The 72,089-nt window shown below is 36.7% G+C and overlaps 2 protein-coding genes across 5 annotated transcripts; one reads left to right on the top strand and one right to left on the bottom strand.

Annotated features, from left to right (window-relative positions):
• On the top strand, positions 17,883 to 20,331 carry LOC109728578 (alpha-L-fucosidase 1-like). The gene is made up of 3 exons (XM_020258999.1): positions 17,883 to 18,676; positions 19,104 to 19,343; positions 19,494 to 20,331. Exons 1-3 carry the CDS (start codon positions 18,120 to 18,122, stop codon positions 20,188 to 20,190), a joined length of 1,494 nt encoding a protein of 497 aa, XP_020114588.1. The 5' UTR covers positions 17,883 to 18,119; the 3' UTR covers positions 20,191 to 20,331.
• On the bottom strand, positions 35,223 to 39,857 carry LOC109728574 (nudix hydrolase 14, chloroplastic-like). Of its 4 annotated transcripts, none has more exons than XM_020258997.1 (3): positions 39,724 to 39,857; positions 39,231 to 39,347; positions 35,223 to 35,348 (listed from the first exon to the last, which is right to left on the bottom strand). In XM_020258997.1, exons 1-3 carry the CDS (start codon positions 39,781 to 39,783, stop codon positions 35,292 to 35,294), a joined length of 234 nt encoding a protein of 77 aa, XP_020114586.1. In that variant the 5' UTR covers positions 39,784 to 39,857; the 3' UTR covers positions 35,223 to 35,291. The 4 variants fall into 4 exon arrangements, 2 of the variants coding, with proteins under 2 accessions (XP_020114586.1, XP_020114585.1); XR_002221020.1 differs by lacking the exon at positions 35,223 to 35,348 and adding an exon at positions 38,061 to 38,328; XR_002221021.1 differs by lacking the exon at positions 35,223 to 35,348 and adding an exon at positions 38,578 to 38,596.

Consider the following 72,089-nt stretch of genomic DNA (forward strand, 5'->3'; position numbering starts at 1 on the left):
GGTCAGCATTCTCGATCTTAAATTCAAATCTCCTATTCTGCTAATTTTAAAGATTGTTCAATTTTTATTGTTCATTTTGGTTTGATTTACTTACTAAGTAAACATTGTAGAAAAAACTTAAAGTTTATTCTAAGAACTTTATATACTATAGATTATATTTAATAGTGTGAATCGTTGATTTGAACGTCCTTAAATTGAAAATCAGATTATAATACCGAAGCTCTAGTACTATGGATTGTATATATGCTAGCCTCGCTCTATATAAGTACATATCGGACAATTTCGGGTGATTTCGTAGAGCCACGTTATCACCTTTATAGAAAACTCCCTTAAAAAAACATAGAAGTTTTAAATTAATCCAATTTTAAGCCTGTAAGAATAATATTTTATTTCAATTAGATATAAAAACTAGAAGACAGAAGTTAGACTTGATAAGACTTACAATTCGACCATATTTTTTGACTCTAAAGGAAAACCAAATAAGATTAAAGAGATATATTAATATAAAATTAAAATATAGCACGTTGACCCAGATACGAACTCATATGACGATCCGGTTTATTCAAACCAAGCACCGTAACGAAGAAAGGAAAAGAAATGGCTTTCGTAACAGTTTATCGATCAATTATCACATTAGTTGCCATTAGTGTCAGACGACCAAAAAAATCTCTTCATATTTGTTATTCCTCCTCGTACGTATCTCCATATGTCAATTTATTTACTGTGAATTTCCAAACAAATGAGAAGGTTTTAAGGTGCGAATTAGTTCGAAGCGTACATTTTGGTAGCCACATCGATTCTGATTGGGAATGTAAAGTTTCACAAATTATATAGGAGGGTATGATCTGATCCATGTCCGCCGAATGCACAATTCACAAACTGAGTCTCCCTCAACATACTTCACGAAAATGCTTCTCGATCGCTTGATCCTTTCTCTGCATGCACTCTAGCTGCAGTTTGCCACTTCTAGTGCCAAGCATATATATACATAAAAAGAGCATGCATGCGACTTGCGAGCAAGAGTTCGAATCATACCCAAACCAAGTCATCAACCAGACTAGGTCTAATTCTGGGAAATTTGAGGCCCCAGAAGAAAACTGATCCAACTCGATTTGCTGATTAAATTTGGCCCTGCGTTTTGTCTTAGAAAAGCTATAAGAGATTCGGACCGGACCAACCAAAGTTAGCCCAGCAACAAACAAGATCAGACCTGGGCCTTTCTCCGGTATACTCTGTCTCTGTTTTTAAGGTCACAAATCCATCAAACATGTATTCGAAGTTAATTATGAATTTTTAAGATTAATTTTTTACTTATAACTATCAAGAATAATTTTCACGTAAAATTAAATTATAAACTGCTCATATTTAATTTTAATTATAAATTAAATGAGACCATACAGTACGTTTTACTGACTATAGAAACTACACTTTCAAAACACAACTAACATGGCTTTACAAGAAAAGAAAAAGTGATATTTATATAAAACAATAATGACACATTAAGAGAATTAAGAAATGCTTATGGGCTTAATTACTAAAGTCTCTCTTTGATGCAAACCTGCACTGCATTAAGGGGGAAGAAGACGAAGCAGAGATACACAAAGAAGCCAATTCTTCGAAAAGAAAGAAAAATATTACTGATTAACTCTAGACTAGTTACATTAATCAAACACGCCGCGCGCGCGCACACACATATATATATATAGAGAGAGAGTATATCTCCTGTAATTTTGAAAATACGGAGGTCTTCGAGCTTTCAAGTTGGTTTCAATAATGGGACATTCAATTCGACGATTGGCTCGTTAAGTATATAATTTTTATAAAAAATTTTGCTTACCATCAAGAGCAAGATCAATACTGATGATTTAAAGTTTGAGCCTTTTATCACTGTATTTTATGAGATTGTTATTTTCGGTCGTTTATTTTAAAGCTACTTGTTCATTAGGTAAACAAAGTTAAAAAATTATGAAATTTGAATTTTAGATAGTCGCAACACTATGATGAGCACTATACCACTAGACTTCGCATTACATTTACTCTACTTCTGCTCGATATTCTATGATGCTTTAGTAGTAGAGTGATGCCTTATAGTACTTTTGCATGACTTCTATCTGTGGGACCTGATTGGTCAGTATCAGTGCTATTTATGAGACATAGGTGATATATTTGACAAGTGGTTACTATTGACTTGATCTCGGTTATTTGCCATTATGTTGGCTATTAAACATATTGTATGGATCGTCATAGTTCATATAGCATGCCACGTACACCAGCAGTTTGGCCACCGCAATGATGTTCTTTTCCAGAAGAGTGGTCGTATATCCGACTCATGAGCCCTATCCAAGGTGATTAGCTGGGATTATATGCTAATAGGTAAGCAATTTGTGGCATCGCCTGAGGTCTTTAGACCGATTTGGCAGGTGATTGGGTATTTGCTCTATATATACAGTTGATGCATTTATTATTATTTACAGTAGCGATAGGTGCTTTACTATTGTTAATTCCTATTGTTTATCTTTTGGCTATATTCTATTTGATAGTGAGTACACATACCTTCGTCGGCTTGCGGTACCCACTAGGAGACCTCTTGTTAGTTTCTCACCCCTTCCCCTAATTTCAGGTGATCTTGGTGGCGAGGATCAGGATGATACTTGACATGCGGACAGCTAGGTAGCTTTAGAGGTCCCGTGCATTCACCATTTGGCACTGGTTACTCTAATCTTTACCCTTTATGTTTACTCGTTAATAAAGTAGACTGTGTCATGGTTCAGTTAGTTGATTGTTTGATTTAATTGAATGTTTATTTTGAGAATAAATAACTGATGTGTTTCTGTTTACTATATGTGATAGTGGTAATGTTATACTTGTGGTTTTATGGCAAAACGATTTTCTACACCTCGTGGTAGTTGAATTTCAGAAGAATGAGTTTTCGTGTTGGAAACGATTTTCAAAATAATGTTATGAATTTTTTTCATCTATTTAAATTAAATAGAATCCTAATCAGATTTTGATGGAAAATCAATCTGGACTCTATATAAAGGGATATTGGTCCTGCCACCTTCTCATGTGTATTCTGGTAAAGAATTACTATTAATTCTAATACTATACGGAAGTGTTCCTAAGAAAGGAAGAGAAACATCCAAAAATGCGTAAATTATTCAGGTCACTATTCCTTCCCTTCAAGATCTGAAGAGGAGATTCATTATTAAGCACTTTACTTGGTAACCTATTAATTAGGTAACAAGCTGTGAGTATAGCATCAGACCAATAAGTTTTAGGAACATGCATTTGAAATATTAAGCATCTTGTAACCTCTAGTAAGTGTCTATATTTCCTTTCAGCAATCCCGTTCTGTTGAGGTGTACCGACGTAAGTCGTTTGATGTATAATCCCAAGATTAGAGAGATGTTCAAAGAAACATTTGTTATCATACTCTTTTCTATTACCAGTTTTCAAAACTTTAACCTTTGCATTATATTGATTTGAGATCAGATTAAGAAAATCTTTAAAGGCAATAAAAACTTCAGTTTTGTGCTTCAACAAATAAATCTAAGTACAACGAGAATAATCATCAATGAAACTGACAAAGTATCGAAAACCATCACGAGAATCAATTGGTGCAGGACCCCATACATCGGAATGTATTAAACTAAAGAGTTCATCAGATTTTTTCATAGATGGTTGAAACGGCAGTCTAGTTTGTTTAGAAAATTGACAAATTTCACAAGCATCAGAATTAGAAGATATAGAAGGTATCAAAATACTTAAAACTTTGTCAGAGGGATGACCCATTCTACTGCGCCATAAGCTGAAATTTTCATGCAGTCCTTTTTTTGCTACCAAAGCTTTACTCTTTTGATCAAACAAATAAAGACCTCGGTGGAATTTTCCTTCACCATTCTTCTTCCCCGTGGATCTATCCTGAAAAATTACCGAATTAGTGAAAGTAACATTGCAATTCAGATCTTGGGTAAGTTTACCAATAGAGAGTAAATTGGATGGGAAAGATGGGATGAAAAGAACATCTGATTTGTGAGATTCAGAAAAGAAACTAGTCTTTCCAACTCCCTGCATAGGAATTAATGATCCATTTGCAATTGAAACAGGATTTCTGTAGATGGAATCTCGGTAATGTGATAAGCAATTCAAATTACCAGTCATATGATCAGTAGCACCGGAATCAATAACCCAAGTTGTGTTATCAGAAATTAATGCAATGGGGTTACCTGATTCGTTTGCTGTTGTAGAAGAGTTCTGAGTGGAGGGCGATGTGGAGGACGTGCGATACAGATTTGCTAAGGTATTGAAGGAGCTGAGTAAGCTTTTCAACAGAGATATGAGTTTTCGAAGCAACCTGAGGTATAGGTCTATTATCATTATCTCTACCTTTGCTCCTGTAAGGTTTCAAGTGAGGATGTAAAACCCAACATCTGTCTTTAATATGACCTATAGCATTACAAAATGATCACATCTGGGTGGAGGTCTTCCACTTTGCCCTCTGTTTCTACTAGTATCCTTTACATCATTATGAAAAGGCTTCTTATACTCATTCTTTTCTTTCAAAGCAGCAAAAGCACTAGTTTCAGATAACTCACTTTGATGCTTTGGTTCTAAATTCATAGCCTTTTTTCTAGTCCCTTCACGTTGTATAATAGCACAAACACTATTAAGAGAAGGAAGTTCTGGGCTCATCAAAATTTGGCTTCTAAGACTCTCATATTCCGGTTTTAAATTAGCAAGAAGTTGAAAAATCTTTTCCTCCTTAGCACGTTTTTGGAGAGTCTTTAAATCAGTAGTTAGAGATTGATAAATATTTAATCATCCCACATAGCTTTATGAGTGCCCAGATGCTTAATAAAAGACTTATCTCCTTAATTGTTGTGCCCTTGTAATATCATGCTTTAACTCAAATATTCGGGATGCATTATTTTGTTGACTATACAGAGTTTTAACAAAATCCCAAAGATCTTTAGCAGTTTCAGAAAAAGTAAAAATTTCAGCAATTTTGGGTTCCATTGAGTTTAGGAGCCATGTCATAACTAAGTGATTATTAGATTGTCATTCTTCAAAGGAAAGGTCATCAATATTTGGGGGCACCTTTTTGCCATCAATATATCCTAGTTTTGACTTTCCACCAAGTGCAATAGAAGCAGCTCGTGACCAAGTTACATAATTAAAACCATTAAGAAGAACAGCGGTGAGTTTCATACCAGTATTGGAATCGGACTCATGAGAAACAGATTTTGAGGAAGCCAGAATATTGTTTACTTTAATTACCATCCTCGGCCATATGTTAATACCAAAGAGATATAAAAAGGAAGAGTAGTACCAAATAAAATAGTGCTTGAAAGTGCCAACACAATGTTGAAGATGACTCTTGAAAGCAGATTTACTGCAATCTTCTACAGCACCAAAGAAACAATTGGATCGAAATACCGCTCTGATACACTACAACAAAAACGATTTATAGCGACACTTTTAAATGTAGGTACATGTCAAAAAAGTGCTGCTAGCTAAAATTACCGACACTTTTAAAAAGTGTCGCTATATGTGGGGTCGCTAGGTATATAGTGACAGTTAAAGAGTGTCGCTATAACCTAAAAGAGTGCCGCTAATTTACCAACACTTATTTAAGCATTTAGCAACCGTCGAAACTCTATCTCGTTGGCTGCGGTGGCGGAGGAGGACGACAGGAAAGGCTCTTCGTCTAGAATTTTAGTGGATTGAGTGAAGAGAGAAGAAAAGATGGTAATTGATTTTTTTTTTTTCTTTTTTGTTTGTAATCGGGCCAAATGGACTGGGTGTGGTGGGTTGAGTAGAGTAATCTTTTATTTTTAGTTGGATTGAGCTTTATATTTAAGCATTAGTAGATATTTTTTTAAGTTTTAGCATAAATGGGACACTTACTCAAAAGTGACCCAAACATGTGTCTCTATAACCTAATTCTGTTGTAGTGATACCATGTAGAAATTTGAAGTATAATAAAAGAAGAGAAACAAAGATATACGTGGTTCTTTCTCTTATTCTCATATCATGCATATACATGGTTCACCCTTTATTTATACAAATTATAAAGATCTCAAACTAATGAAACAATTTTAAATAAAAGGAAGTGTATATTAGAAATCAATCAATGGTGCCAAATAGGAAGTGTATATCAATCTTATTTGGCAACTTATTTCTATCACTCTTATTTCCATCAGGTAGTGACTANAAAGCTTTGAAACAATATATATATATATATATATATATATATATTTGATTTTATTCTAACACGTTAAAAAGTAATAAAAATTATGGTCAATTTGATACAGGTCCCCGCAAATATAGTGAATTGTAGGTATATTTCTGTAAAGTTCAACTTTCATAAATTATTCTACAAAAGTTCTAATTTTTTCAGATATGTCCTTGCCGTTAGAATCTGTTAGAAAAGTTTAGTTAACTATAGGTTAAATACTTACCCGGGTTACTTTTTGACATTTTTACTCCTCTTATATTATACTGTTATAATTTTGGATGGACATATTTGTGATGGTAAAATTAAAAATATAAACAGTTTTCTAACGGTTCTCTAACGGTAATAAACTAGAGGGATAAATCTGAAAACATTAGGACTTTTGCAGGATAACTTATGAAAGTTGAACTTTACAGGGATACATTTGTAATTCATTGTATTTGGGTGATCTGTATGCAATTAACCCAAAATTAAATGTAGTTTCGCTTTACATTTCAATTTTGATGCTTAATTATCATGTTAAGAAGAGAAGAAATACGATATATAGAGTTTATGGTGGTTTGAAGTATTAGAAAATTAACCAGGTATAAAATATGTGATTAAAACGGTTATATAATTAATAAATTTGTCCTAAAAAATAAAATTACTAAATTATTTGATAAAATTTAGAAAAACTAATTACCAAAATTTAAAGGCTCAAGCGTACGTGTTTGCAAATGTATTGAAGTTCACGTATATTTCAACATGTTTTCCTATTATTAATTAGTCATCCATTTTGTTCATATTATAATGTACTTTTGTTACACTTTGCTGCATTGTACTGTAGGGTTAAATTAATTTAGTACACTATACTATTTTCTTTTTAAACTCTATTTAACTATTATCTTTTTGTTAATCTATATACTATTATTAGTAAAAAAAAAATATTATTACTCCTTTATTTTTCTCATATTTAAATTTGACATAATTACACTCTACTCCATTATTACAGATTGGCGAAAAACGATAGTTCAATATTGTCTGTGAGGAAAAAATAGTGGAAAAATAATAATAGAAATACTGTTTTCGACAGAATCTGGCAACTGTCATTAAGAAGCACAAGTTAAAACTGGCGGTGAGCATGTATCCAAAGTCCAAACCACGTTGACGGAAAAAACAAGAGAACGCCCATAAAATGCAAGGAAAGTGTAGAGAATGGCTTGATAGAAATATTTAATAGTTCTGTGCCCTTTTTGTCCTTTTCTGTCATGTATATATTCCTTTTTATTTCTTATCAAAAGAATGTCATCTTTTTCAGAAAATCCTAGCTATGTAGGGTGAAAGTGGTTGTGATAAACTTCGATCAGATTATCCACCGTCCCTAGCGCAATTGGCAAAGAACTTTATAGTTGGTATCCGAGATCCCAAGTTCGAATTCTAGTTGATTCACATTTCCAACTAAGCTTATTTCTAAATTAAATAAATGAAACAGGTAACATGCTATCTATCTCTAATAAAAAAAAAAAAAAAAACAAACAAACAAACAAACACATAAGCTGAGACTAGATAGAAGCATTCAAAAGAATTTTAAGAAAGTTCTACACATTTGCATTGAGATGAAAGTCACAAAATGGCGCATTTTGGTTTGAAAATTGGAAATGTTTATCGAAACCAAAGAATTATAGATTTGGCAAGTTTTTAACCTAGGCGTCACAGACATAGACACGGAAAACTGAATACGACACGACTCCGCAGCTTCTGAAATATTAGGATGCGGACACGGTATGGACAACGCCAATAAAATATAATATTATTAGTATAATAATATACGAGCTAGGCTGGTATACTATCGGTAATACGGAGGCCTCCGTGCTACCAAGTTGTTTTCAATGATGCGGTTTCCAAATCGACGATCGGCTCAGTTAGACTTGATTTACACTATTGAAAGTATTTAGAAACTAAATTTCATAATTTTCGGTATCATTTACCTATCAAATGAGTAGTCTAAAAATGAACGACTGAAAATAAAAATCTCATAAAAAATGATGATAAAAAACTTGAATTTAAGATAAGAGGCACTGATCTAACTCTAAATAGTGAAAAAAAATTTTGAAATCCTTTGATCATTAGGGAAATGATGTCGAAAAGATTTGAAATTTGATTTCTGAACACTTCAAGTGGTATAGATCATATTCAACGGTGCAGATCGTCGATTTGGAGGCTCTATCATCGAAAATAAATGGGTGGCAACGGGCCCATTTGCTATCGATAATATTCTAGCTCAACTCTATATATATATTCATCATATATAATTCATTTATATTGTGCAAAACAATTTGTATGTATTCATCAAAAAATCAAAATATTTATCATCTTTGACGCAGATCCACGGCACATCCACGTCAGATACAAGTCTGACACGAACACGTAATTTCCGACACGGACATGTATCCGACATAAACACGCGAGACTTACAGAAATGTCTTTGATACATATATATATATATATATAGTTCTTTACTAATGTCCTACCTACAAACCAAACCAATAGGAATCAGAAAAGAAGTATAGAAGCATTTAGAAACATGATGGTAGACAGAAAAGGCGGGAAGCAATTTGACCTGTTATAGTTTTACCTGCAGCCAGGGCAAGCAAGTCTTCCTCACTCAGCGTGGCTCGCGGCAGCGNGTTATTACCCTATTTATAGATCGCCCCTTGATCAGTTATTGCTCTTACACGATCGGTCTCCTAATATCCCGGACCACCTCCAGCCGATCGGAACCACATGCAACTGCTTGCGGTTACTGTAACTTCCTTCAATTGGCGCGACGGTTTACTTTAAAACTTTTCTAGTACTCCTGGTGCACAGTTAGATTGATGCCTTTGAAAGGAACACCGGCGTACTACCTGTCCGGGCCTAATTGGCTCAACAATATATATATATATATATATATAAAATGAGGCTACTATACTATCTATAGTACCAGAGCTCCGGTACTATAGTCTAGTTTTCGATCTTAGGGTATTCAAATCAACAAACCACACCGTCAAATATAATCTAGGGTATATGAAGTTCTTAGGAATAAAATTTTAGTTCTTTTTTACATCGTTTACTTAGTAAATAAATTATGTCAAAATGGACGGTGAAAATTGAATAATTTTTAAAATTTAAGCATAGGACTTTTAAATTCAAGATTAAGAATGTTAACCTTAATCTAGATAGTTTAAAGTATTTTCTATCAAAATTTGAAGAAATTTAGATTCTTCTACACCGTAAAACTCCAAACTCGTCATAGTAGCCATTGAAAATTGACAATTTTGAAATGATTTGATCATAAAGTAAAGTATGTCGAAAAAATATAAAATTTTATTTCTAAAAACTTTAAATACCCTAGATCAGTTTTAACGCTGTGGATCGTTGATTTGAATACCCTAAGATCGAAAACGAGACTATAGTACCGGAGGCCCGATATTATAGATAGTATAGGAGACTAGCTATATATATATGAGTTGAGCTAGAATACTATCGGTAGCAAACGGGCTCCGTTGCCATCCATTTGTTTTCGATGATGGAGCCTCCAAATCGATGATCGGAACTGTTGAATATGATCTATACCACTTGAAGTATCTAGAAATTAAATTTCATGCTTTTTCGATATTATTCTCTCATCCACCAAGTAAGCGTAAAAATGAACGGTTGAAAATGAATATCCTCTAAAAAGTAATGATAGAAATTTTGTAATCAAGATCGAGAGTATAGATCTTATTCTAAACAGTTTAAAGAATTTTCTAACCAAAATTCAATTGATTTGGATAGCTTTACACCGTTAAAAGAGAAAACCCCTTATATCTACCATTAAAATTACAAATTTTAAAACCCTTCGATCATTAGGTCAATGATGTCGAAATGATTTGAAATTTGGTTTCTATATACTTCAAGTGGTATAGATCATGTTCAACGGCGCCGATCGTCGATTTAAAGGCTCCATCATCGAAAACAAATGGGTGGCAACGGAGCTAGTTTGCTACCGATAGCATTCCAGCTCAATTCTATATATATATATATATATATAAAATTGAGCTCCTATGTTTTTTAAAAATACCAAGTTATTAGTGCTTACAGATTTTTGACCATTGGATAAAGGAATGTGCGGTTAGGATGATGTGGGACCCATAGGGTAATTAAGTGGGTGGTTGATTGTATAGTGTAATCTGATAGGTAAAAATAATCAAAGGGATGGATCTAACGGTAAAAAATTTAAAAGCACCAAGTGTTTGGTGCTTTTATAAGCACCATGCATTGCCGGACTATTAGTATATATATTATATATATATATAATATATATATAGTTGAGCTAAGGAAACTCTCAAAAGCACCATGAAGGTGGTGCTTTTGAGTTTTTTAGCATTGGATGGAGAGATGTGAAGGTGGAGATAATTGGTAGTAGGTGGTGTAAGTGGGAATAGCGTTTGATCAAAGGGCTATTAGTAATCAATGATAGATCCAAGAGCTAGAAACTTAGAAGCAACAAGGAGTTGGTGCTTCTAAAAGTATTCTATCTCAATTCTATATTATATATATATATAGTATATATATATAATATAGTAGGTATATACTATTATTGTATGGAGGATAAAGTTGTTTTTTCTTGTGTTTTTGTTATTTTTACTATAAATTATATGTTAAAATTACATTTATATTTATTAAAATATTAAATTATTGAATAAAAATATAGGTATACGAAGTTTAAACACGAATGTGAATTTTCAATTGCAGTTGTATGTTTCATTATGTTATTTTAGTTCTATTTATATACATATATTAGTATTTTTTATTATTCGAATAATATCCGAATAACAAATCCGACTCATATGAATCTGTGAATCTGTTTTAAACGGATATGTTAACGAAAATTTAAGCATCCGAATATATATCCGCTTTTGAATTCGTATCTGAGAAAATATGGAATGCGGAATATTGAATTCTTGTCAAAATCCATCATATTCAACTGTTTCACCCCTATGTATATCCTTTTATTTATCCTTTTCAATCAAAACGAATTACGGTTTTTGCCTTCTAAGAGATCTTCATAATAGATTTACGTAATAAGCTACTGATATACTCTAAAGTGGGGAATACATTTTACACTCAGTGATTGATCGGAGAAATCTTTACTACCAAAATCAATGTATATAATAAAAAATATAAAAAAATAAACTAGTCATTAGTATTACATAAATAGAAAATTTTATCGCAATTCTCCTCGACGTGCTTTATACTTTGAAAATGATGCATTACAACCTCATCAGTAACACTATCAAATACATCTTTTTTTTTCCTCTAAGTTATGAAATAATTATTTATCAATTAATCACACATATTTCTTTGTATATAAAACTTCTATCTCTCCAATCAGTCAAATTAAATCAACCATCAAGGACTTTGAGTTTTTTTGTGGGTGAGAGAAAGCCATACTCTATTTGACCCTACTTTGGAATGATTTTGACCCCAATTTGGAGTTCATATGGGAAATAAAGGGGCTTTTTTTACAAATAGCCCCCTGACTAATTTTTTTTTAAAATTGGCCCTATCAAAAATTTATTTGCAAAAATGGCCGTGGTCCCACCACGTCAACGCCACGTCAGCGCCACGCGGGCGGGGCTGGGCCATGTGTTTAAGTTGAACACGGTGAACCATTCATCGTGTTCAATATAAGGTTTTTGTATTGGACACGGTGAATGGTTCACCGTGTCCAATACAAAATGGTTAAGTGCAAGGTGTTTGTATTGGACACGGTGAATCATTCACCGTGTCCAATACAAACACTCACAACTTAGTCATTTTTGGCTAAGTTGGAGGTATTTGTATTGGACACGGTGAATCATTCACCGTGTCCAATACAAAAACCTTGTATTGAACACGGTGAATGGTTCACCGTGTTCAACTTAAACACATAGCCCAGCCCCGCCCGTGTGGCGCTGACGTGGCGCTTGCGTGGCGGGGCCAGGGTCTTTTTTGCAAATAAAATTTTGACAAGGCTAATTTTTAAAAAAAAATTTGTCAGGAGACTATTTGCAAAAAAAGCCCGAAATAAAGGCCAAAGGCCCCTTTCTTATTGGCTTACCCAAGTGGGGTCTATTAGTGGGGTCCACGTACCAAAAAAAGGCATAAGGCCTTTCTTATTAGCTACCTTAGTGGGGGTTGGGGTTGCGTAACAGTGGATCCGCTAGTGCTTACAATATTCACTCCTTCAAGGGATCATTAATTTTAAATTTTACATATCAATTTTTTTTTTATTTTTACAAAAAATTATTTATATTTTTGTTAATTCTAGGATGGGAAGTGTAAAATCGGCATCCCCTTTAGAATTTCTCATAAAAGTAACTCTAAAAAACAACATTTTTTAAAGAATGAGGAAAGATAGTTCAATAATGTTTCTGGTAAGAATTTATGTGCCGTGGCACAGGGTCGTGCCGCAAACTTGCCGGTACGGTACGGCACAATGTGTGTCGAGCCGTATCAATGCGTACCGGTCAAAAAAATTCCTGTGTGCCGACATATAATAATATGAAATATTTATTTTTTTTAGCAACAAAATATTCTAATTATTTATTATGTCATTTTATCATATTTTTTGAATTTTATTGAAATAATTACTTACTAATTTAAAGAATAGAAGATTTTAAGCTGTGCCATCGGCACCGGATTTATATCGTGCCGGTATCTTGTTGGCATAGTACGGCACGGTGGATACGGCCCGTCAGCGGCACTTAAAATCTTGGTTTATAAATTAATTTCATACAAGCCCTGCAAATATAGTAAATGATAAATATATCCTATAAAGTACAACTTTTATATATTATTCCTATAAAAGTCCTTATATTTTTAAATATGTCCCTACCATTAGAATTCGTTAGAAAAAAAATTAGTTAACCATAAATTAAATACTTAACCCTAGTTAATTTTTAACATTTTTACCCCTTTATATTATAATATTATGACTTTTGTAAGAATATATTTGTGAAAAATTGAAAATATAAACAGTTCTCTAACGGTTCTCTAACGGTAACAAATTAGGACTTTTGAAGGGACAACATATGAAAGTTGAACTTTGTATGAATATATTTGCTATTGACTATATTTGTAGGAACTTGTATGAAATTAACCCCAAAAAGTAATAGTACAATGTGTAATTAAAGAAACTGTATGGTGCAGTATAGTAAATTGTAACTAAGGGGCAGTTTGGTTTGACGTAAAACTGCGAAAAAAAATTTTCGGTGGAAAAAAATTTTCGGTGGAAAATTTTTTTTACGTAGTTTAGTGTTTGGTTTGTAAGAAAAGAAAAATAATTTTCGATGAAGGTTGTTTGGTTAAAAGGAAAAGAAAAATAAATAAAAACCTATTTAATATATTTTTTATTATATATATTATTATTATATAATAATTAATATACTATATATATTATTATTATAATTTTTATATATAGATTAAATATATTTAAAATTATAATAAATATATAATACTAANCATTAGTATTACATAAATAGAAAATTTTATCGCAATTATCCTCGACGTGCTTTATACTTTGAAAATGATGCATTACAACCTCATCAGTAACACTATCAAATACATCTTTTTTTTTCCTCTAAGTTATGAAATAATTATTTATCAATTAATCACACATATTTCTTTGTATATAAAACTTCTATCTCTCCAATCAGTCAAATTAAATCAACCATCAAGGACTTTGAGTTTTTTTTGTGGGTGAGAGAAAGCCATACTCTATTTGTTGACCCTACTTTGGAATGATTTTGACCCCAATTTGGAGTTCATATGGGAAATAAAGGCCAAAGGCCTTTCTTATTGGCTTACCCAAGTGGGGTCTATTAGTGGGGTCCACGTACCAAATAAAGGCATAAGGCCTTTCTTATTAGCTACCTTAGTGGGGTTGGGGTAGCGTAACAGTGGATCCGCTAGTGCTTACAATATTCACTCCTCCTAGGGATCATTAATTTTAAATTTTACATATCAATTTTTTTTTATTTTTACAAAAAATTATTTATATTTTTGTTAATTCTAGGATGAGAAGTGTAAAATCGGAATCCCCTTTAGAATTTCTCCTGAAAGTAACTCTAAAATACAACATTTTTTAAAGAATGAGGAAAGATAGTTCAATAATGTTTCTGGCAAGGATTTAAGTGTTGTGAACGAGGTTGTGCCGCAAATTTGCTGGTACGGCACGGCACGGTGTGTGCCGAGCCGTGTCAATGTGTGCCGGTTAAAAAAATTTCTATGTGCCGACACATAATAGTATAAAATATTTATTTTTTTTAGCAACAAAATATTCTAACTATTTATTATATCATTTTATCATATCTTTTGAATTTTATTGAAGAAATTACTTACTAATTTAAAGAATATAGGGTTTTAAGCTGTGCTATCGGCACGGGGTCTGTATCGTGCCGGTATCTTGTTGGCATGGTACGGCACGGTGGATACGGCTCGTGCTGACAGGCACTTAAAATCTTGGTTTATGAATTAATTTCATACAAGTCCTTGCAAATATAGTAAATGATAAATATATCCTATAAAGTACAACTTTTATATATTATTCCTATAAAAGTCTTTATATTTTTAAATATGTCCCTACCATTAGAATTCGTTAGAAAAAAAATTAGTTAACCATAAATTAAATACTTAACCCTAGTTAATTTTTGACATTTTTACCCCTTTATATTATAATATTATGACTTTTGTAAGAATATATTTGCGAAAAATTGAAAATATAAACAGTTCTCTAACGGTTCTCTAACGGTAACAAATTAGGATTTTTAGAGGAACAACATATGAAAGTTGAACTTTGTATGAATATATTTGCTATTCACTATATTTGTAGGAACTTGTATGAAATTAACCCCAAAAAGTAATAGTACAATGCGTAATTAAAGAAACTGTATGGTGCAGTATAGTAAATTGTAACTAAGGGGCTGTTTGGTTTGACGTAAAACTGCGAAAAATAATTTTCGGTGGAAAAAAATTTTCGGTGGAAAATTTTTTTTACGTAGCTTAATGTTTGATTTGTAGGAAAAGAAAAATAGTTTTCGATGAAGGTTGTTTGATTGAAAGGAAAAGAAAAATAAATGAAAATCTATTTAATATATTTTTATTATATATATTATTATTATATAATAATTAATATACTATATATATTATTATTATATTTTTTATATATGTAGATTAAATATATTAAAATTCATAATAAATATATATAGTATAAAATAAATTATTTAGATATTTATAATAATATTTATAATAAAGATATTATATAATAATATTATTATAATTAAATAATAAACATACCATGTTTAATATATATCTGATTTATATATAGTTATATATATATATATAATATTATTATATATGGACGAGAGGAAGGTCCACAGTCACTGTTGGATAGTGGACCTCTCTCTCCGGCGGTCCACGAGGGGGCTGTCCTCGTGGACCGTGGCCTGCTAACCCCGCCTCAATCTCCAACTCATCTCCAACGCGCGCGATTTTTTCCGCGCGCGTTTTCGTTTTCAGCTCGTTCTGAAGCGGCGGAAACGAAAATGCCATTTTTTTCGTAAATCCGTAAAAAGATTTCCCAGAAAAAAATTTCTTTACGGGCAAACAACCACTCGATCTTATTTTTCCACCGAGTCGGTTTTCGACGACCAAACAAAACAGGCCCTTAAGATCTGTAGTTTTTTCGATTCTCAAAAAAAAAAGATCTTTAAGTTTTATGTCGAATGTTAGATATTTTCTTGATATAACAAACATATTAGTTCAATTAAGTATAAATATAATAAAAAAGGCTAATCACTTGACACTAACTCACTACCTACCGTGGAAATGTAGCAACAACAAAATATCAAATAATTTGCTCCATGGTTTGCGGCCCAAAACGTGAAGGAAAAAAAAAAAAAAAAAAAAAACAAAAAGTTCGAAGGAACGTACTACGCTGATATTGAGACCTAGCACCCCTCAATGTGTTACTTTTAAATGTTTGTAATCTTAACCCATTTGTTGGTATATTATAATTTCAGTTTCTTATAAAAAAAAAACAATCTGATTTATTTTTTTTATAAAATTTCCATCTTATCCTTGTTGAGTTATTGTAGAAAGAAGCGGCAAATAATTTCTTCAAATTCCAGTTTTTTTTCCTTCGCGCGTTCACCCAACGCCGTTAACATAATAATATGTTGAGCAAAGTTTAATGACTAAGATATATAGTTTTAAGTGACTAATTTCAGGAAAGACACGAGTTTGTTATAATATTGCATTCTCACCAAGTGTAGAGTGCACCTGTATATAGCGGTGTAAATCTTTACACAACAAAATCCAAAAAATGATAAATTCATTGGGTTTAGAGAAAAAGAAAATAAAGAAAAAAAACTGATATGATAAGAGTGAAAAAAAAAATGGGCAATTCTCACTATATATAATTTTATCACACTTTTCAAATTATCTTATTCTTATAAACTTCTATGCATATATCAATATCAAAGAAGAAAACTACTAAAAAAAAGATAAAAATAAAACTGCTAGCACCAAATTATGCGATCCTTTTGGGAAAAGAAAAACTTAAAAGTCAATATTCTATGATAAGGTTGAATAGTTTTAAAACTCGCCTAAAAGTTGGAGATTTTATGGAAATTACCAGTCGATTTCACAAGTATTAATTGAATTTTTAGAACTTTAAAATTCATTAAATTTTGATATAAAATTTTGTATGAATTATAACAGTCATCATAATTTTTAAATAAATTTCTGTTTTAATTCCAAAAAAAATGGTAAATTAAGATGATTTCTATCGAAAAGTTTGAAAGTTATAGGGGGGCATTTCAAAGTGTGTACATTCTGAGGGTCCTCTAATCCAATTTTTTATTTCTTTATTTAGTCTACTACAACCAAAACAGTGTATAGCGCACTTTTGTATAGGTCAAAAAAAGTGCTGTGGCCTCAAATTGACTGAATTTAAAAAGTGTTTTATATTATAGGGCTAGGTATTATGAGTGACAGTTTAAAGAGTCTCGTTATAACCTAAAAGAGTGCTGCTAAATTACCAACACTTATTTAAGTATTACAAACTGTCGGAACTCTAACCTCGTTTGCTGCAGGGCGAGGAAGAGGAGAGGAATGGGCTCTATCGTTTAATTGTCAGTAGATTAGTGAGGGGAGAAGAGGAGATGGTAGTCGATTTTTTTTCTGTTTATGTTTATAATCGAGCTAAATAGGCGTAGGTGGGGGTGGATTGGGTAGCCCTAAATTGTATTTTTGATTGTGATTGGGCTTTATATTTAATTATTTGTAGATTTTTTAAAAATCTTTGGCATAAATGAGAGCACGTTACACAAGATGTTTCAAACATGTGTCGTCTTTAAACTAATTCTGTTGTTAATGTAATATCATTTTAAGATATATAAAAGCTATAAATGCCTTAAACCTCTTAAAAATTTAATCATAGTAAGAAAACATCGGAAAAATCTCACTTTAGGCTATTTGAAAGAGAGACTACTGAACATTTTTACTTTGATCGACACAATGGCAGTCCTTAACTCCTTAACTACAATATTAGCACCAACCATAATTTAACATTGTTATTTATTATGGCGGGGACTTAATTGAAACAAAAAACTTAAAATTAGAGGGGAAAATTGCAAGAAACGGGAGAATGAGGACCACAATAAGAATTTGGAACAAGGTTGGGGCCAGATTGGTGGAATAATAAACCCTGCTTCATTCTCTTCACAACTACAATCCCACTACTACTCCATGTACTCTTATCTCCATCACTCCCCCTCTTTCCTACACCAAAATAAAACCCAAAATTAGCAAGCTTGGGAGTGCTAATACATAAAGCATCATGAGAAGCTCGTGGCTTCGCCTCATTCTTCTTTTACATTTTCTATTACTCGACGGCCAAATTTTACCATCGCAATCGAAGGCCGCGACGCCGACGCCGCCGCCGCTGCCGGCGCTGCCCGTGCCGTCGGCCGCGCAGCTGCGGTGGCAGCGGCGGGAGGTGATCATGTTCTTCCACTTCGGCATGAACACGTTCACCGACTCGGAGTGGGGGACGGGGCGCGAGAGCCCCGCGATCTTCGACCCGGCCGGCCTCGACGCCGCGCAATGGATCGACGACGCCGCAGCCGCCGCAGGCGCCTCCCTCGTCATCCTCACCGCCAAGCACCACGACGGATTCTGCCTCTGGCCGTCGCGGTACACCGACCACTCCGTCGCCCGCAGCCCCTGGAGGAACGGCCGGGGGGACGTCGTCCGCGAGCTCGCCGACGCCGCCCGCGACCGCGGGGTCGACTTCGGCGTCTACCTCTCGCCGTGGGACCGGCACGAGAGGACGTACGGCCGCGACGTGGAGTACAACGAGTTCTACATGGCCCAGCTGCGCGAACTCCTAACCAGGTGCTGATTAATAATTATTAACTAACCGTGTTATGTATGTATGTATATATATTATTGTAGGTATATTAAGTTTTAATTTATTTAATTTGAGTTATTTGATAGCTATTCTATTATATAAGATATAATAAATACATGCGTATAAATTTTGTACAGCCAATTAAATAGTTTAGATCTAATAAGTTTAAATTTAGTTTGTAAAATCCCTAAAAATTAATATATATAGCATTTACATGCATGGTCGAATCAAATAAACTATAATTCTAATTAGCAAGTTCCATGCATGCATGCATGTTCTATATATATCTGAATAATACAATTCAACTACTTATTGCTTTTGAAATTAATCAGAATTTATTTATCGATATAACTTTAATTTTTTGCTTTTTTTTTGGGGAAAAAAACAAAAAAAAAAACAAAATTAACGAAGATATGGGACGGTGTCGGAGATATGGTTCGACGGCGCGAAGGGGAAGAATGCGACGAACATGACGTACTACTTCGAGGACTGGTTTGAGACGGTGAAGCAGCTGCAGGGATCCATCAACATTTTCTCCGACGCCGGCCCCGACGTCCGCTGGGTCGGCGACGAGTCGGGCTTCGCCGGCTCCACCTGCTGGTCCACCATCAACCGAACCATGCTGAGGATCGGAGACGCCGGCATCGTCAAGTAATTAAATCCATCCCTAATCATTGATCTAATAATTCCAATAATAATAATAAACATTAATTATTACGCGAATTGAAGAGAGCATTTCTAAATTAGACCTTAATTAGCTCTCGCTGTTGTTGATGGATTTGATTGCCGATCGAACTTTAGCTACCTGAACACGGGGGATCCGCGGGGGACCGACTGGGTCCCGCCGGAGTGCGACGTCTCGATCCGGCCCGGGTGGTTCTGGCACAAGAACGAGACGGCGAAGCCGCTGAGCCAGCTGCTGGACATATACTACAAGGCGGTCGGCCGCAACTGCGTGCTGCTGCTCAACGTGCCGCCGAACTCCACCGGGCTGATATCCAAGGGCGACACCGTCCGGCTGCGAGAATTCCGCTCGGCGATCGAAACGATCTTCGGGACCGACTTCGCCAAGGGGAGCAAGGCAAAGGCAAGCAGCCAGAGAGGCGGCGACGGCGGGGGGTTCGCGGCAAGCAACGTGCTCGACGGGGACGACGACACCTTCTGGGCCCCAAAAGCAGAAGAAGTCAGCCGTGGCGAGAGGCAGGGGTATTGGATCGAATTGTCGGAACTGAATCCGTGGTCTCGGTTTAACGTGATCAGAATACAAGAGGCGATAGCAATGGGCCAGAGAATTCGGTTGCATTTCGTGTTTGTCGACGGGGCGGCGGTCGCGAACGGGACGACGGTCGGGCACAAGCGGCTCCACCGGCTCGAGACGGCGGCGTGCGGCCGGACGGTGCGGATTTGGATCGCCGAGTCGCGGGGGCCGCCGCTGCTGTCCGAGGTCGGCCTACATTTCGATCCCTTTGTGGAGCAATCAAAAAATAGAGCAAAATAATGGGATTGCAAGTGTAAGAAAAAAAAAAAAAATTCACACGAGTAATTAATTTTTCTTTTTGTTTTCAGAAAAATTATCTTATTGGACGAATCATAATCTTTCTCCTTCTTTGGAATGTTCGTCTTCTGGCGATTGGGTATCTTTTTATGCTTTATTTATTTATTATTTCGGCTTATTCTAAGGTCCCCTACATTCTACTGAGGTCCACTTTTCGGCTTGAAAATAACGCGCGCATAACTGCGTGATCAAATAAAGTTCGTTCAAAAAGTCTTGATAAACTTTTTTTTTTTTTGAGAAAAGGTCTTGATAAATTTTTACCTGGAATTTTTTAATTATTATTACCCTTTTCTCCGTCACCGCATAAGAAATTCTCTGAAATTCTCTAGCGAATTAAAAGATCATTCATTTTAAATAAATATTTCGATATCAGATTTTTGTTTTCTTTCATGACCATCAGTCAAATTTTACAATTTATTTCATTAAAGGTTAATTTCACTACAACAGAATTAGGTTATAGGGATACATATTTGGGACACTTTTGAATAAGTGTCCCATTTATGCTAAAATTTAAAAAAATATCTACTAATGTCTAAATATAAAGCCCAATCCAACCAAAAATAAAAGATTACTCTACTCAACCCACCACACCCAATCCATTTGGCCCGATTACAAACAGAAAAGAAAAAAAAAAGAAAAATCAATTACCATATTTTCTTCTCTCTTCACTCAATCCACTGAAATTCTAGACGAAGAGTCATTCCTGTTGTCCTTCTCCGCCACCGCAGCCAACGAGATAGAGTTTCGGCGGTTGCTAAATACTTAAATAAGTTGTTGGTAAATTAGCAGCACTTTTTTAAGTTATAGCGACACTCTTTAACTGACACTATATACCTAGCGACCCCACATATAGCAACATTTTTTAAAAGAATCGGTAATTTTAGCTAGCAGCACTTTTTTGACATGTACCTATATTTAAAAGTGTCGCTATATATTGTTTTTGTTGTAGTGTTTCGTGTTAACTAATAAAGGTCGCTTGATGATATGCATAGCAATCATAGTACTTTAGACGGATTAATGTGTGTCACCCTATTTATATGTAAGATTATTTTAAATTTTATGTGAGATCCATTCGCTAATCATTAGCAAATATTATGGAAACTCGTGTTAAAAAATTATCTTATTATATTTTATATATATAATTATTTATTTCAAATCTTAAAAATATTACATAATGTGCTTTAGTTCATCCAAATTAGAGATAAAAAATATGTTGCTAGTTAAAAAAAACTTTTAAAAAATAAAATAATTAAATAAACTCTGTCAAAGCAACACCAAGTTGAAAACGACGTGTACCCTTTTTTTACTCTCAAGAATGATTATTCTGTCCTTCGCATGATGGTGTGGATGGAGACAAGTTGATTGAGAAACGTCACTAATTAAGATTGATTGGTAATAAAATCTACGTACTAGAAATAAAGCTAAAACCGTACTAATCATATCTCAATTATAAAGCTTTCCCAATCAGGCAGAAAAATTTAGGAATTAATTTGATTTGATTCTTCCATTAATTACAAGACTTATTAAGTTTTTTTTAGAATATCCCTTCAATTAAGCAGCAAAGCATTTTGGAAGACTACGAAACATTTCGTTGCAAATAACCGCAAAGTACAAGTTTAGCTATTTGAATTAAAACGTTAAATCATTTATAAAATTATTGTAGAAATATTGTAGAATTATATACAACTAGCAACTACGTCGGAGTTCTCAAATGCCACCAAACAAATTGAAAATAATATTTTCGAAAAAAAAAAGAGAGAAAACCGGAATGGTTGAGTGAGGGATTATAGGATTGGTCCCACACCAATACAAATATTTAAAAATCAAGCTTAACTAAAAATTGAAGAGAATGTAAGGTTTGACCTAACTAAAAAAGAAGTTCAAAGGTTGCGAACTCAAATGCAAAATATGCAAAAGAATCACGAATCAAAAATGAACGAGATAAAATCTCTATCGCATAGGCTTAATTGTCGGTCAATTCGTGAACTTAGGCATTGAGACGAGGGATTCACGATCACTTTAGATGACTGTGATTTATTTTGAGTTTTATTTTTTGTAAAATTTAAAAATATTATAATTCTAGAATTAAGTTTATATGCTAATAGTTTGTTATTGTTTTGACTTAGTAACAAAATATATTGACATGAAGTTTATATCTTTGACTACTTTCTTCTATAAGTTATATTGACATGAAGTTTGTATCTATGTCTACTTTCTTGTATAAAATATATATTATCTTTGTCATTAGTTCTTTGATTATAATTGTGCACGCAATATAGTAGATTTTAATTCTCGATCGGTTGAATAAACTGAACAGTAAATTTTATTTATATAGAAAATTATTAAAAAATAAATATACATTATAATAAATTGCGGATGCACAATAGCGTCACTAGCTAGTAATAACAATACAGCTTATCTATTTTGTCGATGCTCTAAAGCGTCACTACCAAGTTAACGAGGGACACTTCAAAGCATCATAAAATAACTATTTTTATCGACGAAGAAGTTGCTGATGCTATAAAGCATCGACAGCATATTTTTCTTGTCACTACACTTACTGATACATCCCAGACGCTTTTCGAAGCGTCGACAACCAATTTGCCAGTGCTTTATAGGGTCCGCAAGTGATTTAAAAAGGTTTGGTGAAAACGGCTATTTTTGTAGTGTCTATAACTTTTATGTAACATATATTAGTTTTTACAAATTAAGGTTTTACAAAAAAAATTAGTGATTCAAGTTAAAATAACTATTTAAAAAGATTTTATTTTCTTGCCAGCTTTGGGTTTGAGCTGCATTATTGCCGAGCTCTTTGTGTAGGGGATCATAATCTGCCAAAAGGGTTGACGTTTTGTTTTGTTTTGCTTAGTTCGCTTTACGTTCTTATGAGTAGGGGATCATGATCTACCAAAGGGGTTGTCGTTTTGTTTTGTTTTGTTTTGTTTTGTTCGCTTTTCGTTCTAATGAATCCCAAATGGGGTATATCCCTGTTTACTCAAAAAAAAAAAAAAAAAAAAAACTATTTAAAAAATTACTTGCAAATCAAAATAGAACAAAAGAATTGCCTTCAAGTAAGAAACAACGGCAATATAGTATTTGAAAACAAAAAAAAAAGATATTTCTTTTATTTATATCAATATTGTAATGATTTACGAAACTTAGAAATAAAAGATCGATAGATCATTTTATTTCACTTGTAACAAGAAGATTGTCACGTCTCAGGATTTTTTTTTGAAAGCCGATTCGAAATAATGCTATTTTTATAAAATCGGAGTAAACGAAAAACTATTTACTTATTTTATTTTTTTTATATTAAAATCTTGATCCCCAAGAGTGTAACAGATCTGCTATAAATACAAAAAATTTTCGAATGAAACGGACATAGTCTTTTCTATATTTGTATGGTGTAGTACACGTACAATTGTGAACCATAACCTCCACTCACACAAACATCAATGACGAATTACAAAGATTATCATTTCAAATTTTTCACATCATACAGCTAGCCGTTCTTAATCACAACCATTCCACAATCATTCACATTCATCCTAAAGGTTGAAATTGTCTCCCACACGAAAACTTTCTTTTTAAAACTCTAATTTTGCAAAAAAAAATCTCTAGAAAGCCATTTGAAAATATTTTTCACACGGAAACCATTATTTGAAAACGCTACCACGAGAGATAGAAAACCATCAAAAGAAATTCAAGTCCAAATCCACGTGTGTTCAAATACCACGAATGATTGAAACCATGAGTATTCAAAACATATAGATACATCATCCAAAAATCCGCAAGTATAAGGCATCAACTGAACCACATGTATCATCTACTATCAGGTGTGGGAGTAAACTATACAATTACCTATATGTCTAATGCTATGTATGAAGTAATCAAGAATGTATAACATAGGTCGAGATCTCTATAACCGCCCACTAGCTACAGCCTCACGCTGCGTCCCGGCCAATCCCGCCTGCATCACCTAAAAAAGTGGGGGGTGAGAACATATAAACAAATCTCCCCTTTCCAGTGGGCACCGCAAGCCGACAAAGACAAACTATACCCACTGGCAGATGGAGGGATAAACAATAGTAGTAATAAGTAAATCAGGTGTGATAATAATAAATAACCTCCACCGATAATCAGCAAAGAAGCTACTACTGTAATGTGAGATAATAAGGCAGCGACCAATTATAGTTAATAGTCAAACTAGTGTAATAGTAATAATATATAATTGAACTGAAAATAACCATAATAATGGTATGAATAACCACTACTGAAAAAGAGAGATAGAGAAATGACTATGCGTCAACAACAACTGATAGCATAAATATACCCAATCTATACTGCCGTGTCGATCTAAGGACCTTAGGCAAATCACAACCACTCTGTCTGATATATAACCCTAGTAAATGGCCGCTGGGCTCACAGGTTGGCAACCAACCACTTTTTCGAAAAAGAACACCCTCCTGCGGGGGATCAGTCCATTGGTGTTCGTGAAATACTGTCGAGTTGTGGCGATCGATGCGAATATGATCAATAGCTAACAGTCGGTGAATGGTCGACAATCACCGCCCCTCAAGGCACATGACCAACAGGTCATCGAAGCTATACGGGTACACAAGTACCGACCACTCAGGTCAATTAGGATGGACAAGCTCAACATCCTCTGAGGTATGCAAGTACCAACCACTCAGGTCAACAACAAAATATAAGATCAACAACGACAAGAGTATAGGAAACCAACCACTCTGGTCAATTAGAGTGTATTCCACGAGGACCGCCCTCTCAGGTCAACAACAATGTGTCCAAAAGGACCGAATAGTAAACGCAAGTCTCCAGGTCAACCCGGTCGTCGCCGACCGACCGTTCACCACCAGGCTTCCGAAAGTGTCCACTTTGGCACCGGAAGCCTCCACCACTCATCTGTTGCCTCCAAACACATGAGACAACCCCCGGCGGCCAGCCAACAAGGCTAGGTGATGATTTTCGGAGCGTCCAAGAAGCTGAAAACTCATCGTGACGCAAAACCGCGTTCTACCGACAATTTTGCAAGAAAACGTATCGAAACCCCTCTGTCGCCCATCCACTGACTCCAAACTTCGAAAGTGGCAGTAGCAACCAGCCAAAAGGGCTTGGTGGGGTACCTAGGGTATTCGAATTGCCAATGTGTGAAAATCGCAACAAAAACTACGTCCAATCGACGAATTTTCGCCAAACAATGCCGTAGGATCCCGTTTCCACTCTGCCCAACGGCTCCCGGACCTTCAATGATTAGTCAAAAGGAAGCCAACAGTGATTACACACTGTCCAAGGCTGTGCACGAGGTCCCCATTGCATACAATTTGCAATCAGTCCAACATTGCATTAAATATAGTTCAATTAATACATAAACACGAGTTACGAGGTCGTTACCTCGATCTGCGTTGCAGCGGATCCATATAACCAGCCTATTTGATTCGTCTCGATGCGATAAAGCTCGTGCTCACTATTTGGAGCGCGATCAATGACCAGATGGCTTCGAAACAATGGAAAAACCCTCCAAAAGCATGCCCCCGAAAGCAGTCAAGTCTCGCGTATGTACCAAAGCATCTCAGATCGCAGTGAAATTGAGCACGGGTGTAGTACACTAAACTTTAGAAAATTGCAAGGTTCTAGTGTAGGAATAGTATTTTAAACTATTCTAGATGTTTCGAGGGTTGTTGGAGAGTATCGACCCGTTTCTAATGCTTTTTAGGCGCAAGAAAGGGTTCCCGACATTAAAATCTGCAAACTGCAGATTTTAGTGTTGAGTACCGGTACTGAATTGTGGTACCGAAACCCTATAAAGCACCAAAATGAGCAGCTCTCAAGTTTTGAGGAACTGGGTTGCGGGTATCGGTACTGAGCTGAGTACCGGTACTGCATCGGGCTGATACCGGAATGCAGTATAAACTCGAATTACTAACGTACGGGTTATGCGGGACTCGGTATTTGGTACCAGAATTGCGGGGTACCAACACTCCAATTCAAATACCGGTACTCAATACTGCAGAATTCAGTTTCGTGCAGTTTGCAATTTTTAGGTTTTTGAGGAGTCTAATAGCGATTGTTACATTAGTGTATAACCCCACCCTTCCTTATTTACTCTCTCTCTTTATGCTGAGACCTAAGAGAAGAGGAAGGTAGGTCTTCTCTTTCTCTCTCTTGATTTTCTTCTCCAATCTTTTGTGAAAATTGAATTTTGATCTCCTTTTCTTCTTTCTCTCCATCGAAGCTTACTTTGTGGACCTTGAAGGAGGCTTGGAAGTAAAGAAATGAGCTTTCTTGAGGACTTAACTCCAACTCTAGCCTTACTTAGCTTGGTTTGGAGTTTTTAATAAGGTTAGTAGTCTTCTTACTACCTTTAATTATGGTTTTTGTAGAGATTATGTGAGAAAACCTAGTTTTGAGAAAATTAGGGTTTATTTTGAGGATTCCTTATTTTGGAGCTTTTGGAGTTAAATTGATGTGTGTGAAACTCTCTTTTAGGTTGGATTTAAAGCTTTCTAACCTTGATTTGAGGTTTGGACAAGTTCTTCTTGGTCTAAGGTATTTTTCACCTCTTTTAGGTGTGGTTTTTGGTGAATTTCGTGGAAAACTTGTTAGAAGCTTGTAACCCTCTTAGAATTTTTCTTAAAATGCTAGGAGTCTCGTGGACAACTTCGTTCAGGAAAACGAAAGAGTTTGAAGGGTATCCGATAGGTTTGACCTCGCCGAAATGGATGAACTCTCTCTATGTATTCCACTTAGTTTTAAGACTTGAAATGATGCATATTCATACTAGTTATAACATGATAGAATTTTTGAATGCATGTTACACCCATGTTTCATGTAGGAGTTTGAGACTCTATGTAGTAAAGGCTTATAATGTGGATATGACTACTAAATAGTACATTATGGTGATTTTCTCTTATGTAATAATAGAAAGCATGTTAGTCATGAGTAAATGATATGTCTCTTGGACCTTTTATGGTTAGTGGATTTAGTAGATCAACTTACATGATAATTAACATTACTTGCTATGGGCAAGGTAAATGTTACACATAGTATGATAGTGGCAAAATCATATTGTACTTAGTTGAATAACCAGAATTCGACATTGTGACATAGTAACCGACCTTTAGGTCGCTAGTTTACATACCATGTTTTAGACATGATGAATGAGATTCTTATATTGTTGATCACGCTTGCTTGCCATTATGCTCATTCGCACAAGCTTGTGAAGGTCGCTCCCTATAAGCCGACACTTTGGAGTTGGCCTATGTGATATCATGCTCGCCCGTACGGGATTAGGTGTCGAAGTGGATTGTCGTGGGCGAGGCTCATTCCTAGTGGGGGAATGTTAACTACCACGGGACCATTAGGCACGGCGCAAGCTAGGACTATACCTTGCCTTAGTCCTCATTAATTTGGGTAATGGATAATTAAACTTAACAATTGAACATCACTACTAAATAGTGCATGACATTTGGATATTGCATTAGCCATTTACATGCTCATGCATATGATAGAGTAGTTTTCATACATGTTAAATAACATAGTAAATTGGAGTCATAGTAGTGTTAAAACTTTTAGTTCTCGCTTAATATTCATGCTATATTATCAGTCATTTCATTTCCTACTTATGCCTCAACTGACCTAGTGGTGTAATTCGCTTTTCTCGGTGGCTTACCCACTGAAAACTATTGTTTAATAATTCTCACCCCCATGCATTTGTTGTTTTTATTTTCAGAGCCATCCACTGCTGGAAAGGCTAGGGACCGCGGCAAGAGAGTCGTGTCTAGCTAGAGCCTGTCAGGATTGACTTACATAGGTCGACACCTTTCTTTTGTTAGTTTTGAGAGGTGTATCTGACCATTGTATAGAGACTTCCCTATGAACTTAGATGTATTTTTGGTGGTGACTTGATGTATTTTCTTTTGGGGATTGTTGAACCTTAGTTGTATTACTTATTACTTCCTTTCTTACCTGTTGTTTTATAGATTAGTTTTATATTATGCTCTGATTACCTTGCTAGGATTACATTCCTTGTTCTATTCTTTGAATGTTTGTAGTAGATGCCTTGTGTGCACCGGGGGCTACCTTGTGGATGCGGCAGGTCTGTGCACGCGCCGGGTAGGCTTCTGCTGGGGTCCGGGCGTGATAGATTATATTGGTATTAGAGCCTAGAGTTGAGTCTTAATAGACCTAGCAAACCTTAGGCCGATTAAACCATAGGAAATAGGCTCGTGAGAGACTGGGTCTATATGATTTTCGAGCGAAAGTATTACGATTGGGTCGTACCTTTAACTCCAAATGGTTGGAATTTGATTGAAGTATGCAACTTCTAACTCCGTGGTAGGTCACGTTGGCGGTCGACAACGTGACATCGAGAATTAGTTGTGAGACTCACTTCACTACTTTCGCATGATTGGTGTTTTGTTTTCCTTGAGAGGGGTTGCGATGGCGTGGGTTTTGCTAACTTGCGCTCGTTATGTTTGTTGTAGCTTGAGATGCCGACGACTCACTCTAGGTCCGCCGGGGTGGCCGAGGCAGCTGATGCTGAGGAGGTGGAGACCTTCGCTACCTCCGAATCTAGTGACGTCCGTGAGTTAAGAGACCAGCTTACTGTGTTGACGAATTTGGTAGCGCAACAATCGATCGACAGCGGCTCCACAGCAAGCCGATGCGGCACGTCGACAGAAGGCGAGAATGAAGCATTTGGAGGACTTGCTACTTCAGCAGGCTTCCACTAGGGTGACACAGGACCCTTCACCGCACAAGACCCTTCTCCGTCAGCGCCGGCAGGAGGTGTGACTGCGAGGCCACCATCACCAGCGCTGGGCTTTTCACGTGCAGCCCCGAGCACCGAGGCCAGGGAGGAGGCGGTAGTAACACCGCCGATTCAGATGCCGCCAGTAGGGACGGGTCTACCGATAATGGTGTCGGGAGAAGAGCGGGATGGACTGATAGACCACCTGAATGAATTTCGGATGTGCAACCCTCGAGTATTTGATGGCGAGAAGGCATACCACTGGATTGTAGAGAAGTGGATTCTTCGTATGGAAAAGTTGTTTCATGACACTTTTGTGGATGAGCAGGACCAAGTGTGGCTCACTATACACCACTTGGACGGCGAGGCGTATCGCTAGTGGGCGGACATCCGTGATGACCCCAATACCAATTTGGCGGCCATTACATGGAAGAGGTTCAAGGAATTGTTGCTATCAACATATTTCTCGCAAAGTGTCAAGCGGCAAATGGAAAGGGATTTGCATAGTTTGCGCCAAGGTGATCAGACTGTGGCTGAGTATGAGCGAGAGATCTCCCGACTCCTGCATTGTGTACCTTTCGTGGTAAGAGATGATGAGGATAAAGCCCGTATCTTTTAACAAGGAATGACCTTGATAATAAATAAATTGCACTGCTACCTCCTGAACTTATGGCGAGTTACACTTAATCTGGTCCCAACTCCTAAAATAGACATCTAAAATTCTAAACTTTAATATTTCATTCGCGTTACCCCTTCCATCAGTTTTCGATCGGTTAACGAAGCTTGACAGAGAATTGACGGAAGGGGTAACATGAACGAAATATTAAAGTTTAGAGTGTTACATGTTCATTTTAGGAGTTCGAGTGGTAAAGTGAAACTTCGCCAAAAATTCAGAAGGGTAATAATGCAATTCACCCTTTGAATATTTATAAAATTACTGTAGAAACACTGTCAAATTATATACAACAATAGGACTAAAACTTTTAATAAGGATGGTCTTGATAATAAATAGAGCTAACCGTGTGACTGAAATAAAGGCGATCGGCGCCAATGTTTTATAATTACGAAGAGTATAAATTGCACCACTAGCTAGTCCCTGACTTTAACAAAGCTTTTATTTAGGTCCCCAAACATTTGATTCCGCCAATGAAGACCCTAAACTCTCTCAAGCCATTGAATTAAAATTTCCGTCCCCAAATCAATATTGTGCAATATATTTATCGATCCTTTTAACTTAAGCTAGACCCTAAGCTATTGCCTCACCCCGCACGCATGCTTCTATTCTATTATCCATTGATTAATAATTAGTTTAATATTCAAACATTAAATTATTATATCGATCAAAAATACTAGGGAATTTATATATAGTGTGCGAATATTAGATGAATTAGGCATTTATAATAAAAATATTTTCACTAAGTTTAAAAACTAAATAAAATATATTATTTTGAAAGTTTAGGATATTTAACGTCAGAATAAAAAATTTGAGGACCAAAGTTAAACTCGCGTGGAAGTTGAGGTACTAGCAGCCTTTTATCAAATCAAAGAGAAATTAGCATCAAAAATTAAAAAATCGTGACGGCGACGGGAACTTTCGAAGAGCATATGCAGGCACGCAAAAGTGTGTTTTTGTGGGGCTCAACCACCATCACGCAAAGAAAGTTGTATTCACCTACGCCTTTCCGTGACATTTATTGAGTTGCCGTCCTTCTTTTACATCTCAACACTGAAGAGAGCGAGGAATTCTACACTGTCACATTTAGCGAGGAATTCTATACTGTCGCACTTACACCACGTCATCAATAACAAGCCAATCACATTCCTTCTTTTTAAACAAAAGTACAATAAAAGTACTTTTTTACAAGCATGATGGGACATATATTTTTAAAAGGATTAATTTGATTGGTTTATTACGCCACGTCACTAATATACCCGTTGCATTCTAGAATTTTTCGAAAAGAGCCCCGCAGAGTGAGCGCATGGCGGTGCACTGCCGATTACTACGTACATTACTTCACGAGCGCACAAGTCCTTCTCGATGATGGAGTTTTCAAATTAACGATTTATTTTATATCGCTAAATATAACGTAATACATTCGAAATATCCAGAAATCGAATTTTCTTAATTTTTTGAATATATAATCAAATCCATCAAGTGAGTATAAAATATATGGTCAAAATCGGAGTTTTTAATATAGGCTCTTGTGCTTTCGAAGGCATGAAGGCCTTCATTGCTTTTAAGATATTTTCGATGATAGGATTTCCAATTCGACGACCAGCTTTACTAAACATGAACTGCGCTATTGTAATTATCTAGAAACTATTTTTTTTTTATTTTAACATCATTTGCCAAGTAATTAATGGGTCTCAAATACGATGTAACACGTTTGTGAGTTCAACAGTATAAAATAATTTAAATTATAGATAAAATTTTAATAGAAAATTTTTTTTATCATCAAGAACTAGATCAATACTTTCGATTTGAAATTGAAATCTTTCATCATCAATTTTTCATAAATTTTTTATTTTTCAACTGTTGATTTTGAGACTAGTTCATTAGGCAAACAAAAAAAAAATTATAAAATTTAGTTTCCAGATAGTTTTAATACTATAGATCATATTTAATGGAGTTGATCGCCGAATCAATACTTTTGAAAGCATGGTAGCCTGGCTCGCGATATGTATATATATATATATATATAGAGAGAGAGAGAGAGAGAGAGAGAGAGAGAGAGAGGGTGCAGCTACTATACTCTTATGAGTATACTCTTATGAGTATAGAGAGAGGGAGAGAGAGAGTTCTATTGATAATATATAAATAATGTTTACTATTAACTTTTTCACTCTTGAATTATTAATATTCCACCAACCCCAACTATACCCTAGGAATCCAATGGTCAAAAAATTAATAATAAATACTATTCCTACACTATCAAAAGCATTCCAGCCCCTCAAACAATTCTTAGTCAAATAAATAAAAAAGAAATAGTCATTTTTATTAGTATTTCCATCAACTATAGTAGTATAAATCACATTTTAGTAAATACAACTTTAATAATAAACAACTAATACCAAATAGATCCATTAAATTTAACAAAAATTTCAACCAAACTACACAGAATGACTAAATTGGAAAAAGAAAAAAAGAAAAAAAAGAAAAAAAAGAAGAATTTAGAAGCCAAAGAAATGTAAATAGGATAAAAAAATTGTTAAGTTGAAGAGACAAGTTCAAAATGATGTGTAGTTGACTGTTTTATCTTCTGTAATTGATTTTCTCATTAAAGTGTCGCCGAAATTAGATGAGAAATTTCATTTTAAGCCTAATTATTCAGCAATCAGATGCTGTATTGCAACATACCAAAAGTTTCGTATAACAAATTATTTAAGCAAAATATTCAGGGAATGAGTTGCTATATAAGGATTGCATAGGGATGATCCAGAAAAATTTTATTTTAACTCATTTTTGTGCACGAATAATGTGAAGCTCAATGAAAGGTGGGTGCAGGACAAATTTGTTATATGTTGCTATCACATTTTTTTGAACAATTCCAATCCAATCCAATCCGCAATAGACAAAAAATGAAGTGATCAGACCCTTTAATGCCCAAAAAGCGTCCAATAAAGCAATTATTATTATTATTATTATTATTGATAAGGGTTAATGTTGTGGGCAATGACTAAAATTAGACGGCCACTTTTGTTTGAAGTGGTGGTGGCCTCGTGGGATCTTCTGTGGTTTCACTTTTGCTGAGATGACCTAATTAAAGAAGAAACTTCTGGCTCTGTTGCTGCTCATGTGCTTTTGTTGCAATTTGAAATTTTCTTTCTCTTCCTGTTCTCTCATTTTTGTATTTCTCTATTTGTTCTCTCATTTTTGTATTTCTCTATTTTTCCTCTCTTGTTCATTTTTTCTTTTTTGCTGTTCCTTAGGAGACCTTAGCTGTTTTCATCATGTACGCTTAGTTCATTTTGCTTGATGAATGAAACAGGTAGCTCGCTACCTCTTTCTTTAAAAAAAAAAAAAAAATTAATTAAAGCTGAGAAAAAAGATGAGATAAAAGATATTTTAAAAGACTATCGGGTTGCATATAATAATAATAATATCTGCACTATAATTTTAATTGCATGTAATGTAGATTCAAATACGGTGTTTAATTTAGGATTTTTTTTAATCCAATTGTTATAGTTGGAATTGTACGGAAAAGCTCAACCGTAGTAGGCCGCTAAACTCTGCTAATTTTGATTACGGCAAAATTAAAGCGTAGTAATTTTAAAGAAGAGAAAAACTTGCCTACCTAATCACCTTCTAAACCAATCTAAACCAATAATTATTAATTTTTTTTCCCCTTCAACAATGGAGAAATCGCACCGTCCCATATGAAGAGTCAGTCAACAATACATTTCCCAAAAAATCACGTACAACGCAAAATGGATAAAAAGACCAAAGAGGTGATTATAAGAAGGGAAAGTTCCATGTTCTCTGATGTTCTCGTTCACAATCTGAAATGACTGTTTTAGTCACGTTTAAAATATAGCAATTTCTTTATCAACGATGTAAAAATAAGTAAATAAATTACTCAATTAATTAATCAGAGGAAACAGAGAAGGCCGTGTCCATCGAGTTCATATAAATCACCTCCTTCGTTGAATAGAAAGCGATCATCTTAACAACAATATTAAATTTTATCTCTAAACAGAAATAATTATTATGATTTAATTTTCCCCAAAACGATGTCAAAAAAGAGGCAAACCATAAAGCAAATGTGGAGGACAAAGCTAAATTAAAATGTTACTCCTCCCTGAAGCAGCTCGACGGTCTTTTTTATAAAATAACCCTCTAAAATTTAAAAATTTACGAAATAACCCTCTCAAAATTTTATGCGGAAAACTAACCTTTCTTTCGCCACATCGGCGCCACATCAGAATTTCTTTTAAAAGCGGTGAATCATTCCCCGCTTTCTCCCCTTTTTTTTAAAGGCGGTAAATGATTCCCTGCTTTCTCCCATTTCTTTTAAAGACGGTGAATCATTCACCGCCTTTCACGTATTTACTGTTTTTTTTTATATTCGATAAATAATCCTAACAACCACATAAAAATTTTATAAAATCACATATAATCTTAACAACTTTTAAATCATAATAATTTATCCATATAATTTCATATAATCTTAACCGCCTGAAAATCCTAATAATCTATCCATACAATCCTAATAATCAAATAAAAATTCTAATGATCCACATATAATCCTAACAACCTCACTTTTTTCTATTTCCTATATGATCCAGCACAATTTTAATAAATAAATGCGGTGAACGATTCACCGCATTTAAAAGAAATAAAAGAAAGCGGGAAACAAGAAAAAAGCGAGAAACGATTCACAGCCTTAAAAAAAATGAGAAAAAACGGAGAACGATTCACCGTCTTTGTTAAGGAAAATCCTGACATGGCGCCCACGTGGCGAAAGAAGGATTAGTTTTGCAAATAAAATTTTTACAAAGTCACTTTGTCAATTACAGTTTTTTGAAGGGTCATTTTATAAAAAAGCCCCAGCTCGACTTCTACATGCAAATCTTACATATATCAGACAAAAATATGAATGGCTTATTATTACTTCAAGAATTTGTACATTGATATGGTAAATTCATGGAAATATATATAATCGAAACAGATCCAAGCAAAAGGATNAATAATCTATCCATACAATCCTAATAATCAAATAAAAATTCTAATGATCCACATATAATCCTAACAACCTCACTTTTTTCTATTTCCTATATAATCCAGCACAATTTTAATAAATAAATACGGTGAACGATTCACCGCATTTAAAAGAAATAGAAGAAAGCGGGAAACGATTCACCGCTTTTAAAAGAAAAGAAAAAAGCGAAAAACGATTCACCGCCTTAAAAAAAATGAGAGAGAACGGAGAACGATTCACCGTCTTTGTAAGGAAATCCTGACGTGGCGTCCACGTGGCGAAATGAGAATTAGTTTTACAAATAAAATTTTTACAGGATCATTTTGTCAATTACAGTTTTTTGGAGGGTCATTTTATAAAAAAGCCCTAGCTCGACTTCTACATGCAAATCTTACATATATCAGACGAAAATATGAATGGCTTATTATTACTTCAAGAATTTGTACATTGATATGGTAAATTCATGGAAATATATATAATCGAAACAGATCCAAGCAAAAGGATTTTTTTTTAAAAAAGAAGATAAAGATAAATAAAAAATTATCATTCTATGCTTCAAATATCTCTGAGATATCTTAAAATAGCCATAGCAAATTTTTAACTCCATCTTTCTGCAGTGGCCTCCCAAATCCCTTCAGTTAAAACATAAGAAGAGCAGGAAGCAAGCTGGCAAAGTTATACAGTTTTTTTTTTTTTTTTTTTTTTTTTTTTTTTTTTTTTTTTTTGGGCCGGGAGGGGGAGGGGGGTGTGTGGAAAGAAATTCTAGATAAAGTGGTGTCTGCTGTTAAACCTGTAAAAAATTTCATTGTTCCAAAAGGCGGTCTATGTGATAGCATGTGTGGCCGCATATGCTGTTTGAACCATAAACTGCAATGTATATCTAATATGCAATGCAATATACGGCTGGACCGCATATGTGGTAGTTTTTTGTTAGTTTTTTAAGGTGGGATTGAAATATAGTACTAAATGGAATTCTTGAAATGATTATACATACAAATGAGACTATGGGGTTGTTCGGCCTAGATTTTAGAAAGTGACTTTAGATCCAAAAGTGATTTTTTCTTCCATACAGCGTTTCACAACCCTTTTTTCAAAATCCGATTCTCATTTTTAGAATTAGTTTTTTGATTTTAGAGGCGTAAAATTCAAAGTAGTTAAGAGCCTACTTCTTGAAATATGATTTTGATTTTGGACTCAAATTTCAAATTAAAGTTTAAATTTTGGATTAAAGTTTTAAATATAAATTTAGATTTTTAATTTCAAATCTTAAATTTGAAATCTGAAATTTGAAATTTGAAATTGAAATTTGAAATTCCAAAATTTGAATTTTGAAATTTTGTTTTAAATTTTTAAATTTCAAATATCAAGTTTTAAGTTTTAAGTTTAAATTTTGAAATTTCAAATTTCAAATTTCAAATTTCAAAATTTAAATTTCAAAATTTTAAATTTAGATATTAAATTTTAAATTTTAAATCTCAAATTTTAAATTTTAAAACTCATAATTTTAAATTTTAAATTTCAAATGGTTCATTTTTGAAATTTAAAAATTTAAACTTTTATTTTTTGAATTTTTGAATTTTTAAATTTTTAAAATTGAATTTTAAGTTTTAATTTTCAAATTTTAAATTTCAAATGCCAAATTTTAAACTTTTAAATTTTGAAATTTTAAACTTTTATTTTTTTTATTTTTTAAATTTTTAAATTTTTAAAATTGAATTAAGTTTTAATTTTCAAATTTTAAATTTCAAATGTCAAATTTTAAAGTTTTAAATTTTAAAGTACAATATTCAAATTTGGATGTGAAATTTCAAATTAGAAAGTAAAATTAATAAATTGGCTAAATTACATAAAACCTCTTGTCAATACCCGCTTTTTCACTTTCCTTTCCTGTCATTTAAAAACGTACACTTTATCCTCTTGTAAAATAAAAAATGTTCACAGTAGGGTACGGTGTTAACTGTGACGACAAAATGATCATTTTGCCCTTACCATCTTTGTCTCCTCCCTATTTTTGCTCATCCGCCGCCCTTCCTCTTCCATTTTTTGCGCCTCAATCCGCCGCAATCCGTCTCTATTTTCTTCTTCACCTCCTTCCTTTCTCCTCCTAGACCTTCGTCACCTTTCGATTTCGGTGACAGTAGGGGGAAATCGAGGTGCGCGTGGATGGAGAGGTGGGAAAGGGCGAAGGCGATGTGGCGGAGGAGTGCAAGGGGGTGTTTGTGGGCGCAGACGGAGATGTGGACGACGGCGAGGCAGCGGCGGAGGGCGAGGCGGCGAGGCGGAAAAGGGCGAGGCAACAGAAGAGGAGGCTGAGGGTACTTTTGGTATAATAAAATTTTAAACGGAACCCTAACAGAGCACTAACTGCAGGGGATGAAGTGAATATTTTTCATTTTACAAGGGAGCAAAGTGTAGGTTTTTAAACGACACCGGGGGGAGGGGGGGAAGTTAAAAGCGGGTATTGACAAGGGGGTTATCTGTAATTTAGCCAAATAAATTTGTAATTTTAAATTATATTTTTAACTTCAAATTTCAAATTTTGGTTTTCAAATTTCAAATTCCAATTTTTCTGTTTCGTATTTCAAATTTCGAATTTAGATTTTTTAATTTAAAATTTTTATGTTTTCAAATTTTAAACTTTAAATTTTAGAGTCACAAAATTTTTAAAATTTAAAATAAAAAATCTTGAAATTTAAAATTTAAAATTTGAAATTTCTAAATTTGGAATCTTTTATTTTATAATTTCAAATTTAAAATTCTATGTATTAAATTTGGCTAAATTACATAAAATTTTCTTATCAATACCTGCTTTTTTACTTTCCCCCCCTGTCATTTAAAACCTGCACTTTGCCCTATTGTAAAATGAAAAATGTTTACAGGGGGGTATGGTGTTAACTGTGACGACAAAATGACCATTTTGCCCTCACCATCTTCGTTTCCCTCCCTATTTTTTCTCATCCGCCGCCTTTCCTCTTCCATTTTTCGCGCCTCAATCTGCCACAATTCGTCTTCATTTTCTTCTTCACCTTCTCCCGTTCAACTCCTACACCCTCATCACCCCTCAATTTCGGCAACAGTAGGGAGGAAATCAAGGTAGGTGTGGATGGAGAGGTGGGAAAGGGCGAGGGCGAAGGCGATTTGGCGGAGGGAGGGGGTGTTTGTGGGCGCGGACGGAGATGTGGGTGAGGGTAAGGTAGCGAGGCGGAGGAGGACGAGGCAACATGAGAGGAGGCTGAGGGTATTTCTGGTATAAAAAAATAAGAATATTTTATAANCGAAACATCACAAATGGCGAAAATTAGAATAGAAATAACCCACACACCAAATTAGAAAGCAGTGTTCCCTTAGGAGATTGAAATGCCCAGTTTATTTGACTGAAATATCTCAAGTTAACACAAGCAAAAGATTTAGAGGTGCCAATAGAAAAAATGATAATAAAGTTGGTGGGCCTATTTCGAAATGGCCTGTAGTTGGAAATATTATTGGTAGAACATGATCCGCCACAACAGCCAAGAACTGAGCCCACACTCTTCAAATGCCTTAAAATCTAATATCAACAGCCTCCAAGTAATTTACTTAAGAATGATCATAATTATAGAGAGCCACAATTACCTACACATCAAGTAGTCGCAAAAGTCAACCATGTTAAACAATATTGTCAACAAAATGAGAAAAGGTAAATAAAATAGAATATTTAGATGTAGATCTTTGAGGTGTTGTAGACCATATCCTACAGTTTAAATTTCATTCTCCGGCCTCTATGATTGAGTTTAAGACCTGCTTCATTGTGGCCTATGGTCCAGCCAATAATTTCTCCTATAGTTGAGGGGGGAGTCTCCATACATTTCTAACACTATTTTCTTCGTTTTTATAGTTGTTCCTAATGCAGAAGAGAGAATAAAGTTTAGTTTTCTTCTGATATCTATGATGGGCGGAATGCTGAAACAAGACAAAAATGAAGTGCCCTACCTAGTCCCTTTAGATACAGATTAAAATTAGAAGTATTCATCAGCTACTTTCTAGCTCATCTTTCTGCGGGTGGCCTACCTAGTCTCGTAAAAGATAAAAAGGGAATCCTCGTCGATCTTAGTAAGCGAACTCATATATTTTGTTTTCGCTGGACCAGTTTTCTTTGGGTTAACAATGAAAAAAATAAATAACAAGGACGAGGCAAGATCTCTCAAACTTGGCAGCAACAGAAAAATGAAATGTTACACAAGCAATGAAACTATCTCAAAATTTCCTTCTCTTAAGAGAAAGTGAAAAACATTATTGACGAAAAACACAAGTTAGTCTATCACAACCCGTGTGAAGAGCTGTTCGTGCACCGAGATAGTCCAGCAAAAGTAGTTTTGATGTAACAATAAAAGAAAACATGTTCATTTAGAAACTTCACGAGAAATGGTTTGAGGCAGTAGGCCATCTCTTTTGGTCATTTCATAGAGAGCAATAGCACAAAGTACTTTTGCATCCGCAGTTATGCGCCAAAGCTTATCATAAGGAACCACATGTACCTCGATCAGCTCCCCGTGATCACGTAGGCCAGTTTCTTTTCCCTGAAGTGCATTTATAGTCTCCATGTTGACCTGTCCCTTATACAGGAACAGACTAATTTCCTCATCACAACCACCCTGAAGGAGCATGAAACAAGACCCCCCAATGCCAAAATGTAAGATAATAAATAAATAAATAAATTCCACTAATGATAAGGATGAACCAAATATAAAGCTTCATCCAATTAAATTCCTTCATTACACCTCTAATTTGATTAATTAGAAGTAGCCCTCATTACCAGTAGAAACTACATTCATATAATTCATGTCTGAATATTAATTGAAGAATTATGAATTTTCTTCAAGGAAGGAAGAACCTGAGTTAAAAAATTACACCTGTCATGCATTCAAGCATAGTATGATGATTGAAGATTTTTTTAGGTGCTCTATTGGAAAAAAAAAATCAACCTACTAAGTACATCAGATATTAGTTAAGCTAAGTCTAAAATGTTACCGACGATGGAAAAACTTTGCATCCAGTAGTTGGATCAAGAAATGCTGTGAGATTAACCATATCCTCTAGTTTTAAGCAGATCCCCGTCTCCTCCTCTACCTGTCAGCATGCAGTGAGCATCACTGAGAACTGCTACATTTGAAGGTTAAAGTATAGTCAAATCTAAAACTAACATTTAACATGAGGCTTGTTAACTACGACTGCAACATCAAATAATAATCATTATAAGATTTTAGGACTCCAGCAAACAGAGATCATTTGTGCATGGAAAATAACTCTCTACTGTCAAAGTGGTCATGCTATGTATACTAAATATTATGCTTGCAAGAGATTTTCGATAATAATATATGAGCCTCAAGTTTCAACGTCGCCAAATTGTTAGGATCTCCCACTCCTAATGAACAGCTCCTCATTCCAAGGAAAGACGGACCTCTTCTAACTTTGCCTAAGTCAGAAGCCAATAAGAAGAATCTCTTCTCTATTAATTGAATTAACCATTCCTACAAAAGAGAAGAGACCTTTTATTTATTGGTTTGAAATCCATATAATAATCCTATTATAATTAGAAAACCAAATAAGAAAAGAATAAATTAAAAATACTCATTATCTTTCCTAGTCTAGCAAATAAAACAATCCTAATCTATTAAGTAAAACACTTCATATGTCCGTCACATTCTGATCTAGGTTGATTGTAACACAATGATCCAACTCCAAAATTAACCAAAATATAGATTTTAGACCAAATTTGGTAACTATAAAATCCAAAAACTATGTTCTTGTCAATCAAAGGTTTCTAAATTACTATCCTGCATACTATTTGTATATCCAGGATATAGATTAAAATGGGACATAGCCATCAAGCCTTCCATGATTTCTCCCATCAGTTTTGTGGAGTCCAAAAAATATAGATTTTAGACCAAATTTGGTAACTATAAAATCCAACAACTGTGTTCCTGTCAATCAAACGTTTCTAAATTACTATTCTGCATACTATTTGTATATCCAAGATACAATGTTCATTCATCTATATGAAATTTCACTCTAAACTTAAAATGCACCAAAGATTAAAATGCCATTAGGACAATAGCCATCAAGCTCTTCCATGATTTCTCCCATCAGTTTTGTGAAGACATTATTCAAGATCTTTCTAGGTGAGGAAATCCTTTTGTTATACTATGAAGCTTTTCCATATCACTCTACAAATGAGCTCATCCATAAAAATACGTTAACTGTGAACTATTATCGCACAAGGCAGCCATTCATTAATTTATGGAGGGACGGTTGCATTAATTGTTGGATGTACTTTCTATTACCTAACTATTTCCCGACTTCTCTATTCCAACACCCATGGTAGCCTCTCCTTAATTCATGAAGTGAGAGTCGACCGCATAGATTGTTAGGGCCACTTTGTACTTCCTCTATTCCTTGGCTATTTTTGTACTTGACTATTCCCATCATCTATCATGTGGAGCTTTTCTGCCTCTACCATCTCCTTTACCCATTACCTGTGAACCCTAGGAGGGTACAACGGGCTCTCCTTGAATTCGGGATAAGTGAGCCCAATTAGCATCCCTCATTGTTGATTCGGGTATTGTGAACTTGTTACGATCATTCATAGATCCTAATCTGACTCGCTCACGAATTCTAATCCAACTTGGATTTGTAGTCTTTTTCTTATTAGCTTAGGATTATTTTACTCATTAGATTTAGAAAGATATTTTATTAGAGATATCTACTTGATTAGCAATATTTTTTTTATTATTCTATTCTTATTTAGTATTCTTTTTATACTAGGATTATTATAACGTTCTAGGCCTATAGATAACCAGCTCTCCTGTAATGTAATCAGGGTGAGTTTTACTAATTAAAGGTGATTCTTTTTAGAGCTTTTAGCTTAGGCTAAGTTAGAAAAAGAGGGCCCTCTTTCTCTTGGAGTAGAGAGGCATCTAAGTTGCCACGTCATTATTAAATTAATAAAAAATATATAGTTTAGAAGAAAAGGATCATATAATTTAAAATATATATATAATTAAAAGAATTTATATAGTTATACTCCTAATAAAAATATTATTTATCTCATCTTTGATCTCTACTAGATTTTTCTTCAACAAAGCCTCTAACTTTTAAAGGTATTCTCTTTCTCTATCTTTTTTCTTGTATCAGTATTATACTTTTTTTGAATTAGAATTTACTTTCACATTAAAATTATTTTTAATTAGGGTTATAGTTTTGTCTTTATTTTAATTCTTTTTTACATCCGTGTTATAATTAAGATTAACTATTATTTTTTTAATGTGTACATTTTTTTTTTTCTCAATGTTGTAGGATTATGACATCAAATAATGAGAATTTGATAGACCCTTTAGATCAAAGTCAAACAGATAAACCTTTATGGGGTTATGTTAGTAAACTTGATACGGTGGAAGGAGGGGGAAATTTTTTATTCAAATGTAACTTTTGTAATATAACTTTTACAGGATCATATTCAAGAGTTAAAGCTCATAACAATTTCTGATCAAGGAATTCAAGGATGTGAAAAAATAACCCCACAAAATGAATTGAAAAAAGAAACCAAGCTGAACTTAGAGCAAAAAATGCAAAACCAAAATCCGTACCGTTACCACCATTTTCCAGTCAAAAAGAATCATCAAGTGACAGCAATATTATTTCACTGGATAATTTTCCTTCAAAGAAGAGAAAAGGCAATGGAGACACGCCTTTGGAAAAAGCATTTAATTTACAAGCTCGTGAACAATTATGAAGTGAAATAGCTAGAATGTTCTACACCAGCGGATTGTCATTTCATCTAGCTAGAAATCCTCGTTATGTCAGTTCCTACACGTATGCGGCCAATCATATGATTAGTAGTTATGTTCCTCCTGGTGTTAATATGCTAAGAACTACTTTACTTCAGAAGGAAAGAGCACATGTGGAAAATTTATTAAAACCGATTAAAGGAATATGGAGTAAGAAAGGTATAAGCATTGTTTGTGATGGCTGGAGTGATCCTCAAAGAAGACCGTTAATTAATTTTATGGCTGTGACGGAGGATGGTCCTATGTTCTTAAAGGCAATTAATAATGAAGGTGTCGAAAAAGACAAATATTATATTGCAAATTTAATTAAAGAGGTACTTTTGAAGGTTGGGCCATCGAAAGTAGTCCAAATTATAACTAACAATGCTCATGTATGTAGGACAGCGGGAAGAATTATAGAGCAACAATTTCCTCATATATTTTGGACTCCATGTGTTGTACACACTTTAAATCTTGCTTTAAAGAATATTTGTGCTGCTAAGAATACGGAGAATAATTCCACTACATATGAAGAGTGCAAATGGATTACAGAGATTTGTGATGATGCTGTGGTTGTAAAAAATTTTAGTATGAACCACTCTATGCAATTGTCTATGTTTAATAAGTTTGTACCTTTGAAATTACTTGCAATTGCTTCTACTCGTTTTGCTTCTTTTGTGGTGATGTTTAAGAGATTTAAACTTGTACAACGAGGTCTTCAATCCATGGTAATTAGTGATGAATGGTTATCATACAAAGAGGATGATATTGGAAAAGCACTTTTTATGAAGGATAAAATACTTGATATATGGCGGGACAAAATTGAATATATCCTTTCCTTTACCGACCCTATTTATGATGTATTATGAAGAGGAGATACAGATAAACCTTGTCTGCATTTAATTTATGAAATGTGGGATTCAATGATAGAGAAGGTGAAAGTGGCAATATATCGACATGAAAGAAAGCAAGAAGATGAGGAGTCACGATTTTACTCTACTGTTTATGGTATTCTCGTTGATCGATGGACAAAAAATTGTACTCCTCTTCATTGTTTGGCACATTCTTTGAATCCAAGGTATGATTATCTCACTTTACTTATTTATTATTAGTAAATTTTGTGAGCAAATTTTAGTAATAATCTTTGTAAATTTGCAGGTATTATAGTAATGAATGGCTTAAGGAAGATAAAAAATGAATACCTCCGCATAAAGATGTTGAACTTGTTGAGGAAAGAATTTGAAAAGATATTTTCCCAATGCAGAAGAAAGAAGATTGGTAAATCTTGAATATGCTGCATTTTTTGGTGCTATGGGACCATTTTCGAAAAGTGACTCTTTATGATAGAGCGGTGATGGATGCCAAATCATGGTGGCTCATTCATGGTGTACATGCACCAAACTTGCAAATAGTTGCTCTTAAATTACTTGGACATCCTAGTTCTTTTTGTTGTGAGAGGAATTGGAGTACTTACTCATTTATTCATTCATTGAAGAGAAACAATTTAGTACCACTACCACAACGAGCGAAAGATTTAGTATTTGTTCATACAAATTTACGTCTTTTGTCAAGAAGAAAGCCACAATATCAAGAAGGACTTACTAAGATGTGGGATATCGCGGAGATAGTTTTGATTCTTTTGACGATATTGGCATTCTTGAATTGGCGAATCTCTCACTAGATGAACCAGAATTAGAGAAGTTTATGCTTACCGATGAAGATCATGAAAATGAAGATGATGAAAGTAGATAGGAGTATTTTTTTTTTATTTTACTTTTTTTTTAGGCATACACAATGTTTGATGGTAAACATTTTGTCTTTTGTTTGGATGATCTAATTAAATCATATTTGGTTGAGNGTATTTCTTTTGAGGAGTTAGTTTTGTATCACCCTAAGTTTTACTTTCTTCGTCTTGGTATATTTCATTTACTCTGGTTTATATGATAGAACTTTGCTCGCTCTGATATCATTAGTTGTTACTGTTCTATTACTTACTTTTACTTCCGCTTTTATTGTAGACGCCTTATATGTGTTGACATATGGCGGGTCTGGGCACGCTACCGGGAGGGCCTCCGCCGGTCCCGGGACGTGACAGTAATAATTGTGATTGTATTTGGAAGATGAATGTAAAAGAAAATGTGTTGTAACATGTATCTAAGTTGAATGTTGTAATAACTTAGTGGCTTTATGTTTTTGATACTTCCTTATGCAATCTATGAATGAATACTGTTCCTGGTTGAAACTCCTTGTATCGTATTGATTGCGACGCCTTGGACGTACAGGGGAGAGTCTGTCCGTTCGGCGGTCTGTTAACGTGCCCAAACCCAACCAAATAGGCGGGGCGCGGGGCGTGACAGATAAGATGGTATCAGAGCATAAAGTAGAGAATGGGAATGGTATAGGCAGACCTAAGAGACCCTAGGATAGTAAAGCCATAGGAGAATAAGGCTCGTAAGAGACGAGGACCTGTGACTTATGGCGAAAGATAATTGATTAGGTTGTGTTGTAAACCTCTAAAACGAAAATTAGAGGTAGATTCAAGGTAATGTTTATTCTCAACCGAGGGTGTTCATGTTGGGTGCACAAAATATGAAACCGAGTGATGAGAATAGACACCCTTGAGTGACTTTCGCCTGATTGGCTTTTGAGCCGGTGTTAGTGGTCTCGTGTTTGACCCAAGGTGGTCGAGAACTAATCGAGTTGTCGTGTTTCAGGAAACGATGGCACCGCGTAGGCGATCTTCATCCAGATCGGTGCGGGAGAGGACAAGTGGTGTCCCTGAGCAAACCGACGCGAGCGGAGACTCAGACCTTCGCGAACAGTTGGCCACACTCGTGGGAGTAGTGAGGCAACAAGCTGATCTGGTGCAGCGGCAGCGGGAGGCTGCTATGCGCCAGGAGGAGCAAATGAAAAGACTCCAAGAGACGGTGGATCAGCTGGTGGCTGCACCAGCTGTGGCTCGTCGAGAACGGCCGGGAGTCGCGGCGGAGGCGTTTCCGTCGAGGTTGGGTGATCCGACTCCTATTAGTACCGACGTCGAGGCAGAAAGAGAGCGAGCATTGGCGACCCTCATGGCTTTTAAGAAGTTCGATCCGCCTATCTTTGATGGAGAAGATACAGATCCGTGGATCGTGGAGATGTGGATTGATTCCATTGGAAACACTCTTCGAGGATCTGTACATTATGGAGCGGGACAAGATACACCTAGCCATGCACTACTTGAAACAGTCGGCGAAGGTGTGGTGGAAGGGCATCAAGCGAGATCGATCGCCTGGTCTCCCTCCTATGACTTGGGAAGAGTTTCGGGGATTGATATTCTCTGCCTACTTTCCCGACAGCGAGAAAAGGAAGCTTCATGAGAGGTTTTGGAAGCTGCGGCAAGGTGTCCGCTCAGTTAGGCAATACGGGCGAGAATTCTCCCGTATCGTGCATTGTATCCCGAACGTGGTGCGGGATGACAAGGATAAGGCCGACTGCTTTATGCGTGGACTTCGGCCGGATCTTTACCAGGCTGTGCTTGTACTCAAGTTGCAGACTTTTGCCGAGGTCCTGGATCGGGCCTTGTGGATAGAACAAGGCAACGCATTCCTGCGGGAAGAGCGTGAGGCGTACTACAAGGAAAAAGGGAAAGGACGGCCGGAAAGTAGATCCGGTGGTCAATCTAGTTTCCAACGGACTTCAACGAGTTCGCACTCGCGATCCCGAGCTCCGAGGACATACCACATTCGGTCCTCGGCGAGATATGTTATCTATGGAGGCCCTCATTTCCCACAGCAGTGTGAGCAGCGTGAGGGCAAATGCTTCAAGTGTGGGCTGCCGGGTTATACGCGGGACGAGTGTCCGCAAGGTGATGGCCGGGCCTTGATGCTGGCGACGGCCTATTCCTCTCTGGGACAGCCTGCAGGTGTGCCACCTGCGGCATGGTCGGGAGAGCGGCCGTTGAGGACGATGCAATCGGTGGGTTTGCGGCGAGCGCCAAGTGGCCATGGATACGCGACCCCAGTTGTGGAACCTGCTGCTACTGACGATGCCGTGGTAAGTATGGGTTAATTGAGTAAGCATATGCTTTTACATGATTTTAAGCCAGTGCATAGCATGCATTCATTATTGGTCAGCTGCTACCACCTATATATTGCATAATAGGGACCGAGTGGGCGGGTAAGTGTAGATACCCGGGCAGGCATATGTAGTAAGTGTTGTGCTTGCTGGAGCAGGTAAAGAGCCAAATGGTACTAGCAAATTGCTAGTAATGATTCACGGATAAGAAACGAGACTCGCGGTAAGGATAGAATAATAGAGTGACTCTCAAGGAAATGGTTAGTGGATTGCGAGAGCTAAGCTATGGTACGTGAGGATATACCTGAGAAATCCGAGTGTTTCGGATGTTGTTCCGGTAGATCGAACAGTGAGAGTGGAATCACTGTTACGAGAGTAGTCAATTAGTTGCCGAAACCGGGCATGCTGGCTTAGTAGTACCTCTAATTGAGGCGGGCGAGTCGTGCTCCGTGGTCAGTTCGCATAGGCAGGGTTGTCTAATGCTTGAAATAGTTGGAACGCTATAGAGGTGTGTAGAGCGCTCGAGTGTAGGTACTCGTAGGGTATGGATGAGAATCAGCCGGGCGAGTGTTGGCAGTAGCACTGTAGCGTTGCTAAGTATGAAGCGGACCATGGATCACCCGTGGGGCTGGTGGCTCACGTTAGGTGCATAGGAGCCGGTAGTGATACGTGTACTCGACAGAGCGCATCGTGTGGTTGATAGTATACCAAGAGTACGATGGTGACCCAACTCGAGAATTTGTAACGGTTTGGTGTCTTGATTACTCCTGGTTGGAGTGTGTGCGAGTTCCCAAGTAAAAATTTCGCCCGATTGTGATTGGGTCTGCGTTTGCGAGCGAGAGACGTTGCGAGAATCGAGGTAGGCCTACGTAGGGTTGATGATCTATAGATCACCTGTGGAGTTGAGGAAACCGACGTAAGCGGTTTGGCCGATAGCTCTGTCGATGAGTTCGACATGGAGTCACGAACGAGTGGTTCGTGTGAATTCATTGTAAGAACGATTGATGTCGGCCGTGCCTTATGAAAGAGAAGACAAAGTGGTCTTCAGGAGACACTTTGATGTGAATGGCCCCGTGGTTTGGGGACTGATGCTCCCTCGAGGATTGAATTGGAGATGTGCTGGAGTGTGCTATCTCGTGATAGAGCAAAGATTCGATTGAGATCGGAGAACTCGCGATTAGTCGATGCACCAACGATATTGCTTTTAAGCAATGCCGGTGATCGAATCGGAGTGAAATTTTCCGATTGAGCAAAGAATAGTTCTTTCCATAATAGTAATGCACTTATAGAGTCATACGTGGCAAATGTGGGTAAGTTTGGTCTAACATTCCCCGTAATGGGCCTTGAAGTTGGTTCAAAAAGGGCGAAAGGCCTTACCAAAATGGGAAATACATTAGCACCCTCAATCGCTCGAGAAGTTGAATCGAGGTATGGATTGAATTTCGCAGACGAAATTCTTTTAAGGGGTGGAGAATGTAACATACCGAAATATAGGTGGAATATATTGGACTTTAGCCAAATTGGCCAAAGTGCCCGAAAGAAATAGTTACACAAGTTCCGTTAACATTCCAACCGTGTTGGAAGGGTTAAAAAGGAGTTCTAAAAGAATAAGAAAAGTTTTAGCGATAATAGGAGCTAAATAAAGTCAAAAAGACGCGAAAAATAGAAATCTGGAGCTTGTGCACCGGTACCATGTGATGGCTGTACCGGTACAACCATCGCTGACCGAGAGAGAAAGCTCTCGGGTTTGAGCTGGAAAAAGACTGTACCGATGACAGGATTTCGTGTACCGGTACATTGCACCGTGGACCAGAGAAAACGGCTGTTGTACTGGTGACAGGAACCCGTGTACCGGTACGGTGCACCGTGGACCGTAGGCGCAGCCTGCTACAGAATTAGAGAGTTGGAGGGCCCAACTGCAATTGTAGCAGCCCAAATAAGACCCAAACCCTCTCCTCTCTTCACAGCAGCAAGGAGATCACTCTCTCTCTCATTTTCTCTCCCTCTCTCTCTCTAGAAACTCTCTCTCANAGATTAGAAAAGATATTTTATTTGAGATATCTACGAGTTCAGGAATATCTTTTGATTATTCTATTCTTGCTTAATTTTCTTATAATATTAGGATTATTATAATAATTCTAGGACTATAAATAAGGAGCTCTCCTATTATGTAATTAGGGTGAATTTATTAATAAAATAGTGATTCTTTTTATGAGTTCTTAGTCTAAGTTAGAAAAGGAGGTCCCTCTCCCCTTGGAGCGGAGAGACATCTAATAGGAACATTAAATCTATCACTTTTCGTAACGCTTTTCCTCAATAGAGCAAAATCTTTTCCCGGCCCTTAACCAAATCTTTTGATATCAGTTTACCGTTACCAGTTCCGGCATCAAGTATGATTAACCATTTGTCATATTTTTCTATTCTAACTATGTAAAGAAAATATAATACAACCAATATTCACATTGAAATTATAAAACATCTACAAAAACATTCTAATAATATAATTATATAACATAACAATACTCAGCAAAATATAAAGACAAATCAAACCAAATTACTATCAATGAAAAACCGTATCGTACTGGAATAACCAGTTTTTCAAATCGGTAAACTAGATACCTTATTTCAGTTCAGTGACCTAATTTTTTTATTTCAAATTTTTGTTGGTATTATTCAATATCTGATTTTCTCTATAATAATAAACACCCCTAATAGCTAGTTGACGCCTATTAGCTATGTAACATACCGAAATATAGGTGGAATATATTGGACTTTAGCCAAATTGGCCAAAGTGCCCGAAAGAAATAATTGCACAAGTTCCGTTAACATTCAAACCGTGTTGGAAGGGTTAAAAAGGAGTTCTAAAAGAATAAGAAAGGTTTTAGCGATAATGGGAGCTAAATAAAGTCAAAAAGACGCGAAAAATAGAAATCTTGAGCTTTTGTACCAGTACCATGTGATGGCTGTACCGGTACAACCATCGCTGACCGAGGGAGAAAGCTCTCGGGTTTGAGCTGGAAAAAGGCTGTGTACCGGTGACAGAATTTCGTGTACCGGTACAGTGCACCGTGGACCACAGAAAAAGGCTGTTGTACCGATGACAGGAACCCGTGTACCGGTACGGTGCACCATGGACCGCAGGCACAGCCTGCTACAGAATTAGAGAGTTGGAGGGCCTAACTGCAATTGTAGCAGCCCAAATAAGACCCAAACCCTCTCCTCTCTTCACAGCAGCAAGGAGATCACTCTCTCTCTCATTTTCTCTCCCTCTCTCTCTCTAGAAACTCTCTCTCAAGGTGGGATAGAGGTGGATTGGAGGAGAACTTGTGGGTTTTGGAGCTTGGGAAGGATCAAGAAGCTCTCCTACAAGGTGGACTTGGATGATCTTGTGACCAAGGTGAGGTTTTATGTGAAGTAAAGCCTAGGGCTTGGTTTTGTGCTCTAAGGAGCTAAGTTTTGAAGCTTCTACAAGTGTAGAAACATTCTAATGGCCATAGAACACATGAAAACCAAGGTTTTTCATGGTGCTCTCATGGTGGATTGCTAGGGTCCATGTTTGATGCCCTAGGAATGGTTCTAATGGCTAATGGATGGTATTAGAAAGCTTCCTAGTTGATTCTAAGCTAGCATTTGCTTAAGGACAAGATCAATTTAGGAGAAAATCCAATATGACATTATTAGGGCACCAAAATTGGGGCTTTTGTCATGGGTGGGTTTAAATGTAAATGGACCCTATACAAACCTAATTCGGGGTATGACGAACGCGTTGGTGCGCTCGATTCGACAATCCGACGAGCGTACGCGAAGTTATTAACGAAATAGCGTTTTTCGTACAGATGGTCGCAGCATACGGAATAGACGTCTAAAAATCGTGAGATTTGATCTGGGGCACCTTGGAGTTGAGGAATAAACTCCAGAAGAGTCAGATCGCGGATTGGCGGCCGTCTAGGTGGTCGCTCGAGAGCTCGGGCCGAACCGGGTCACGGGTGCCGCAGGAGGCCGATTGTAAGTGACGACAAGCAATCGGAGTGCATTTCGAGGTGGGTTGTGTTTACCGAAGCGACTAGGTCGCCTGTATGTCTAAGATACATATTTATCATTGATGCACGTAGTGGTAGCTAGTGTTAGAACACATGAATGCATAAAATGAATGTTATGTTAAACTACCACATTTTGTATATGGATACAATGTAAGAATGCTAAGTAAATGCTTAGAACGATGTTAGCTAAAGACATGAGATAAAGGGTTATTGCATGTTAACATAAAGTAGAAAGCATGCTAGTGATAATGCCTAATGACAAGTTGAGAATGATAAGGACTTGTGTATATGGACATAAATACACCTATAGATCGAGTGGCATTGAACCTAGTGTCAAGAACATAGGTTGAACAAATGTGGCATGAACCTAATGTTAGTAAACATAGATTGAACAAGAGAAATAATGAACCTAATGTTGATGAACATAAGTTAAATAGGAATGGCATTAAACCTAATGTTAGAGAACATAGGTTGTGAGATAAAGATAATGAACCTAGAATCACATAAACCTAGGTGGGCAAAGGTAATGAACCTAGAGTTAACAAACCTAGGCTATGAGTATAGGGGTAACGAACCTAAAGTATTAACTTAGGTTGAATAAAGGCTTGGACCTAGATGGGTCAATTCTATAGGGATAAGACCAACCCTTATGTGATGTGAAATGGATTTCGGAATCCCAAAGCTAAATGGATACACCGAGAGGGGTGTAGGGTGTGTGCGACGATTTCGCCGCCCAGGGGCTAAAGAACCATTGTCGTGGCGTGTGCGACGATTTCACCGCCGGATGGTTAGCCGGTTAGTGGATCATACCGCATGTTGACTGAACCATCGACGTGGCGTGTGCGACGATTTCATCGCCGAGTGGCTAAGTCCTGACCTAGGCTGTTGTTGGGTGAGGTGCGATGCGTTCGCCGCCAGACGGCTAGGACAGGAGTACGGTAGGNCAAGTTGAGAATGATAAGTAAAGGACTTGTGTATATGGACATAAATGCACCTATAGATCGAATGGCATTGAACCTAGTGTCAAGAACATAGGTTGAACAAATGTAGCATGAACCTAATGTTAGTAAACATAGGTTGGACAAGAGAAATAATGACCCTAATGTTGATGAACATAAGTTAAATAGGAATGGCATTAAACCTAATGTTAGAGAATATAGGTTGTGAGATAAAGATAATGAACCTAGAATCACATGAACCTAGGTGGGCAAAGGTAATGAACCTAGAGTTAATAAACCTAGGCTATGAGTATGGAGGCAACGAACCTAAAGTATTAACTTAGGTTGAGTAAAAGCTTGGACCTAGATGGGTCATTTCTATAGGGATAAGACCAACCCTTATGTGATGTGAAATGGATTCCGGAATCCCAAAGCTAAATGGATACACTGAGAGGGGTGTGGGGTGTGTGCGACGATTTCGCCGCCCAGGGGCTATAGAACCATTGTCGTGGCGTGTGCGACGATTTCGCCGCTGGATGGTTAGCCGGTTAGTGGATCATACAGCCTGTTGACTGAACCATCGACGTGGCGTGTGCGACGATTTCGTCGCCGGGTGGCTAAGTCATGACCTAGGCTGTTGTTGGGTGAGGTGCGATGCGTTCGCCGCCAGACGGCTAGGACAGGAGTACGGTAGGCTGTGGTTAGCTGAGGTGCATGTGAGAGTTCCTTCACCTCAAGCTACACAGTGTGCGGACTATCCGCGATTGATTGACTCAAGACCGAGTCAAGTGGCATAGTTGGCTAAGATAAAGTAACCTTAGGAAAAAAACGGCAAATGCTAAAGTATATCAACAATCAAGAATGTCAAAGAATAAAGAATCGCCAATGAGTATAATGTAAACAGGGAAATGATGTAAAGAATAGCTAATGAATGAGAATAGCTAAATAAGTAAAGAACGGCTACATGTAAAGAATGACTAATAATATGTAGTAGAATCAAGCAAACTACTTGCATGAGTTATAGGTTTTGCATATTGCATTTTGTGAGGCATGTTATCTGTTAGTTGAATAATAACATGATGATATATATATATATAGATGTTATTGGACTAACATGTTTGCAGTGCCTCCTTGGACCTATTGGTCGAGCTTTTCCCTTGGGCGGCCGTACCCACTGGGAACCATGGAGTTGATTCTCACCCCACGTTATTTTGGGGTGTTACAGGTACACACGTGAGCGGCGCGGCGGCGCGAGGCAAGGGCGTAGCTCCGTAGGTAGCGCCCTACTCCAGAGACCGAGGTAGCAGTACCCGAGTTGGTGGTCTAGCTTGAGGGGTTTAAAGACAAAGTGCAAACTTGTAATAAATTGTAATAATTGTGATTGTATTTGGAAGATGAATGTAAAAGAAAATGTATTGTAACATGTATCTAAGTTGAATGTTGTAGTAACTTAGTGGTTTTATATTTTTGATACTTCCTTATGCAATCTATGAATGAATATTGTTCCTGGTCGGAACTCCTTGTATCGTATTGATTGCGACGCCTTGGACGTACAGGGGAGACTCTGTCCGTTCGGCAATCTGTTAACGTGCCTGAACCCGACCAAATAGGCGGGGCGCGGGGCGTGACAAGCTATTTGACAAAATTCCAATTTGAGCTTACATAGGCAATGCCTACAAATTACGGTTAGTTGGCACTAGAGGCAGAGCCAGAAAAGAAAAGCTAGTGAAATACTATATTAAAGGAGAAACCAAACGTGTTCACTAGTTGAGCCACATCAACTTCATAATGAAATTTGAATTAATATTGATGGAAAATACCTTCACATGGGTACTTTTTCACAGGGGTTCACATGAGTTACTGTGCCAAGGGCACTCTCTTTCACATAGGTTCACATGGGTCACTGTGTGTAAGGAAGTGAATTCTCGAAATCCGAGAGTTGGACTTCGTTCAGAATCGACTAATTGTCGAGTATATATGCTTCGAAAAAGCCGAAGGAGTCAAAAACACTAAAAGTACATTGCAACGGACCCGCGAGAGCAAGCTGTGCAGAAATCTGCACTTTTGCAGATTTGGCTCTCGGGGACCGATCCCTGGTGGGAGGGACCGGTCCCCGTAAGCATTGTGTGCGACAGAGAAGGTCTGCGCGCAAGTATTGCTCTCGGGGACCGGTCCCTGGCGAGAGGGACCGGTCCCCGTAAGCATGGTGAGCAGCAGAAAAATGCTACGCACCAATCTTGCTCTCGGGGACCGGTCCCTGGCGGGGGAGACCGGTCCCCGTACGCATAGGAGCTAGCTGAGAGCTTCTGCCCGCAAGGGGTTCTCTCGAAGACCAGTCCCTCTAGGGATAGACCGATCCCCGAGGACGAAAACTGCCCAGTCTGGGCAGTGTGAGAGAAGCAAAGTTGAGGGGGTTTTGGCTATTGTTGCATTAGTGGGGGTATAGAGGGGAGACCACACACTCTCTCTCTCATTTCCCCTCCCAAAACCACACACCCTCTCTCTCTCCAAGTTCTCTCTCCCTCTCTCTTGAAGTGAAGAAGGAGAAAAAGGAAAAGGAGGAGAAGGAGAAGAAGGAAAGGGAGGAGAAGGAGAAGCAAGCTAGAGAAAGGCTTTGGTCATCCTCTTCTTCCTCTCCTCACCATTGGAGCAAGCTTAGAGGTAAGCTTTTGAGCTCAACAATGGTAGACTCTTAGGACTTGGATTTCTTGCTCTAGAAATGGTTTGATTAGAACTCTAGCATGCTTATTATATGTTTAATGCTCAAAGCTAGAGATTTGTTGGGGTATTTTTGCATAGATGCAAACCTAGGGCTCCAAATTGGGGCTTTGCTTAATAGTGAGGTTTGATCTCAATTGATGGCATCTAAACCTAATTGCTAGGTGTCTAAACGCGTTGGCGAAAATGGATTGACCATTCGTCGAGTCGTTGAAAAGATATTGGCAAAACAAGACCGATTGGGCTTCGTTTCCATCTCGGAAGCCGAGACAACGTCTTAACAAGTGCCGAATAGCGTTCCTTGACCCTCTACATCGTCGAAAGGTGGGTGGTGTCATCCCGAAGCAACCGGATTCCTCTCTATGTCTTAGCACACCATGATTTTGCATCTCTTGCATGTTGCATTGTAAGATTGCATTGTTTTCAATTCCTTATACTTTCTAATTGATATCATAGTGTGAGTTGAATGCTTGGTATAATGGATAGATAAGAATTGGGTCTTGACATTGAATCCTATAGTGCCGAGGAAAAGAGATGGACTCGATGGTTACCTAGTGACATAATGAGTGGCACATGATTGATAAATGAACAAAAAGAGTGGCATATAACTTAGTGTAAAATGACACTAGTGGGTTGTGAACTTAGGGATAGGTGGATTCCCTAGTGATGACTCGTCGAACAAGAACATAGTGTAGTTAAACACTTGTACATGGACATTGGGATAGGTGGATTCCCGAGTGACTATTAGCGCTAGTTGATAGGATATCCTCGAGTTGAGAGGATCGGATCATACTCACAGTCTGTTTATACTTGTGGTGGTCGCGCCACACAAGTCGTCGTGCACTCCGGAGTTTGGCGCAAGAAGGGCAGAGTTGATGTCCCGCAGACGGTCCCGAGTTTGAGAGCGAGATGAGTCTCCTTACCATACGGGATGGCGAGGTGAGTCGTGGGTGAACCCGAGGGATCGCCAAGGATTGAGTAAACAAGAGAATAGCACTGTTTATTGAACATTTGCTTATTGGACATTGTTATTGGACATAGTTGCATGTTAGTTGATTACTCACTATATGATGCATGCATACATTACTTTTGATTGGGCAAAGTAGCATAGTTTTCCTACTATGTCGTTTACTGCTTTCATTATCTATCTATATATCTGCTTTTGCCCACTCGGACCTAGTGAGGAGATCGTCGGAGTCGGTGGCCAAACCCACCGGAAACTATGGACAATAGTTCTCACCCCACTTTGTTGCAGGGCCTAGTACGAGCACGCCGGGCGAGGACCGCGGCAAAGGCATTGCGCCCGAGCAGTAGTACATAGTAACTTTCCTATTTTGCATTAATATCACCTTATGTATTTGAGAGACTTATGTAGGTGAGGATTTGGAGAGCTATTGATGTATGTATTTTGGGATTATCTAGTAAACCATGTATCCATGTTGGAAGATGAAATGTAACCGATGTAAATGAATGCAATGGATGTAATAGCTAGTAAATCTCTCTTTTGTTCACTTGTATGTACTTGTGACTCTTACTCTTTCTTGTTGGCACTTGTGGTGCCCTTCGTTGATTGTGTATGTATAGAATTTCTTTATCCTGGGCAAATTCTTGTACACAATCTGGTTGTTTAGCCTTGAGCGGACAGGGGAGGTGCTGTCCGTTCGGCGTCTGTTCGACGCGCCCGAACCAGACCAAATTGGTAGCGGTCTCGGGGCGTGACACTGTGCCTCTCCATCCCCTCTCTTTCCTTTAACCCATGTTCATCCCTATCTATCCCTCCACCCTCTCTTCGCTTGATCGAAGGAGGCCATGGAATAGTAGAGATCCAAAAAGAAAACAAAAATAGCGAAAGGAAAAGAAAAAACCAAAAAAAAAAAAAGAGATGTTGAGGCACTCTCTTCTCTCACTATACCCCTCTCTATCTCTACCGATCCCTCCCCCCTCTTTAGGCTTGATTGAAGGGGTTTAAAACCACATCACACAACACCGTGGAGAATGGTGACGAACCCATCGTTAACAACGACAACAATGACGACTGCAAAGACTATCGAGTAGAAGAAGAGACTCGACATTCGAGGATATGGGTTTTTTGGGTGGAAGGGAGAAATATCTAATTCTTGTCTTTTTTCTTTTAAATGTAGGTGGTATCTTCAGTTTCTTCTATGTCTTCTTATGTTTTACTTACAATGTTTTTTTTTCTCTTGCTTATTTTGTTTAGGTGAAGTACTTGGGCGTATTGTGGTAAGAAACTACTCAAAATTATGTAAATGGTATCTTCAGTGTCTTCTTGGCCTTCTCATGTTTTACTTGCATTTTTTTCCCCCTCTTCCTTATTCTATTTAGATGAAGTATTTGGGTGTATTATCTATTATTAACTCTTCAATGTAAAATTTTAACCAAGTAGGTTTCTTTTGTTTTCAATGTTTCTTTGCATGTCTTTTTCAATCCATTTTAATGTGGGCTTCTTCGGAGGCATTGAAATTTGATCTGGGTTTGTTGGACTATTTAGCTTTTAGTTCGAAGACCTTTTGAGAAAACCAAGTGAAAAGAAAATAGTATTTAGTTTGTTTGCAGCAAATTAAGTCGGCTTCTTTTCTTTGATTTTTAGTGTCTTCTTTTTTTGGTTTTTGGTTTTTAGTTTCTTTTTTTGGTTTTTGGTTTTTGGTTTTTGGTTTCAGTGTGTTGGGAACTTAATGTGAGTATGTCATCAAGATTCTTGAGTGTTATCTTGAGTGTTATCTACTCTTTTACCTTTTGGCACAATTGAGATCTTAAAGTTTTCTTCTTCAAGAGGTGAAGAGGCAGCTTAGATACTTGGCAAAAGAAAACTCACCAAGTCGTTGATCAAATATTTTTATTTGCTTTTGATAGGTTGGCGTTGTCTAGCTTCGTGCTTTCCTTTCCTCCAAAGTTATAAACCGTGCTTCTATTTGTTGATGTTCTAATTATCAGTGGCCACGGCTAAGGCGTCGACACAGGGTATGGAAGGGACCACATCGTGGCAGCGCGAGTCAAAGAGAGAAAGAAGAGGTCAAGTACTTTAGCATATTATATATAAAAATGGGTTAATTGCATACACGTCCCTGCAAACATGGTGAACTGCAGATAAATCCCTGCAAAGCTCAATTTTCATAAGTTATCCCTGCAAAAGTCCTAATGTATTCAGATATGTCCCTCTAGTTAGAATCTGTTAGAGAGCTGTTAATTTTTTAACAGTAGAGTTGTGAAATGACAATTTTGCCCTTGCCCTCTTCCTCTTCAAGCTGCGGGAGCGGAGCGGCGACGGCGACCTTTCGGAGCTTGTCGAGGTTGCGGCCAACGAGGACGAGGAAGAGGCGGAAGGCGAAGGCGTGGCCGATGCCGTCGGAGGCACCCGTGACGATGGCCCACGCAGGCACCACGACTTTCGACAATGATCGGATCATCGACGACGACGACGACGACGACGACGACGAAGGAGGAGAAACGGAGAAAAAGGAAGATATGGAGAAGAAGAGGAAGAAGAAGAAGCAGGAGAGAAAAAAGAAGAGGAAGAGGAAGAAAAAGAAGAGGAAGAGGAAGAGGAAGAAAAAGATGAAGAAGAGGAAGAGAAAGAAGAAGAAGGGCAAAATTGTCAATTCACATTATTAATTAACCATGGTTAAGTATTTTAACTGTGGTTAACGAAATTTTTCTAACGGACCCTAANAAAATGGGTTAATTGCATACACGTCCCTGCAAACATGGTGAATTGCAGATATATCCCTGCAAAGCTCAATTTTCATAAGTTATCCCTGCAAAAGTCCTAATGTATTCAGATATGTCCCTCTAGTTAGAATCCGTTAGAGAGCTGTTAATTTTTTAACAGTAAAGTTGTGAAATGACAATTTTGCCCTTGCCCTCTTCCTCTTCAAGCTGCGGGAGCAGAGCGGCGACGGCGACCTTTCGGAGCTTGTCGAGGTTGCAGCCAACGAGGACGAGGAAGAGGCGGAAGGCGAAGGCGTGGCCGATGCCGTCGGAGGCACCCGTGACGATGGCCCACGCAGGCACCACGACTTTCGACAATGATCGGATCATCGACGACGACGACGACGAAGAAGGAGGAGAAACGGAGGAAAAGGAAGATATGGAGAAGAAGAGGAAGAAGAGGAAGCAGGAGAGAAAAAAGAAGAGGAAGAGGAAGAGGAAGAGGAAGAAAAAGAAGAGGAAGAGGAAGAAAAAGAAGAGAAAGAGGAAGAGAAAGAAGAAGGGCAAAATTGTCAATTCACATTATTAATTAACCATGGTTAAGTATTTTAACTATGGTTAACGAAATTTCTCTAACGAACCCTAACGGCAGGGACATATCTGAATACATTAGGACTTTTATAAGGGTAACTTACGAAAGTTGAGTTTTGCAGGGATATATCTGCAATTCACCATGTTTGCAGGGACGTGTATGCAATTAACCCTATTAAAATTTACACACCAATTAGTATACCAACCTGATCAAAGTTTCGCTACAAGTTATTTCGACTTGTACTATATATTTTGGCAATTTTATTCTTGATTTTTACTTCCGTTAATTATTTTACTTTTTTTTTGGTTAGTTAACAGTGCAATCGGATTTGATTAATTTTAGTTGCTAGCATTAATTGACTTAAATTTTCTTATAATGAAAAAATTAACTGTATCATTTTTAAGATATCATCTGCATTTGTTTATAGAAAGCTGCTTACTTTTAAATAATCAGAACTTAAATGTTACTAATTTAGAAGGTAAAGTATGGTTAATGTATTTCGAACTGACTAGGCGTCGATCAATTCTTGATAACTTTAAAATTTTGTGAGATCCAGGGAATTACAAAATACTTTCCCAGTCAATTTATACATTAGAAAAATAGTTCCCAACATACTTTATAATGTTCAAAAGGTTTATGCATTAAATATTATAAATTTACAGTATATCTATTACTTCTCTTCCTTTTCCATCTGGTTTTGTTATGACTTTATTCCATTTTTGTTCTGCTGACTTAGGTACGAATTAATATCTATTTCTTCAATTTTCTGTAAAAAAAAAAAAAGTGTTGTAGTTTGGTACGCTCTATTTTTTATTAGCTTTTTCAATTTATACTCATGAAATTATACTCCTCTGTATGAACCGTCTTTTTTCCTCATATAATTTGCTCTGCCTATTTTAAGCATAAGTATTTGTGCAGTGAATTGCAGATCTCATCTCAAAAACCTCTAGATCGCCGCATTCAGTGTGGAAAACGGATGCATTGTTCACAGGTATGGCGATGTAGTCGAATTCAAAGATGAACTTAAACTTTAAGAACCAACATTATGCATGCTGAGAACTACCAAATTGACCAAATAAATAAAATAAGTACCATTGTGTCTCTATGCTACCATTGCACTCGGACTCGAAGATAAACTCAAATTTTGGGAACTAATAGTATCAACATCAAGAATTCTAAATCTGACCAAATAACTTCAATAATTAAACATAATGCATTAACTGATAAAAACATTGCCGTTTCGTTGATGATTAATAATTAAATAATTGATTAGCTTTTCTATAACATGAAATTCAAATTGGAATGAGAAAAAATAAAATCTATTCCAATTTCTTAACTTAGTATAATTTCTAGATTAATAAGAAATAATAATTAAATAACTAATCCTTACTGATTAAGTAAATATTATATTGCCTGATCATAACTATTTAAATTCTAATAATATTCAGCCTCAATTTTCCCTCACACTTAATATTTGTTTTATCAGAATAATGTTTGGTGAATTATACCTTTGGTCGTCATAATGTGAGATTTGCGATATTTTGATATTCAAACTTCAATTTGTTGCGATTTCTCGATTGATTTTTAAAATTGTTACGATCAGGTTCCTCTACCCAATTTAATTGAATAATTGTTAATGTGGCATAATGGAGAAGTGATTTGCATCAGTTTTACATCTTTAATAAAATATTAATATTTACACAACTAAATTGAATTGTATGACTTAATTAATTTTTTTTAAATGAATATTTAGGCATCTAAATTGGGCTGTCAAATTTAAATGACTTAATTGTCCCACAACCCAATTTAATTGAGTAATTGTGAATGTAATGGTAATGTACAACTTATATGCGATGTTATAATAGTTTAGTAAAAACTGAAATTATAATAGATTAAAATTCGATGACAAAATTGTCACAAAATTTATAGTTTAGGGGCCTAAAGGGTAATTTAGCGAAATATATTTAGTACACAATCTTTTAATGTACTGCTAACGCAGAAGTTATATGACATGTTAATTATTCCCACGACATCAAACAGAATATTGCCACATCACTTTTATAACCGTAAAAGATCAATATTTAGGCAGTTAAATTGGGTTTTGGGGCTTCATTGCAACCATTAGAAAGTTCGAGGTAGAAATGAGAACATTTTAAAATTTAATGACCAAATTGTCACAACAACTAACAGTTTGAGGACTAAATTAAATTGCGCGACTTAGTTAACTTAATTTTGTAATCAATATTTATCCAACTAAATTAGATTGTCGGACTTAATTGAATTAATTATCCCACAATTCATTTTAATTGGGACTTTTTTATAAAATAACCTTTTAAAATTTTATTATTTGCGAAATAACCTTGCCAAAATTATATTTAAAAAACTAATCTCTTAAAGGCGGTGAATGGTTCACCACCTTCATAAAAACGTTGAATAATTCACCGCTTTCCTAATTTCTCAGAAAAGCGCCTTTCACTTGTTTATTGTCTCTTTCTATAATCCTAACAACCACATAAATATTTCAACAAATCACATATAATCTTAACAATCTGTCTAATAATCTATCCACACAATCCTAACAATCAAAAAGATCCTAATAATCTATCCATACAATCGTAATAATCAAACATAAATATAATCTTAACAATTTGAAAATCCTAATAATATATCCATATAATCCTAACAATTAAAAAAAATTTAATAATCTATCCATACAATTCTAACAATCAAACAAAAATTCTAATATTCCACACACAATCCTAACAACCTCACTTTTTTTATTTCTCGTATAATCTATATACAATTTTAACAACCTCATTTTTTTCTCTTTCCCAAAAAATTATGAAGAAAACATGAATGATTCACCGCCTTTAAAAGCCCTTAGAGACTTTTAGAATGCGGAGAATGATTCACCGCAATTTGAGGACCAAAACTACAATTTATCAAAAGATAACTTTTTCCCTTACAAGATTTTTTATATGCTTCGATAGTACACAAATATTCGATTTTTTGTTTTTCCTTTGTTTTCTTCTGTATACATTCTCCTCCAACTTTGTCTATATATATGCCTCTTCTTTAACATCAATCACAGTATACATTGTCCTCTAACTTTGTCTATATATATGCTTGTCCTTCAACATCAACCACATTATACATTCTCCTCCAACTCTCTCTCTCTCTCTCTCTCTTTATATACATATATATATATATATATATATATATATGTATATCTACATATATGTATATATATACATATATATATATATATGTATAATGGGGTTTCTTTGCTTTCTTTTGTACTGGAGTCATTGTGATATCTATACTTTCTCTTATCTCTCTCGATGATTCCTCGATGGAGGAATGGGACTTCCTTTTTATAGGCAAAGGCTGAGGGGGCGGATGGATGAAGACAACCGCAGCGGCACCTGGTATTGAGAAAACTGCGGCGGCCTGTGGTTTTGCAATGATGTGGCATAATTAGGAGAGGGCCCGTGGTTTTTAAAAAATTGGGAAGGAATGCGGAGGCAAATTGGCTGTGGGGCCCGTGGTTTTAATTTTACTGTGGGACCCATGGTTTTGTCCATGGTTTTGGTGCATGGATGGTTTTGGCATTTGAAGTGGGAGTCACGCGATTAAATCCGTCACTTGTTTTGTCCGTCGGTGGGAAATATTGCAGTGTCCAGATTTCGGAGTTTGAGTATCAATGTCAGATGGTTCTTAAATATCAAGATTTCTGGACTGTCGTAGACCGTTTCTGATGGAGAGAACACCTTGTTTTTTGATGATGGAGTTGGATCACGAGGTATTTGACAGGAAGGCTTTATTAAATAAAATCCTAAACTAAGAACCCTTATTTTTGCCTGTGAATAAAACACAGCGGGTTTTTTTTTTTTTCTGATTTTTTCTTTCTTTTCTTGATTTTTTCTTTTTCCAGATTCTTTCTTCTTCGTTTGATATTTCTACTTTTCTCTGGAATTTTTATTTTTTCTCTTTTTATTATTTTTTCGCTTTTTTTTGAATTTTTCTCTTTTTTCTTATGTTTTTGCTTTTTTCTATTTTTTCATCATTTTTTTTTTTATAAATGTCCTACTAAGTGGACTGTACAAACCATATGAAAAAACAGATGCAGAACTGAAATATGCTAAAAACCTAATAGGGGACTACATTCATAGTTTTTCCCCTAAATTTTTAAGACTAAAAGGAGAATGTTTGAGTCTAGCAGAAGATGCTTCTAGTATCATGGGGTCTTCTTGCCTCTCTTCTGTGATATCTATACTTTCTCAGAACAAATACCAAACCCTAGTATAGGTAACACAGAAGAGAGACAAGAAGACCCCAAGATACTAGAAGCATCCTCTGCCAGACTCAAACATCCTCCTTTCAGTCTTAAAAATTTAGGGGAAAAACTATGAACGTAGTCACCTATTAGTTTTTAGCGTTTTGTACATATTTCAGTTCTGTATAGTTTTGACAGTCCACTTAGTAGGACATTCATAAAATAAATAAAAAAAAAATCAGAAAAAATCAAAAAGAGAAAAAGAGAAAAAATAAAAATTCCAGAAAAAAGTAGAAATAGCAAAAGAAGAAAGAATCTAGAAAAAGAAAAAATCAAGAAAAGAAAGAAAAAATCAGAAAAAAAAAGAAAAGAAGAAAAAAGAAAAAACCCGCTGTGTTTTCTTCACAGGCAAAAATAAAGGTTCTTAGTTTAGGATTTTAATTAAAACCTTTCTGTCAAACACCTTGTGATCCAACTCCGCCATCATCAAAACAAGGTACAATGGTCTACGACAGTCCAGAAATTATGGTATTCATCTGCAAACTCCAAAAATTGGACACTGTCATACCTCCCACTGGTTATTGCAATACTTCCCACCGACGGACAAAACAAATGACGGATTAATCGCATGGCCCCCACTTCAAATGCCAAAACCATCCATGCACCAAAACCATGGACAAAACCATGGGCCCCACAGTAAAATTAAAATCATGGGTCCCACAGCCAATTTGCCTCCACATTCCACCCCGGTTTTCTAAAACCACGGACCCGCTCCTAATTACGCCTCAACATCCAAAACCAGGGGCCGCCGCAGTTTTCTCAATACCAGGTGCCACCGCGGTTTTCTTAATCCATCCGCCTCCTCTCCCTTGCCTATAAAGGGACACCCCATTCCTCCACCTAAGAAGCATCCAAAAGCATCCGAAGCATCCAAAAGAAAAACATCATCCGAAAAAAAAAAAAAAAGGAGAACATCGAAAGAGAGCAAAGAGCACAGATGCATAATAAATAGCATCTACATCCACTTAGTAGGACATTTAATTCGTTCACATCTAATATTTGGAGCTTATAAAGATGTTCTAGAATTTTCTGGGAATTTTTTGGAGTTGGATTCGAGGAGGCTAATTAAATCTGGGTACTATGCAGAATTAATATGTACGTAGATATCATGCAGGGGCACTATGCAAAGTCACTATTCACGTAGAAACCATGCAAAGTTACTATGCAAGAATTACTGTGCAAATTAGTTACGGGTGGTAAGAAAAAATTTATACAGGAGAAACTTTATGCTGGTCGCTTAGGACAAGGGTAGCAAAATACTTCTATGATTTTTCTGGATTTTTTAGAATTTTTTCTAGACGGAAATATAAATACCGCAATTAGCGTGTACTATGCAAAAATTACTATTCACGAAGTGATAGCCACGTGAACTTTTTTTTTTTCCCCTACTAGATTATCTACTTACTCTTAGTCCTTCAAAAAATATTTTGTTGCATGCATAAAATCCTTAGTAGAGTATTTTCAAACAATTAAACCCAAAGACACTTTTTCATTTTATGTGGTTTTCAAGGTTTTAAAACTGGTGTTTTTGACTCCTGGTTAGAAGTTATTTCACATATTAAAAATTTCCCGCAACCTCTCTACAAAGGCTTTCATTCTCTTTTTGAAGCCTTAGACAAAGCCAAAAACTATCTTGGTCCAAACCTTTTTATTTCTCCCACTATTCGCTCTTCTCCACAAATTCAAGCCTCTGAGAGAAAAAGTTTCTGTGACAACTGCTCAACAATGGTCACACAATTCCAAAAGCTCAATATAATCTGTGACGAACTGAGAACACGAGACAGAAATCATCTACAGAAAATTGCTATTCTTTACATATATACATATATATATATATATACATATAGATACATATATGTATATATCTACATATATCTATATATATCTACATATCTATATATACATATATGTATATATCTACATATATGTATATATATGTATATATGTACATATATGTATATATATATATATGTATATATATATATATATATATATGTATATAAAGAGAGAGAGAGAAAGTTGGAGGAGAATGTATAATGTGGTTGATGTTGAAGGACAAGCATATATATAGACAAAGTTAGAGGACAATGTATACTGTGATTGATGTTAAAGAAGAGGCATATATATAGACAAAGTTGGAGGAGAATGTATACAGAAGAAAACAAAGGAAAAACATATAAAATCGAAGCATGGAAAGGAAAAAAGCTGTATTCCCATCCCCCGTAAAGTATCCTATCCATCCTATGTATATATATAGATATATTGTCACGCCCCGGATTGCACTTTCCCCGGGCACGCCGACAAATCCGCCGTATACAAGGAATTTCCCCTGTATACGAAGCGACAGCAGTACCTGTAAACCATACAATACTACAAACAGTAATATAGAGCTGCTAGAGTAACCAGAAGCTAAACAAACAGAGTTCCATATACATAGACCAAAACCAAAATACAGAATTACTCGCACTGGCGAGTTAAGTATACTATGTACATGAACTCAAAACAAAACATCTACCTGCAGTAGGAGCACCTCTAGCTCAGTACGTCGGGTAGGGCTCTAACTCGCGACGCCCTTGCCTCGATCCTGATCCGCGGAAGGCGCAGCAGCCGAAACCTGTGGCTCTGCAAAACAGGGGTAACAACTAGGCGTGAGAACTACTGTAAAAACAGGTAGTCCTCAGTGGGTGCCGCCCTCAACAACATCGGTCCACCCACTAAGTCTACAGAGGGGAGCCAGAATAGTAGGAAAATGCAGGAAATAAACTCAACCGCTACAAATCACTACACTATCATGCTGGACACTAACCAACTGTAGGAAATGTCAAATCTGACCCAATCCAATCGAGACTGTAAGCATACCCGTCCCTGGGACTGTGAACACACCCGTCCCTGCCCAGTTGTGACTATCCAACTACCTCCACACTACAAGTCCGTGGAGAGCAAGTCCAACCGGCATGAGCGACACCAACGCGAAAGCACAAAGCCCGTCTCCGAAGTGGCACTCGTGGGCGCTACCCAACCGAGTATGCAGCGTCTCTCTATCGAGCTCAATCAGGCTCTGTCAACCCAAAGTCCAAGTAACAGACTCTAACTGGTCTAACAACCAACAAGTAACGTGCCCTCGGCACAATCTGACGCCAAAGCGGCGAACCAGGCCCACCGTCAACCCCAACGGCGCCCCAGAGTCCGAAACAGCCCAAACGACCCTGTAAAAATCCACTCGGCGTACCAGCACGAGCGTAAATGTATTCGAAACTACCTGTAGTACTCGTCTCGAGGATACTGCGACAGTACAATTTTATAACGACTCATAGAGCTAAATCAGGCAGTTTAAACAAGTGACAGGTCCAAATCGCAGGGTTTCTCCTAATTCAAAATCCAAATCCAACATGTATAACCTACTCAATTTATTACAACATGCTCTAAATTCATATTTGCAATCTACCATATAATCCATGAATTCGAGCTAGAATAGTTTATCCAAAATCGAAATCTATACATGTCGACGATTATGAACTTAGGAGTAAAACCGATGTAAACCCACCTCAAAGCTAATCCCTGGCAGTACGGAACTCCCTCGGCTGCGGCACAACCTGCTGGATCGACTGAAAATGTCCGAGTCTCGAAATCAAGCTATCTCCAAGCTATCAACATCGAATCCACAATTCGGTCCAAAAACACAGTATCAGAGAAAGGAAGGGTTTCGACCAAGCTAACCTTCACCAAAATCCACAAGTAAGGGCTTCGTGGATTCCTCTCGCAGTCCTGAATCCAGCGAACCAAGTTTCGTCGCGATCCGATGCTCCAACGTCGCGTACGAGCCAAAATACCGACAGTCGACGCAGAAATCTGCAGCAGTAGCACCCGAGCTCGAAATTGATGGAATTGAAGTACTTGGAGGAATGCCCACAGATAAAGCACTTCAAACATTTACCTAGAATCAGCACGACGTCAAGGATGGCGAAAAGCCGCACTCGCCCGACCTCCTCGCAGCAACACGACGTCGAAAGTGTGCTCGAACGGCTCCGCGGCACGACATCGACGACCAAATCCGAACTCCACCCGAGCTCCACCATGCGCAAGAACCCAGCTAGAGAGAGAGGAGAAGAAGAAAAGCTCCTTCTCTCTGCTCTACACAAACCTAAATAGAGAAAGAGAGAAAGGGTGATACAAACGAGGGAGGGAATTACCAAATTAACCCTCTACCTACCCCCTTGTACCGGTACACGGGCTCCTGTACCGGTACAAGAGCCAACCCGAGAGCAGCTAAATGGGTACGCGCTGGTTGTACCGGTACAGCGTGCTGGTTGTACCAGTACAGCAAGCAGAGAAATCTGTTGTTTTGCAGATTTCTTCGCTATAAGCTGCCCTCGCGTCGCACGGAGTCCGTTTGGCATCTATTTGACGCCAACGCGACTCGGACTNGAGATCTCACAATATATATATACATATGTATATATATATGTATGTACATACATATATATATACATATGGATATATATATATACATATGTGTATATATATGTATATGTATATATGGATATATATATATACATATGTGTATATATATGTATATGTATATATGGATATATATATATACATATGTGTATATATATGTATATGTATATATGGATATATATATATACATATGTGTATATATATGTATATGTATATATGGATATATATATATACATATGTGTATATATATGTATATGTATATATGGATATATATATATACATATGTGTATATATATGTATATGTATATATGGATATATATATATACATATGTGTATATATATGTATATGTATATATGGATATATATATATACATATGTGTATATATATGTATATGTATATATGGATATATATATATACATATGTGTATATATATGTATATGTATATATGGATATATATATATACATATGTGTATATATATGTATATGTATATATGGATATATATATATACATATGTGTATATATATGTATATGTATATATGGATATATATATATACATATGTGTATATATATGTATATGTATATATGGATATATATATATACATATGTGTATATATATGTATATGTATATATGGATATATATATATACATATGTGTATATATATGTATATGTATATATGGATATATATATATACATATGTGTATATATATGTATATGTATATATGGATATATATATATACATATGTGTATATATATGTATATGTATATATGGATATATATATATACATATGTGTATATATATGTATATGTATATATGGATATATATATATACATATGTGTATATATATGTATATGTATATATGGATATATATATATACATATGTGTATATATATGTATATGTATATATGGATATATATATATACATATGTGTATATATATGTATATGTATATATGGATATATATATATACATATGTGTATATATATGTATATGTATATATGGATATATATATATACATATGTGTATATATATGTATATGTATATATGGATATATATATATACATATGTGTATATATATGTATATGTATATATGGATATATATATATACATATGTGTATATATATGTATATGTATATATGGATATATATATATACATATGTGTATATATATGTATATGTATATATGGATATATATATATACATATGTGTATATATATGTATATGTATATATGGATATATATATATACATATGTGTATATATATGTATATGTATATATGGATATATATATATACATATGTGTATATATATGTATATGTATATATGGATATATATATATACATATATGTACATATATGTATATATATATGTATATATATACATATGTGTACATATGTGTACATATATGTGTACACATATGTACATGTGTACATATATGTGTACATATATGTCCATATGTACATATATATATATGTATATATATACCTATATATGTGAGATCCCTGGTGTTCAGCTGTGGAGGCTTGTCGACAGCTCTGGAGAGTGTCGGGACAAGTCCAAGTCGCGTTGGCGTGAAATAGACGCAAAACGGACTCTCTGCGACGCGAGTGTAGCATTTGGCGAGAAAATATGCAAAATAGCAGTTTTTCTGCTTGCTGTACCGGTACAGCCATCAAGGTGTACCGGTACACTTCATCAAGCTACGCGCGGGTTGCTCTCGGGTTAGCCTTTGTACCGGTACATCGGCCCGTGTACCGGTACACCAGAATAGGTAAAGGGGCTTTTTGGTAATTTCGAGCCTCGTTTGTGTCACCCTCCTCTCCCCAACCTATATACCTGTGTAGAGAGAGCTGAGAGGAGAGTTTCTTGCTTACTTCTTCTTCTCTCTCTAGCTTGGATCGTGAGCACGGTGGAGCTCGGGTGGAGTTCGGGTTTCGTCGACGTCGCGCCGCGGAGCCGTTCGAGGGTACGGTTGCCGCCGTAGCATCGCAAGGAGGCCGGGCGAGGGTGCGTTTTCGCCGTTCTTGACGCCGCATCGAAGTTCGATTAACCTTTGAGGTGAGTGTTCCGTGGCAATTGCTTCAAGTACTTCAAGCATCATCAAATTCGAGTTATGTGTTGTTTCGCAAAATTTCGTCGTCGACCGTCAGTGTTTCGACTCGTACTCGACGTAGGAGCGTCGGATTTTGACGAGATTTAGTTCGTTGGATTCGGGACTTCGAGAGGAATCCACGAAGCCCTTATTTGCTGGTGAAGGTTTGCTGGGTCGGAATTACAGTCTTCTCTGCTGCTGTTTTTGAGGCAGATTTGATGCTTATTGCCGGATTCTACGTGTAGAGTTGGCGGGAGCTTGACTTCTGGCCTTTGGAGGTTTTCGGTTGATCCAGCCGGGCATTCCTTTGCTTCGGGACTTCCTCGCTGCCAGGGATTAGCTCGCAAGGTGGGTTACATCGGTTTATTCCTAAGTATCGTATTAGTCGACATATATGATTTTCAGTTTTGTATATCATGTGTAGCTAAATTTCGTCGATTATATCTTGATGAAATCCGATTTGAGAACATGATTAGTAAACCCTAAATATACATGTTGGACTTGGATTTGACTTAAGAGAAAACGCGATAACGATCGGCACATATAAACTACCTGATTTAGCCCTAGGGGCCGTTGTATTATTTTATACTGTTGCAGTATCCTCATAGTGAGTATTCCAGATAGTTTAGTTTCAGTTACGCTCGTGCTGGGATGCCGAGTGTAGTTTTACAGTAGCGTTCAGGCTGTTCCGGACTGTGGGTGCCGTCGGGGTTGACAGTGGACTCGTATCGCCTTTTTGGCATCGGATTGTGCCGAGGGCACGTTACCTATTGGTTGTTAGACCAGTTTGAGTCGGTTACTGGATTTTGGCTTTCGAGAGCCTGATTGAGCTCGACAGAAATACGCTGCATACTCGGTTGGGTAGCTCTCACGAGTGCCACTCCGGAGACGGGCGTTGTGCTTTCGCGTTGGTGTCGCTCATGCCGGTTGGACTTGCTCTCCACGGACTAGTAGTGTGGAGGTAGCTGGATAGTCACAACTGGGCAGGGACGGGTGTGTTCACAGTCCCAGGGACGGGTATGCTTACAGTCCCGATTGGATTCGGTCAGATTTGACATTTCCTACAGTTGGTCATTTCCTACAGTTGGTTAGTGTAGAGCATGATAGTGTAGTGATCCATAGCGGTAGATTTCATTCCTGCATTTACTACTATCTTTGCTCCCTTCTGTAGACTTAGTGGGTGGACCGATGTTGTTGAGGGCGGCACCCACTGAGGACTACTTGTTTTTACAGTAGTTCTCACGCCCTGTTGTTACCCCCTGTTTTTGCAGAGCCACTGCCGTTGGCTGCTGCTGTCGCAGATCAGGATCGAGGCAGGGACGTCACGAGTTAGAGCCCTACCAGACGTGCCGAGTTAGAGGTACCCCTACTGCAGTTAAATGTTTTGTTTTGAGTTCATGTACATAATATACTTAACTCGCCAGTGCGAGTAGCTCTATATTTTTGGTATTGGACTATGTATATGGAACTCCGTTTGTTTAGCTTATGTTTACTCTTGCAGCTCTATACTACTGTTTGTAGTATTGTATGGTTTACAGGTACAGCTGTCGCTTCGTATACAGGGAAAATTCCTTTGTATACGGCGGATTTGTCGGCGTGCCCGGGGAACGTGTAATCCGAGGCGTGACAATATATATGTGTGTGTTTTCCCTTTGTTTTCTTCTATATACATTCTCCTCCAACTTTGTCTATATATATGCATGCTTTTTAACATCAATCACAATATACATTGTCCTCCAACTTTGTCTATATATATACTTGTCCTTCAACATGAACTATAGTATACACTCTCCTCCAACTTTGTCTATATATAGAGGTGTAATATGGGTCGTGCCAGTTTATCATGCCGAAACGGGCTAGGGGTCAGCCCGACTCGGCCCGATTTCAAATCTGGGTCGGGTTGTGCTGGCCCGGAGCTAACAACCGTCCAGCCCAGAAGGCACGAGCTGTGCTGGGAGCACAGTCTAACCCCTAAAATTTTTCTTTTTTTTTATTTTTAAAAACTATGTAATATTTAAAAAATAAAAATAACATATTGTTTATATTTAAATTGATATTGTGATAACAAAATTTAAAATTTATAAAAATAATTATAAAATAACAAATTTTTAAAATTTTTAAAAGAATATATATAAATTATTATTATTATTTTTTAAAAAGATAGGGTTTTGATCCAATTGATCAAAATTATTTAGTCTATTGGCCCAAAAAACCACTCCTAAGGTCTGCCGTTGCAAACCTTAGGAGAAGAGCTCCCGGGGACCCAGGAGCTCGGACCCCAAGGCCCATGACAAGTTGCCTTGGACCTTGGGGTCCGATCTGTGCTGGCCTGGCTAGCACTGCCCAAGCTGTTAAGGATTTCCTAGATTGGCGGATTTCGTGAAGTCGAATGGAGTATTGAAGAGTTGATCGTGGAAGTTTGAAGAGAAGATTCACTTTGAAGAATCAAAAACTTGTTCGGAAAGCTAGACACCTCAGGTATGAATGTTAGATCATTTGTGGTGTGTTTAAACTATCTAAATATAAGTTTAGAAGACTTGGATTGCTATAGAAAACTCAAACTAAGGTTTTCAATGTGCTGGGACCGGTCCCCTGAGATGAGAGACCTGTTCCAGAGAGTCCTCTCTGCGTGATAGTTCAAGGCAACCGGTCTCCTGATCTGAGAGACCGGTCTCCAG

Source organism: Ananas comosus, linkage group 24 (genome assembly GCF_001540865.1).
Source record: "Ananas comosus cultivar F153 linkage group 24, ASM154086v1, whole genome shotgun sequence".
Lineage (NCBI taxonomy): Eukaryota > Viridiplantae > Streptophyta > Magnoliopsida > Poales > Bromeliaceae > Ananas > Ananas comosus.

What these genes read in the sequence shown, in the direction of transcription:
- LOC109728578 (XM_020258999.1), top strand. Translation starts at nt 18,120, where the DNA reads ATGAGAAGCTCGTGGCTTCGCCTCATTCTTCTTTTACATTTTCTATTA. An exon ending in CTGCGCGAACTCCTAACCAG is followed by an intron (nt 18,677 to 19,103) that starts GTGCTGATTAAT and finishes AAATTAACGAAG; the next exon opens with ATATGGGACGGTGTCGGAGA. An exon ending in GGAGACGCCGGCATCGTCAA is followed by an intron (nt 19,344 to 19,493) that starts GTAATTAAATCC and finishes ATCGAACTTTAG; the next exon opens with CTACCTGAACACGGGGGATC.
- LOC109728574 (XM_020258996.1), bottom strand. Translation starts at nt 39,783, where the DNA reads ATGGTTAATCTCACAGCATTTCTTGATCCAACTACTGGATGCAAAGTT. An exon ending in GCAAAGTTTTTCCATCGTCG is followed by an intron (nt 39,348 to 39,723) that starts GTAACATTTTAG and finishes ATGCTCCTTCAG; the next exon opens with GGTGGTTGTGATGAGGAAAT.